Source organism: Channa argus, chromosome 2 (genome assembly GCF_033026475.1).
Source record: "Channa argus isolate prfri chromosome 2, Channa argus male v1.0, whole genome shotgun sequence".
Classification (NCBI taxonomy): domain Eukaryota; kingdom Metazoa; phylum Chordata; class Actinopteri; order Anabantiformes; family Channidae; genus Channa; species Channa argus.
Window position 1 is genome coordinate 27,034,783 of NC_090198.1, and position 59,259 is coordinate 27,094,041.

General features: G+C 41.0%; 6 protein-coding genes across 11 annotated transcripts; 2 read left to right on the plus strand and 4 right to left on the minus strand.

The window, feature by feature from the left end:
- Positions 1–7,637: 7,637 nt before the first annotated feature.
- On the plus strand, positions 7,638–13,307 carry cgref1 (cell growth regulator with EF-hand domain 1). Of its 3 annotated transcripts, none has more exons than XM_067488489.1 (7): positions 7,638–8,009; positions 9,341–9,446; positions 9,629–9,703; positions 10,722–10,795; positions 10,997–11,121; positions 11,266–11,367; positions 11,849–13,307. In XM_067488489.1, the coding sequence occupies exons 1-7, from the start codon at positions 7,955–7,957 to the stop codon at positions 12,149–12,151; spliced, it is 840 nt and encodes a 279-aa protein (XP_067344590.1). In that variant the 5' UTR covers positions 7,638–7,954; the 3' UTR covers positions 12,152–13,307. The 3 variants fall into 3 exon arrangements, with proteins under 3 accessions (XP_067344590.1, XP_067344600.1, XP_067344610.1); XM_067488499.1 differs by having other exon boundaries at positions 7,674–8,009; positions 11,879–13,307; XM_067488509.1 differs by lacking the exon at positions 7,638–8,009 and adding an exon at positions 8,067–8,664.
- Positions 13,308–13,670: 363 nt separating this feature from the next.
- Positions 13,671–17,091, plus strand: efcab2 (EF-hand calcium binding domain 2). 2 transcript variants are annotated; one of them, XM_067488556.1, is made up of 7 exons: positions 13,671–13,714; positions 14,107–14,191; positions 14,633–14,705; positions 15,008–15,084; positions 15,974–16,016; positions 16,133–16,199; positions 16,333–17,091. In XM_067488556.1, the coding sequence occupies exons 1-7, from the start codon at positions 13,690–13,692 to the stop codon at positions 16,449–16,451; spliced, it is 489 nt and encodes a 162-aa protein (XP_067344657.1). In that variant the 5' UTR covers positions 13,671–13,689; the 3' UTR covers positions 16,452–17,091. The 2 variants fall into 2 exon arrangements, with proteins under 2 accessions (XP_067344657.1, XP_067344666.1); XM_067488565.1 differs by having other exon boundaries at positions 14,110–14,191.
- A 2,085-nt stretch (positions 17,092–19,176) lies between these two features.
- adpgk2 (ADP-dependent glucokinase 2) lies at positions 19,177–25,442 on the minus strand. The gene is made up of 7 exons (XM_067488525.1): positions 24,989–25,442; positions 22,763–22,922; positions 21,400–21,590; positions 21,129–21,225; positions 20,837–20,973; positions 20,215–20,351; positions 19,177–19,893 (listed from the first exon to the last, which is right to left on the minus strand). Exons 1-7 carry the CDS (start codon positions 25,182–25,184, stop codon positions 19,330–19,332), a joined length of 1,482 nt encoding a protein of 493 aa, XP_067344626.1. The 5' UTR covers positions 25,185–25,442; the 3' UTR covers positions 19,177–19,329.
- A 701-nt stretch (positions 25,443–26,143) lies between these two features.
- On the minus strand, positions 26,144–32,611 carry ctsba (cathepsin Ba). Of its 2 annotated transcripts, none has more exons than XM_067488535.1 (11): positions 32,454–32,611; positions 29,600–29,727; positions 29,427–29,512; positions 29,149–29,263; positions 28,850–28,965; positions 28,586–28,671; positions 28,365–28,511; positions 27,772–27,888; positions 27,514–27,642; positions 27,191–27,272; positions 26,144–27,008 (listed from the first exon to the last, which is right to left on the minus strand). In XM_067488535.1, the coding sequence occupies exons 2-10, from the start codon at positions 29,720–29,722 to the stop codon at positions 27,199–27,201; spliced, it is 993 nt and encodes a 330-aa protein (XP_067344636.1). In that variant the 5' UTR covers positions 29,723–29,727; positions 32,454–32,611; the 3' UTR covers positions 26,144–27,008; positions 27,191–27,198. The 2 variants fall into 2 exon arrangements, with proteins under 2 accessions (XP_067344636.1, XP_067344645.1); XM_067488544.1 differs by having other exon boundaries at positions 32,468–32,594.
- Positions 32,612–35,217: 2,606 nt separating this feature from the next.
- Positions 35,218–44,529, minus strand: xkr5b (XK related 5b). Its single transcript, XM_067488577.1, has 13 exons — positions 44,133–44,529; positions 42,602–42,691; positions 42,407–42,512; positions 41,762–41,928; positions 41,390–41,523; positions 40,424–40,502; positions 40,168–40,337; positions 39,947–40,058; positions 39,578–39,745; positions 39,297–39,487; positions 39,144–39,209; positions 38,701–38,884; positions 35,218–38,414 (listed from the first exon to the last, which is right to left on the minus strand). Exons 1-13 carry the CDS (start codon positions 44,239–44,241, stop codon positions 37,789–37,791), a joined length of 2,202 nt encoding a protein of 733 aa, XP_067344678.1. The 5' UTR covers positions 44,242–44,529; the 3' UTR covers positions 35,218–37,788.
- Positions 44,530–46,465: 1,936 nt separating this feature from the next.
- Positions 46,466–54,658, minus strand: eva1a (eva-1 homolog A (C. elegans)). Of its 2 annotated transcripts, XM_067488601.1 has the most exons (4): positions 54,014–54,641; positions 49,437–49,651; positions 48,122–48,478; positions 46,466–47,130 (listed from the first exon to the last, which is right to left on the minus strand). In XM_067488601.1, the coding sequence occupies exons 2-4, from the start codon at positions 49,537–49,539 to the stop codon at positions 47,018–47,020; spliced, it is 573 nt and encodes a 190-aa protein (XP_067344702.1). In that variant the 5' UTR covers positions 49,540–49,651; positions 54,014–54,641; the 3' UTR covers positions 46,466–47,017. The 2 variants fall into 2 exon arrangements, with proteins under 2 accessions (XP_067344702.1, XP_067344693.1); XM_067488592.1 differs by having other exon boundaries at positions 46,466–48,478; positions 54,014–54,658.
- Between the last annotated feature and the right edge of the window lie 4,601 nt (positions 54,659–59,259).

Consider the following 59,259-nt stretch of genomic DNA (forward strand, 5'->3'; position numbering starts at 1 on the left):
TGAGGTCTGTTTTGGAAAGCTTTAGGCCATTGTCCATCACTTATATCAATCTGTGGTTGTCATGGATCTCTGTATGGTCATATGAACAGAGACTTCGAACGTTTTGGCCCATGGCCCCCGTGACCTCTCGGGTCCCTGGGCGTACATTATATTTTATTTTTCTATCCTTTTTCTTTTCTCTCCACTTTTGGTCATCGTGTCCAACACACAAAATGCTAAATAATTTTCCTGACAAGTAAATCAAACTTAGCACGAAGCAAGAGCAAATGAGATGAGTAAAGAGGAGTTAGGAGTTAGAGTACAAAGAAAGAGCAGGAAGTGGAGATGTGAGCAGGAAAGAGAGGAGAGCGAGGGCATATGAGGGCAGTAGAGGAGAAAAGACAGAGAAAACGCAGTGTCGCCATGTGTGCTAACAGGGACAATGATCAAAGTGGATCCCACAGGAGAGAAAAATGAAAGCCTGTTAAAAATAGAGCCACGTGGCTAAAAAAAGCCACAGTGTTCACCTTCCTCTGATTCGGACAGCAGAAGAGGTCAGACACGACAAAACATTTGTTTGGAGGACAGACTGAACAGACAACATACGATGCAACATACTAATAACTGACAAACTTGAGATGCACTCAGGTGTCTGACTGCGAGTCCTGTTAGAGAGGGACAGCTGCAATATTTATTCTTGTTCGTCATACACAGATTTAATCAGATCATCGTCAGGAAAAGCACAGGTGTAACTAATAACATTAATGATGCTTCCATTTGTTTTTCAAGTGTACCGATAAGAATAAGTGCTGTAGATTGCTGGTACTTGTACTTTAATGAAGTGTTTCCAATTTGACGACTTCTACGTTTACTCAGCTACGATTCAGAGAACCGTTTAACAGATCAACATACTTAATACAAAATCCTGTTAACTAATAAATTATGATATATTATTATAGCTTAATAATTCTCAGCACATGAAGTGATTGAAATCGGCTGTAACAGTTCCAGCTGTGCGCTTTTTGTTTTTAGGTACCTTTAGCCCTAGTTTTTCAGTAAGGATTGTACATTCTTTGCCGTCCTTTTCACCTTTTTGAGTTTGTCCGTGAAATCTGTTCAAAACATTCACATTCATGATATCATCATCGTATTTTATCATTTTTATAATAATAACGAGTCTTTTTAGGCAAATACTTGCACTTTTACTTGATTATTGAGTTTGCGTACTTCTACCACCTATGAATAGGTCAGATGGTGTGGCAATGAGCGAGACGCGGGGTTCACCGTGGACAGGTCTCCTATCTCAGGGCCATCACAGGTGATTTAGAGTCACCATTTAACCTGGCAGGAAACCGAAGCGCCCAGGTAAAACCCATCCAGACACAGGAAGAGCATGCAAACTGCACACAGAAAGGCAGCAGCTGGCTGGGATTCTAACCTACAGACCTTCTAGCCGTGAGGCGGCAGGGCTAACGACCCCACCACCGTGCTTGCCCACGGGCTAAGATCTTGCTGCTGTGGCAGCCTAAAATGGTTTCCGTCAAAATAAGCATAATCATAGTATAGCTCTACATAGTTTTATATGAGCAAAGGTCTATCAGTTGTGATCATGGGCTTTATGACATGAGTTTGGTTAGATGGATCCATACAGGGGTGACGTTTTGTGACCTGCAAAAAAAAGTGGTGACACACTCAGTGCTCCCCGTGGAGTAAAAGTGAGTCCCTGTCCCCCTCACAGATTGTCCATCCCACGTTTTTATTAACTGTCAGAGAGTGCAAGGTGAAAACTTCCAATGCATCAGGTGTTGACTTGGACACGGCCAAGTAAAATGAAAGAACGGCGTCTTTGCTTCCAAAGGCAAACCAGGCTCTGGGACTGGAAGCCACGTCATCCCACAGCACCGGCAGCCTGATTACCCCAATCACTCTGGTGTCGGGCCAAAGAACACACACGCTGTCGGGGCAGCAGGAGACTTGTACTAACAGCAAAAGCACATTCTGTGTGGACAACATCGCTGCCGGACGGTCCAATTTTCTGGATCATGCTTCCACGTTTCTACCTTCTTGCCTGCTGTGCGTGAGAATGGAAAGTGTTCTCTAAATGACACACACACACACACACACACACACACACACGCACATACACGAGTCAGCCACTCCTGTTAACAATTACAGAGTAATCTCCGAGTAATCTCCCTTCCTGTAAGTGAGTGTCAGTAGGATGTTTGTGCACCAACCAGCTGTGAAATAATGAGGAACTACAGTGCTGAGCCACTCACGGAGTCACGCATGGAGATGTTTGAGTGCTTAAATGTGACTAGATTTGTGTGGTTTTAAAGGTGGGACTGGTCTTTCCCACTCAGCGGTCCAAGTTTCAGAGTTTCCAATAGAAGACCAAACGTGTCCATCCTTGGTGTTTAACAAAGTGTGTGCAGCCGCATGCAGTTGGGTGTTTTTGTTTGCTTAAAACATTTTGTGTGTCTACAAACCTCAAACCCTTTTTAGAGGTGTAATTGCTTGGATTTTCCATCTGTCTGCACATATTCTGGTAAATATGATATGGCAGGAAGGTCCTTTGGCTCATTCATTCACTTGGACTCATGGATGAAGTATAGGCTTTCAGTCTGCACACATGCGCACGTACACTGCAACTGCAGAGGTTTGCTGAGGCTCACAAGGTGATGATGATGGTTGTGGGTCGTCTTCCACTCTTCTTTCTTTCAGAAAGCAACATACGGTGTGACTGGACACTGTTGCACCTTCGTCAGCTTGTATTTATCCATTTTCCCTTGAAACCTTTTCCACCAATAAAACTTTCCTTCTGTTCAATCTAGGTTCAATTTTCCTCTTGCAGCCATTTCCAGGGAGACTGGATTCAGACTTATGGACTTTAAAGGATACTGGTACTGAACATGCTTCTTTTGGTTCCAGCTTGACTAGCACTCGTAACTGAATGCCGTAACACTTCCCTTTGTCTTGCTGAAAAACGCCTCCAGATGACATCATTTGGAGGAACTTTCAGTTCAGATGATGTCATCTAGTTGCTCACACTATGAAGATTGGAATCACGGTAAACCTGCTTTTCGAAACCTCTCCTTCGAAATCTTCGAAAGACACCATCTAAACTCCTAATGATGAAAAACTCCTCCGGTTGATGTCATCTGGAGGATTCTTTCAGCTGGATGCAGAGAAATATTTGAATACTGTCACGATCCTGTTCCCTGTGTTTAGTTTGTCACTTCCTGTCTCCAGCTTTTATTTTGTAGACCCTCAGCCTGCTTCCTGTCTTTACTGTTATCAGCCCCTGCTTATTTTCACCTGCTCCCCTGTCCCTTTAAACCCAGCTTTCCCCTTCGTTCCCTGTCAGTTTGTCTGTTGTTATGTTGCGTGCTCCTGCACAGCCAGCCTCTGGATCTTTTCCCTGCTTGGACTCCTGTTTCTTTGTTCTGCCTGTTCCCCATATTTGGACTGTGTTTCTGCCATTTTGGTCTGAGGTTTGGTTACGTATTTATCCCCATCTGTCAGTCTGTGTTTTATGCTTGCCCTTTAAACTTTTTACTATTAGCAGCAATTAAACTCCTCGGAGATGATCTTGTAGCTTTCACTTTAATTTTTACAAGCAAAAATCCAAGTCAACGGGAAAACGTTGAAGCAAAGTGCTATCAGAAGAAGTTTTTCCGTTTCATGAGATGCAACTGGAGGAGAGTAGAAAGTATTTTGATTGCATGGGATGTCATGTTGTTTTCTCCCTAGTTTCTCACGTCCACTGTGAACAAACTATAATGCCAAACAGTGCAATGAAGACTTTTATCCTAATAAATAGAATGAATAATATTTATTGATGGCATGTGATACTAATTGAAGACCGAAGTTTGCTTGAAATATCATCCCTATCTAATCCAATGTAGCAACGTTTCCAAAAGTCAAAAGTATGTTCAGCTCCTTTAGAGAATGTTTGCAGAAAAAGACAGAACTCTGCTTTTTTTTCACAGCCTCTTTGTTTTATCTCATTGCAAACCAAAGATAAATTAGGTGTGACAAATGAGTTTTTAATCTCAGCACTTTAAAGCTACACTGTAACTTCGTGTCTGCTCTTCCCAGCTGTCCCTGCTGCTCTCATAAAGCTTTGCTTTGTTCTTTAGACTTTCCACACTCTGATCAGCCCTTCCTGCAGTTGTCCTTATGAAATGATAGTGACTAAATATGCAAAATAAAAAACAAAACAAATAATTCCTCTGACTGGTAAGAAGGGTTACCCTCACTCAAAAACATTTAGAATCTATTATATTGCACTGTTGCCAGTGTTATTTAAAGAGTGTGAGTGATGTGAAATTTTGACAGCGAGGTAACTTGTGAGGTAAAATGCCTTTATTTCAACGGAACACAGTTTTATACATGTAACATCTGGAGGGAACATGGACTTTGGTTGATACTGTCCTTCCACCACATGGTTTGAGTCCTAAAAAGATGGATTTCTCCTGTGGGATCAATGACTTTGCCCGAAATGAGGAGATGAGGAAAGGACTCAATGGTGCTGCTGTTTGAACTGACCTCCTACTGCACTCAAGTGTTTGTGGCAGTGAGTGAGCGTGCAGCCCCACGGGTTGTAATGTAATCATCTGCTGCAGACCCATCACTACAAACACACATGCTGCACTGTGCTATACACAAATCCATTCTCCAAGCATTTTACCCCCCATCCCACCCATCTGCTTCACCTTTTATCTTTTCCTCCATGCATCTCCATCGTTTCCATCTCTCTGACCTATTTTTCATGCCGCTTCGCTCCCCGCTCTCTCACTATATGCTTTTCACCCATGCCCTCCGGTGTGGCTGACGCTTTCATCACGTGTGCGTCTTCACCGAGCTGCTGTGTTGGCATCTCAACAGTTTCTCTCTTTTTTTGGAAATCCGAGATTAAAGCCTTTTGGCTTTATACGTCAGAGGGTGACGTGAAGGAAGAAGGCTGATCGGAAATGAATCAAAAAGAAAAAAAAAAAATCACATCTGAAGACATTGAGTTGACGAGTGAACAACGAAGGAGTAAACAGGGGCCTTGTCTTCTATCCCAGGATGTCTTCAGGATTCGCATATTAAAAACTGAGTCTGTAGCTCATAAGCGCCTAAATGAGTTTTCTGTTTCACTTTAAGTCTTTTGACCTATTTTAGCTGACGAACAAATAAACTCCAAAATCAGTAATCAAAGCTATGATTTATCTAGAAGACACCGTCTCTACTTTGGCTTCACTAATGAACAAATGTTGTGAATATATGACGGTTTATTGGAGGTTTTGTGACCACAAGGACCTTCAATCATTCATCCAGCCAATAATTCATTTAAGATTCATAGTGAATGTGACATGTTGGAAAATACATTATTTGACATAAATGAACTAAACATTACAAATGGTTTGTTGGTCTGTCTCCCTGTTCTGATTTGGCATTTGAGAATCCAGACTCAAAACATAACTGATTGCATTCCGCAGAATAAACTTCATGATAATATTTAAACTACATGCACAAATCTGCGTATTTACTGTCAGATGCGTATTAATTTGAAGATATCATTCAGATAAAATGAACAAAACTGTGATGTTCAATAAAAATCCAGATTGTGTCCTTGTCCAAGACACATTTTTCCTTTGGGAAATGTTCCTAAATGTGTCAAATGAACATTTGTTAGTGCTCCGTGATTCACCGAAAACAACATACACATCGTAAGGAGGCAGGAGAAACACCTATGTCTTGATATTATCTTACCTTGTGCGTGTGTGTCTGTCTCTGTACGAGTTTTGTGGGCAGAAATTAGTTGGACACCATCTTTGGAAAGACATTTGGACAGTCCTCACAACTTGTGAAACATTTAGAAACTTCTTTTCCTATTGACAGCTTTGATTTTTTTTTGTTTTTACTTTATTTTTTTGGGCCAGTGTCACGTCTCCTTTATAGGACTACTGATCCCATTTAGACACTTCACAGTCACACCTGGAAGCTGCCAGTACGACCATAGTGTGACCTCCTGACTTCTAAACAGGTGATGATTAGACGTGGGAAATCGCTGCCGGTTCACTTGTCCAGCCAAGCTCCTACGCTGCTGGTCTGTGGATCAAACCTGGGACCCTCAGTCAGAAGCTCATGAACTGGTTAATCCCTTAAAACACAACAAAATCTGACACAAATCTGTCACAGGGCAACTATTTACTGAAAGTTAGAATGTAGGTCAGTGTGCAGCAATGCTGCCGTGGTCCAGCTCCTGTACAAAGCAGTTTACAAAGGTGTAAACTTTGTAAAAATCTCAACTCTCATTTCACTTTCCATAACAGTGTATCTGCTGTGTACTGTAAGCAAAATAAACCCTCTCAACTAAGATTGGAGTTTTATATACATTATATTATTAATGACTTTTTTTGCAGCTAAGATGTAATTCTAACTTTATTAGCTCGCCTTTCTTTTCCATAAAGTTATGCAGTTATGCATATATTATCATGCCCATAGCATGATAATATATGTGACACGTTGCTAAAGAAGCTATTTAAATAAAGACAAATGAGGACATCTTGTGGTTGAAGTCCAGAAGTGCAGTGCACTCATTGGGTTTTAAACTAAAGATTTTTGGATATAATAAAATGTATAATGATAAAATGTTTCTTCATCGTATGAAATAAAATGCATACAGCACCGTATGCACATTATGACATCTTCTGTTTATAACTTCAAATAGTCATAAACAATTAATAATAATCATTTAGGGGGATTTGGTCAGATCTTGTGCTGAACGTTGCACAGCAGGTACCTACTACCCTGACACTGGGGGGACACCTAAGGTGGCCAATCTGCTTTTGGGGGCCTCCCCTGGCCCCACCTATGTGCATCGCTCTCTTTAACTTTAACTTGCGTTAAAATAGTTACATAAATAAAAATGTCAACATGTCAAAAGTAATACAAGTGAATTAAATGCAACTAAACAGAAAGAATGAACCCTGTGAGTTTTCTATATATCATAATTGTCACTACTCATACAAATGTATGCAGGCTGCATTATAAAGCAATAGTTTTCTTTTATTAATTCTACAGAGGACTGTATAGTTTTACTATTTCTTGTTTAAAATAGTTTGATTTGTAAAGAAATTGAGAATATAGTGACAAATGCCCATCACATTACTCAGAGTGGCACTTTCACAATAGTAATATTTGTGACCAACATGTCTGAGGTATTTCAACAAATGGTACAATACCTCAGCTGTTCAGTCAAGTAATGCACACAGTTCTTTATTCTCAACTGTAAGTGTTAAGTAATACACGTTAAGCAGAACTTCCACAGATACCGGGGAGGTTTCTGTGCTACAGCTGAAAGTTCACTCAAAGCTCGAAGGTAGTTAAGTACATTTATTCAAGAATGGCCCGAGTACAATTTCAGTTTGTGTACTACCACCGATTATGATAAATAGTCGCTTAACCGTGACGATTATAGCAGTTTCCTATTAAAACCATCTCCACCTTTATCACGAACACACTAACGCGTCATCAAATATAATATAATATCATTATTCTGAAGGAAAATTACTTTTCCATTAGTACTTTGACTTTTGATACTTTTGAATGCAGGACTTTTACTTGTGACTGAGCGTTTCTACGGTGACACCTCTACTTGACTAAAAGCTCGGGTTACTCCACAGCTCTGTGAATATGAAACACCTCGTACGCGGACTACGCCGCCCCTGCGGCGGCTGCTCCGTGAATCTGCCTGTCAGTGAGGACGTGGCGTGGCGGAAAACCCGGAGAGAGGAGCACAGGGGAGAAGCTGCATGCGCAGGCTCGCTGCGCCACGACTGCTGCCCCGATCTTCCACGTGGACCCTGTCATTGACCAAAACACGCTCCGGTCTCCGTGGCAGCCGGAGGGTGGAGGTGGGCGCGCCCGGGGTCGCCGTTGCGCAGTGCAGACCGGGAGGCGCGAGCGGAGGTGTTCCCCAGATATGAACCTGTCCGAACAAAAGCTGCTTCCTCGTCTCACATCGGGCATGCGGACAGGTAGGCTCACCGCGGCTCACACTTGAATCTTTATTCTCCTCCGTCAGGCGCCGTCAGTGCTCATGATGTGGTCAGGGGAGTGTGGCTGCAGCGACTTGGAGTCGGCCGTGGGTCCTGTGGGACTGCGTGACCACAGGAGGAAGCTGCAGTGGTAATAAAGTGCTAATAAAGTGGTAATAAACCTGTGCGCGTCTCAACCGAGCGATCCAATGCAGTAACACGGAAAGACCTGCGCGTCTTGCGGGGACATCATGAGCGGACACTGAGGCAGAGAGGACGGATCCAAACCTTTACTTTCCTGTAGCAGACATAAGTTTGTTGTCTGTTTCATGGATTTACATGGTCGTTATTGTATTTTTAAAGGTGGAAAAGTGATACAAATGAGGCCGAGACTGTGCATCTAAGTGCCGGTTCTCTGACCTTTTACATTTTAAATGATTTAAATTAGTGTGTAGACTGCAGTGTCATTTCATTCAGTAAGTTTCCACGTGGACTGTCAGCAGGATAATCGCATTTCGGCCTGTGATATTTGACTCCACTGTGCTGCAGTCTGAGTGGCCTAAACTACTGCAGCGTGGAACGAAGACCCCCAAATCTGCTGCACAGACAGGATGAGACAGAGGAGCAGAACGTGACGGCAGTATCACCACTTACTGTACGATTATTAGTCTTCATACTAGAATGTGGGGTTTAAAGCAGTTCACTAGTTCGTGCTCATTGTTACTTAGTCCAGACAGATCCGTAAGGAATAGTATAGCTATATTTCAAAATATGAATAACCTGATGTCAGCGTCTCAGTGGGCGTACAGTACTTTCAGTGGTTTTCGGTGGGTAACTGATTTCATTACCCACTGAGTGGGGACCTGGAGGCCTGGCTGCCTCTGGCTGAGCTATAATTAGATATGAAGATTTTCATTGATTTGCCTATAATAGACCATGAGGTCCACCATCAGTGTAGCTTGTAGGGGCTGCAGGATGTGTTTCTACACTGCATGGGTCGTGTTTTATTCATAAGCTGGATGCATAAGCTGTAGATTGCTGCTAATAACCATGACAAGTGGCTAATGCAGTACTGGCAAACAGTATCATGCAGTGATCACCTATCAACCAATGCTGCTGTAATATTGTAATATTTCTGTGCTTTTATTGTTTCACAACTATCAAAAGCTTTAGATATGGATAAAGGGTGCAACAGAGAGGATGCACCTATTGAGCTGTATATTTTGAAACTATGTGTAGTTGATGTAGTAGAGGTGATGACTTGTGAACAAATGCATGATGGTCTTGTATCAGTGAATTCCAAAGGCCATAAAATGATTATGTGCTTATAGGTGTATTTATGGAGTCTCGCCTGGGCAAATTAGCTCCATGTGTCACGTCCCTGTTCCTGCTCATACACCTGTGCGTGGCAGCACCAGGTTTACCTGGGACACAAAGGTACCTGCACCTCCAGACCCACACACCCTCACTCTCTTGGTCTTTCTGTATAAACAGTCTTTCTGAAATGGTTTAACAGAACAATGTAAAAATCTTAAAATTATGTTAAATTAAAGTGCAAGTAAAGAGGTTTTTAAAATATATATTTTAAAAACTTCAGCTTCTATTTGCTTATTTCACAGAGAAGAATCAGCAGACGCCCAGCCTCCTTCAGTAGCGTTGTCCAATCCTTTTGGCAATGGGGAGGACGACCGCAGGTGAGTGACACCTGGACAATGTGCGGCTGGTTTAAGTCTTTTTAAATCATAAGTAGAAAACGTTGGCAATATCCCAAAGTGTAGCTAACACTGAAAGCAGACACACAACATGCAAAGCACTTGTACATGTCATCAAGCTGGTATCTGTTTTAGTGGCCTGTACTTTGGCTGCTGTGATGTGCTAATGACGTGGCCTGATAAGATTACAAGTTCAGCAACGCTTCTTCCCTTTGAAACGGTGAAATCATTTCCCTTTAAACCTCTGTCGCTCTAGAAGACAGTGAATCCTTCTTGCTGCTTGTCTTTGAGTGGTGATGCTCTACAATTAAACCTGCCTTGCCCGGACTTTGAAAGCTGCTTCTTTAAATCTTTGGTGGTACGTGGGAAACCAGCGTAACCAGCACTGCTACCACACACCATAAACGCACAAACACGCAGAGCAGCTAAAGTTTATGCTGCTTTATGTAGGACACAATCACTTCCAAATGAATGAAAAACCTGCCTGACACGGCTGTTCATGATGAGGTGGCTCCTCTTCCTGGTATGTGGAGTCAATATTTTAAGTAGGCCAACAATCTGCCCCCTAGTGGCAGAATGTCATATAGGATCTCTAGTGCACCTTCAGTACAGTAAAGCATCTTTCCTGTAAGTAAAAGCAGCAGTACCACAGGGTAGAAATACACATGTGTGCATTTATCTGTACACTAACATTGCAGCTGGTAAAAGTGATTTTAAAAAAAGTCTTCTCTTAATTGTTTTCAGATTTATATCAGAGTTTAACAAGACACAAATTTTACTCATTATGACTCCATATAAAGCCCCATCATGTCCCTCAACAGAGTGACCGAGTAAAGTAAAACAAAATGTCACCTTACTACGTTTCTAAAAGTAAATGCCCCTGGTTTTGTTCCACCACTGCTTTGATGCTATTCAGTATTTGACCTCACAAAGTTAACTCTTGACTCTTCGTTTTCTTACGATTAGATTGAATTGCAATTGTGTGCTGTGTTTTTCCCAGGTTGCTGCAGAGTTACATTCAATCCAGTCTAAAGGACGGCCAAGGAGGACCAGAGATCGCCACCTGGGAGCAAGGTAGAGATACTTGCATGACCCAGGACATTCCCTTTGAGCATCAATAATAAATATCTAAACTGTAATTAGACACTCGGCTGTTTACTGACATAAACCTAGTGAGGAGCATTTCCCCCCTGTACATCCTTTACAGTTAGACGACAGCATTATATCACATGTGTTTTGTGATAAACGAGTCGTTCTTCTCCTGTTGTCCCTCAGAGGTTTTCTTCCTCTTTGGCCTCTATGACTATGACCGCAGTGGGCTCTTGGACGGCTTGGAGATGATGAAGCTGCTTTCAGACTATAACTCCCACCATACACCTGGATCACAGGCCAGTGAGCGGGTGAGGAAGAGTGGCTGAGTGTGTGTGTGTGTGTGTGTGTGTGTGTGTGTGTGTGTTTTAGAGTTACTGTACCATGCTAGCTGGGTGGTTGTACATACATGTATGGCCTGTTTATGTGAGTATCTGTGTATTTTTTGAGTTCAGGTGGTGTCGATGGTCGATTTTTTACTCCAGTCTCAGGATATAAACCAGGACGGACTATTGGCCCCATCAGAGCTGCTGTCCCCTCCATTACCTCACCCACAGGTGCTGCACATGTCCACGTACACTCAACTATTGAATTTAACCAGGAGTAAAAATAACTTTTCTCAGGGACGTTTGTTTGTATGATTGTTCCAAGTCGATTTCGAGACAGTTCTCTGCACAGCTGCACAAACCGATCGTAAATCTCTCACTTCAGACTGATGAAAGCCACCTATTCATGAGGTGATGCACGTTTGTGTTCCTAAACCTGTCATATGCTGTAGAGCTGCCTCCTCCGCTTTGTTTGTGGGAAGGTGTCATGCATTAAATTCCATACACGAGTAAAATTTATTTAAAAGAGAAAAATTTAAACACAGACGAAAGACCGGATTAAGTAATACAAATGAAACACAAATAGATGGAGTTAAAACAAAAACTGCAGTGCGGTTTTGTTGTTTCTGTGCTTGTGAAAATCTGTTAAAATCCAGACAGATCGAGTTTTAGTTTTACATTTTGATCAACTGTTTCACCGTTTCGTTCATAGTTGACAACAGTGTCACGCTTTGCACCACAGGACTCCAGTGACAATATGGCACCTCACCAGGAGCAGAAGGTGGCAGTGGAGGAGCAGCTGTCAAACCCCAGTGCTAATGAGCCAGAGAAAGCAGGAGACGCGGAGCAGAGAGAGGAGATCCAAGAAAACGAGCAACCTCAACATGAAGCAAAGATAGTAGAAGAGGAAGCAATAAAGCAAGCAGATGAACTGAATGAAGTCCGAGAAGACCCCAAAGCAGAACAGGTGCAGGACCAGCGAGTGCCAGTGCATCGGGGGCAACCGGAGATATGAACACACACATACATGCTGGCTCTGTCCACGCTGTCATCCTGGCCTCTTGGGTGCAGCCTGTAGAAACCTGTGGAAGACTGACGATAAAAAGATGTACTTATCACCTCATTAAAATACTCTGAAATGGTAAAATGTGTTAAAACAAAGACTTTTTTCATTAACATAATATCTCATGCCTAGCTAGTATGAATGCTCCTATTTAGAAATGTATTTATTTTTTAACTAATTTATCAAATGGGGATGCAAACCTTTGCACTAATTTAAGTTTCATTACTTTGCTAATGTTACTTCTTATCATGACAGAACATTTCTACCATGTGGATTAGTTATATTATGTTAGTTTTAGGGTTTCGTTTGCATCTTCTTACACCAGAACTGCATGTAGGGGGATGCAAGCTTAACCCTAAACCCACTACCAAAACAGTGTAAATGTTCTGTCATCATCAAGTACCCAAAATGGTCAAGGATAAAAGTCAAATGAAATAAATAAATATTATGTTGATGAAAAAAAGTATTGTGTTACTATTTTGACCGTCCAAAATAAGGGGATGCAAACTTTTGCACCCACCTGTAGAAGCTGAATTCAGAAAGCAATATTATTCATATTAGTAAAACAAAGGCCATCATAGTACTCTTGATTACGTTTTCTTCTCTAGGCAAGTGAAATGGCTAATAATCTTATTTTAAATAGTATGACAGTTGTGAGCTGCCTCTTGTTTTAGTTTAATTGTATTTATTTAGCCTTTGGTCAGACCTGAACACTTTTGCATATGTGAAATTGTCTCATTTACATGCAGCTCAGTTTGGGCATGAAACTTAAAATTATCCTCATCCAACACAATGACTTAGTTAATTTTCCACAGATTAATTTTCCGGAGTTAAATGCACGTGTAGCAAACATTATGCGGTGATGGTAATTTTATTGTGCCTGAATGAATTGATGAGTATTTGCAGTAATGACTAAAGCCTCCAGGGAGGCTCAGTTCAGCTCAATACAGCTACTGTACATGTCATCTCACAGTCAGTCTTTATCTGCAATTTGAAATTGTTTACAGTATTTAACTGTTTACTACTTTATTTTTACTTTTTAAAAACATGTATGCATTTATACAGCTGGAGACAATAAAGCAAACATTGTTTGTCCTTCTATCCTTCATTCTGTTGCCCTACATGTATTTGTCCCACCATGCAGCTTATAATATTATTATACAGAGCAAAAACTACAAACGACTTTTGTTCATAAATCCTTTATTGCAGCAGGCTTTAATAAAGGGAGCAAACATGCTCACGTGTGTGGAGAATTCAGCTTGTCAATATAATTTGTTGAAATCAGAATATAAAAAACATCTCGTCCAAAACAGCTTGTTACTGTACAGTAACAATCACTGAGCTAAAGCTCAATCTTTACATTAAAACGCGGGAGTAAAAGATTATAACAGATTGGCAATAATATATAACGTTTTCACGTTCATCAACGTCGTAACGTGAGCGCTTGAGGCCAGTCCGTTGCTAGGTAACGGAAAAAACAACAAGAAGACATGGCGGAGGATGAGCAGAGTTCAGGTTCGTAGGAGTTACCGTCGGTTGATTAGTGCTGGTAACTTAGTTAACTTGGTTAGTTAGTCACCCAGTGTTTATTAGGGTCACACTCTGCGAGCCACATTTCGCCTCCAGGATTCGGTTTGGCTCGTAGTCCCTGTTTGAACCAGCAAACATCCGTTTAAGTCAATGAATCTCGCTTGGAAAAAGACTTGGATGTACAGTACACTGATTGACAAATAACATAAAACAAACCCATTTTCCCACGTTGCTACTCGGTTTCCTGATAAAAACAAACATGGGTCGTGTAGCAACCTTGGGAGCCATTCGGTTTTTCCTCACCAAATACACAATGAACTATTTTTCTGTCAGACTAACTCCTGAGTCTGTGTGTTTTTATCCTCTCTGTCTGCCAGAAGGCGTCGTGCCAGACGTTCACAAGAAGATTAAAGCAGCATTTGAGGCGTTTGACTATGAGTTTAACAACACGGTGGATGTCCGGTGAGTTGTTACAGTACTGAGGTGAAAAGGTGATTGTTTTACATCCCAATTTATCACTGGTGGAAGAATAAAACATGTTTTATGAAGGGAACGAGATCACGTCAAATACAAGCGCAGTTGTGCAGTGTGATATACTCTGCAGTAAATTTCCCATGTGGGATTTTTTTGACCCACAGAATCTCACACCACCACATGCTCTGTGTTTTAAATAGAAAGTCAAATTACACAGGGGAAATATATCTGAGGCAAGCCGCGCTCATCAAATCGCTGCTTCTCAAAGATGTTTTTCGAGTCTGTGGCTGAAAGCAAACTGAAACTCCTCTGGTTTGCCTCTTGCAGTTGTTAAAAAAGAAGTGAGAAAGGAACTCACGTTGGCAGTGGCTGTGAGATGTGATGGTTTGACAGTAATAACTTTGACTCAAGCCTTTTGTTTGTTTTTAGGGAGATTAGCACCATCATATATTCTCTTGGTTGCTTCCCAACTCAAAATGACCTTCATGACTTTTTAGCTGAGGTGAGAACAGTATCTACTAAGATCTTTTTGTCATATTAGAAACAATAAAATAAACATTCTTCAGGTGGGCAATTATTGGAAAATTATTTTACCATTTCATATTTTACTCATGTTACACTAAGACTAAGAGCTCCCTGATAAAATGTTACCATCCAATTAAAAAGCTATGAAAATATTGCATTTATGGTTTATATATGTGAAGAGAACAGTGTTCTTCGCTTTCAAGGTGACATTCGATCTGGTTAGAACATTTCGAGCTTATCAAGGGACCAAAATCTTGCAGCTTTTTTCTGATCAACCAGGTGGAGGAGGACCACACAAGATATATCCATTTGAACAGGTTCCTCCCTGCCATGACCAAAGTGCTGTTGGAGAACAGGTAAGACAGTTCTATTGTGTCCAGTCCATACTTTTTACTGGTTCTTGTTGTTTTGAATATGTCACAATGCAAATTACATACAGTGTGTTTTTCCATTCGATGTCATAGATGGAGAAAATTTATGACCTGTCACTTGTATGAGTTTTTAGTTTGCTTTTATATTTGGACGTTATACAGTAAGGATCTAGCCCCTGTAACGCTCCAAATAATAGTTGTGTGGAATAAATATCCACAGAGGATGCACCGTGCAATTTTTTGTTAATTAACTTTTCAGATGATGTTTTTCAAGATCCCATGTCAGAGCTTCTTGAAAAAATGAAAGCACTGTATTTTAAAGTTGTCTAGAAGGTTGTGGGATTGTATCTCTGACTGACCGTGGCCTTTCTGTGTGCGTGCTGCGTTTGTATGTGTTGCCACTGCTTCCTCCCACAGTCTGAAGACATGCATGTTAGGATAATTTGGGACTAAATTGCCTGTAGGGGTGAATGTGAACGTGATGGGTTGACTGTAATTCTATGTCACTCTGCGTTAGCGCTGAGATGGACTGGAAAACTGTCCAGGGTGTACTCTCACCCAGTGACAGCGGGAATAGGCTCCAGCCCACTGCGTGACCCTATACAGCATAAGCTGTTACAGATAATGGATGGATTTTAGAGCTTTTATACATAGGTGGTGCAGTGGTGTAGACAGAGGCAGTGACAGATGCTGTAACTTTTATTTGTACACATCCAGTGCTATTGGATGGTAGTGTAGACTTATAAATTACTATCTAGCAAAGAATATGGAAATTCCACCGTGCAAACGCTGTAAAAGTATTAGAGCTTCATGACAAAGTTCAGTGCACTATCAGGGGTGGCTACCTGACCTTTCCACATTTTGTGTGTGTTAGGTTTCCTCCCATTCCTGAGGATCATCTGCTTCAGGCCTTCGAGGTGAGTCCAGCTCTGGTTTTTTGTGCATTTTACATTGTTGTACTGTTGTAGGAGTTATCCGAGCCAACATCTGCACTTTCAGCAGAGCAGATAAAGCATTTACACTGTGTTTCAAGGTTCTGGACAAAGACAAGAAAGGATACCTGGAGCCTGAGGAGCTGACAAAATACATGACTAAGGAAGGTAAATCAGAAGTTTAATATTTTGACTAAGGGGTAAAAAATAAAATGTCATGCTTGTATGTGTAAAATTCCTATTAGGCTCCCTAAACACCCTACAAGTAGTGTGGTTTCATGGTTGTGTATTTTTAAACCAGGTGAACCCTTCACTCAGGAAGAGATGGATGAGATGCTGACAGCACTTGTTGACCACGAAAAGAATCGTGTCTATTACAAAGACTTAATCAACCAGCTGACAGTGGACCCCGACATGTAAATGGTCTTTTTTTGTACATATCTCCGAGCTAATTAGTAGTGGTGATACAACCTAAGTAATACATGTAAATAGCTCTGCCAGCATGTTTTGCTTGCAGAAATGGCTTTGAGTCCAGATCAAATACTTTATGACTGAATTGACACACTAAATGACATTACAATGCTGCAAAACACACACAACACGCAGCAGTAATTACATAAGGTCTGTATGTAATTTCTAACCCTCCACAAGCTGCAGGGTAAATGTAATCTGACAGACACTATTTGAATTTACTGTACCACCTTTATGGAGAACATCTGTTGTGCGCTGATATCAGGGCCTAATGGCAGTATCAGAAACAGGAGGTAATCTGGTCATTTCCAGTATTCAACAGGGTTCATACAATACGTGCAGCTTCGGATGAAGTAAAGTTGATGGAAACTAAACTTTGAAAATGTTGGAAGGATGAAGAAAGGAAGGGACCTTGATCATGCTGAAAAGCCATGTGAATGGTACTCACAAGTGTGTACACAGTGTAGTACACTGCAGTTCTAACAATCAAGTCCTTTTTTTGACCAGTGTATTGAATGTTTAGTTCGTGACGTGATTGATAAGAAATGAGCCCAAGTATAAACAAACAATAAAAAAAACAATGACTGCATTATCAGCACAGCAATTTATCTGAAGTGATTCTGCACTGAATAGTTAACATGCATGGAACATTTAAACACAGCTTTAGAACAAGGACGACAAAACATATCTAGAGCATAGATATGTAGATGATATGGTGGCAAACACATGCATCTCTCTACATGAGCATCATGAGTGCATGCAACAAGTTCATTTCACAGTAAAAACATGACCCATTATGCTCGACTTCCAATCAATGTGGGACGAAGACATTAGAAAAATTAACCCTACAGTAATAGCAAATGCATGTTTAAACATTCCCTTTTCACTAAATGAACTTAGAGTCAAAACAGAATAAAGCTTCAACATAATCAAACAACAGAGAGACAGCACCTAAAGGGTTTCCATATCGTTCACACAAGAAAAATACTGAACTTCTAAATTTCTGAATGGAGAGAATAACAAGCTATGTCTGTGGTGGAATGTTTCATTTGTAAATAGTGGGAAATAACAGAGATGGTGTGATTCACATTTAAGCCCCAAAATTTTTGTAAATACAGCTTTAAACAACAGGAATTTAAAACATAAAGAGTGAAATCAAACTGATGCTGGCAGACCTCAGGAATAATTACACAGCTTATTCATTCAGATGGACACTGAGGGCAGATATGTGGCGCTAATCTTTGTAGGAGTAAGATGAAGACTAAATATAGAAAAGAACCAGGGGTTGCAGTAAATATAAGAATGTCATGTTGCAACTTCCCCTCAAAAAAAAAAAAAATAAATAAAATAAAAAGGTTAGAAGTGGCTGCTTCTAACTTCTCCTTCAGAGCAATGCTGCCTGGGACTGTGCGGACTGGTTATTTGGTCCTTTAAGAGCCACAAATAAACAATAATGAGAGGAAACCAGGAAAATCTGCTAGATGATAGAAACAAAGCCAGTGGAAGAGACAAGGCAATTAGAAGTGCATAAAAAGGAAGGACGAAACAAACAGCATGAAGATAGAGGAATTTTAGGACATCATATCAAAGCTATCAACATTGGTCTTTTAATATTGTTTCTGCATATTGCACTGCGATGGGTAAACAGGGATGACAATCTGAAAACCAATCAAAAACACCCAAACCTGTATGCAGAATGTTCACATCTATAGGGAAGAACAGGAGGGGAAGGTGATTGCGTTGTTAGGTTTCTATTTTTTATATTTCTTGGCTTGTGAGGATGAGACAGGAGAGGGGAGAGGCAGGACAAAGCCGGCTGCAGATGTGACTTTTTAAAACTGGCAGGCTGTGTAAGGGAGCAGAGGTAAAAGGTTGTTTGCTGGTTGGGCTATAGATTTTATTTGCTCAATAACACCTAACAAACATGCTGCCAATAAACCAGGAATTCAGATGTAGTAATTTTAACTCTACAACTTGCTTTGAGTCATTAGCCTAATTAAAAAAAAAATTATTTAAGCTCTGTGTTCAAAGCGTTTAAAACATAATTTAGAAAAACTGTACCACAGGCCACAGTGTGGATCTATAAAACAACCTGGTGTATGACTCTGCACAAACCTCAGCCCTCTTTATTTCACCCTGGCTGAAGGACAAGTCTTATAAGGCCTTGGAGAAGTAGAGGACAATAGGTCATTAAAATCACTGAAGTCAGATGATGGGCTACAAGAAAAACCCCAAACAGGGCAGGGTCTGTTCAAAGAGTTTGTCCCCCAAAATAAAGAGGATTTTTCACCCAGGTAGAGACATTGGATATGTAAAAAAGTGTACGCAATTTTGTCACTCAATCAAATATAAACACATACACAGGTTCCTATTTCTATTCTTGCTAGGTCTTTTATTTTTTATTTACTTCATGCATTCCCTAGACCCCTACCCCAACCACCACAAGTAAATGTCTAACCCTTTCCCTAGAAACTAATCTTACCCCTCAAATATGTTAGAACTTTGCCAAAAGGTCCTAGCTAAGTTAGCACACACATATGCTCACACCTGACAGAGAGACAGAAAAAAAAAAAAAACACCTCAATCAAAACTGAACCCAAGTATTTGAAATTAAGGAACCTGATTCATAACCACTGTAACCCATCATCTGAGATATAACACACAGTTCTCCTGATGGTCCACGAGCTGCAAACTTTATTACCTGATATTATAATCATAAACTGTTTTTGCCAAATGGCCATTTTGCATTTCACCTAGATCAAGTTTACACAGTCATGTTGTTTGCTAAAGTCAAGATTGTCTTACACTGACCATTTTGTGTCAGTGTCTAAATCTGCAGCACCAGGCCAGCAGCTGAAATATTGTCCCCTCCACCTGCAGTCTGATAAACCTCAGTACACACTAGTACCGGTGCGACGCAGATCTCATAGTCCTCCTCCTCCCAGCAGCTGACGGGCCTGGTCTCCTGCAGAGGAATACGCTGGCTGCCTTCCCTCCTACTAACAGAGAAGGAGTCATCCATAATGAGTCTGGCCTTGCTAGGGTCAATGTCATTAGAGCCACAGACATGGCGGTTAGCTGTGAGAGAGGCCTTGGCTGTGGCTGACATGGTGTTCTTCCACTGAGAGCCACGCGTCACAATCATTGCCTGAAAGGCCAGCGTGTGAACATGGAGCCGGGTCAGTGGTTTCCGCTCCGCTTTAGAACTGACTGAGTCACTTTCTGCACTGGCATCCTTGTAGCGCTGGTTCATAATGCGATAGACCTCCCTCATCTGGTCGAGCACAGTAGCTACACGTGGGTTGGGGTCAGACAACACTTTGATGTTGGAGCCTTTCAGCAGACTGAGCAGGTTGGGAAGCTCCTGTTCATTCATTCCCAAAGAGTCCGCCTGGGAAAGCACAGGCAGGATGAGCAATTCAAACATGGCTGTATTGTTTATTAATAACAAAATGGCGAGTTCTGAGTATCATGACATTTCTTACTGTAGAGGCGACATTTCTTTATGGCTTCTCTTTAGTCACAGCTGCTGTTTACAAATGCAGTTAATAATTTTAACAAAGCAAATCTATTTTCAAACCTTCTAGTATTACATACAGTTTCACTTGATTGCCACGTCTATACAAACCTGCATTTGTATTTGCACTCTTGTCTACCTCTGTTCTAAGAAACACATGCAAATGAATGTAGTAGTACACCCAGTAGTACATACATGGGGTATGACATAGTGAAGCAAGTCTTCCATTATGCTCTCCTCTACAAAACTGGCCATCTCAAAATGGACACCGATTTGAGGAGATGAGGACAACAGCAGGTCGGCCAGGCGGGAAAGAAGGGCCTCCCGTTCACCTAAAAAGATGGAGGATTAGATGGATTAGGGAGGGGGAGAAAGGCGAAGTTACCCATTATTCTATTTATTTTTTATTCATGGTCTGGACATATATATAGTGCTTTACTAGCTTATTAATACTGAGAGCACTTTACAGTTGCTTCTTATTCGCTCATTCACACACACGCACACACACTTTGGGGTTTAGTGTCTTGCCTAAGGAAACTTTAACATATGCACAGGTGGAGGTGGGGATTGAACCGTCAGCAGTGGTGTGTAACCCCTCTACCTCCTGAGCCACAGCCTCCCATATTTGGGCAGATCGCATTTAGATCTGATTTTCTTTCTGTCCATGGGTATATGGCTTTAAGAGAATGTGACTGGGCATTTCCAAAAAGAGATGAGACCTCTCACCCAATCTACGCTGAATAAATAAAAAATTAATAAAAATGCATGACCCACACAGGAGCAACAAATAAAATAGTTGTCAGCATTTTCCTGTTACCTGTCTGAAAGGGGAAATTATCCATCATCTGCAGCCCACCCACCACCAGCAGGTCTGGCTTGAACTCCTTGAGTTTCTTAGCAAACTCCTCCATGGAGGCCAGGTAGGGGTTATGTTCATCGCTGTGGATTATATATCTACAGAGCACAAACACAATGAGCTTTACGTACCTGAGAACCTTAAATATATATGTATGCACAACTTAACTCTCATAAGACTCAAATTAAACCGTTTACTTTACATGATTCCCCGAGATATTCCAATAACCACTAGACGTTAAGCTGTCTCCTACCTGTTTGCTCTACGTGAAGTATAGCTTCCCCAGTCTGCTCCAGATGGATACTCGAGGACCAGATGAATGTCGGGTTCTTCCACTGTGTTTCCAGCCACTGGAAAGAGAGAAGTGTGAAAGGGGTGGTTAATGAATAAAGAGAAAAACAAAGCAGAGGAAAGGGAAAAAATAAAAAGTACAGGTTGTCGTGAAGTGTCGAAGGGAATTGAGGAAATGATTGTGTGAAGTAAATATGAAAGGGCTAAGAAGCTCATAATGTGTTTTTGTGTACCTGTGATGTGCTGGGACAGAACTTCAGTAAAGTCGGTGCTGAAACTTCCTCCAAGCAACACATCACACCCCTCAGTTGCCATGCGACCAGCCATTACCGGAGCATTGCCACCAATTGACCATCTGTTCCCAGGTAGGTCACGGGACGACTCAACCAGCTCACCAAAGAGGGTGTTATTTAGCATAAAGCGCCTGCAAAAAAGGTATCACATGACTGATGTTAGGTGATACCTTCATGAAGGTTCAGAAGCTTGTTTTATGAAAAGAAGCCTTGTGGAAAACTGAAGACCAAGCCACACGAGGTTATTTGCAGAGAGGCGAGAAATAAAAAAGCCAGTGTTGTGTGCACGACATCCAAAATTGACTATGTACCACAATGTCCTGGTATGGAATGTGACCCTGTAACTTTATGAGATAAGTGCGGTTTGCTAAACAAAAGTATCTTCTAAAAGTTTATCATCGACTATTTAAAATCCCAAACCGCACACACACACACACACGAGAGCTCATTCCAATTTCTGGTTTCTCTGGCTAACAGAAGTTTCTAAACAAAACTCACTCACACACATTCCCTTGTATCTTCTCTCACTGATGAATTTTGTAATCCTGTTGCCTTTAGGTGTTAGTTCCAGACAACGAACAAAGCCAAAACCGGAGCCTTCACCAGCGACGGAAAAGAGTGGTATGGCGAGTTTAAACGCACTAATGCGTAACACTTACAGCCAACTAATAAACATCCGTCAAGCAACAAAAAAGCAAAACACTGACAAAAGACTGAGCTTTACAAGTTGGAGCTTTTACTTGCTAGCGGTGTATTGCGTTATACATAAATAGTGTAAGGAGTGACAGTTAGGTTAGTGTGATAGATTGTTCATTTGGTGGAATGTGACTTTTTTGAATGGACGTGTGACAGAGGGGTGAGAGGAGAAGTCAGAAGGCCACAGCACTTAAAGTGTTAAATGTGATGAACGGGCCTCAAGCCTCACAAATGATGTAACTGCTAAAATTTGCACTCTCTTATCACACGCGCACACACACACACTTAGAAACTTTTGTTGGTTGCTAAAGATAATAATCCTGTGCAAAGCTATTTATTAAACCCTTGTGTGTTACATTTGACTACTTCGTATTCTTCTGTTTTTGTTAGGAAACTTGTTTCGTCTCTTTTTGATTCAGATAACAAAGCTTTCTCAAATTTGGCTCCAACTTTTCACTTTCTAACTTTGACTTCTAACTTTTACATTAGCCAAAGAGCTGTGAAGATGGTTCAAAATGCTGCGGCCCATCTTCCAAAAAGTTCAGTACATGTAGCTCATTACTCCCAAATTATTCATTGGCCAGCTGTTATTCAGACAAACCCTTACTCTGCAGCAGCTCCTGGTGCAAAGAAGTAGGCAAAGCTCTGAGCCAGCTGTTCTGCATTTTCTAAGTAGTCGTGATGAAGGGGCTGGTCCGTGGGAGGGAGGCCAATCTTTTTCAGCAACGATACACCGTCCACTATCAGGTCAACACAGCCTCCAAACCCTGAGAGAGAAAAAAAGAAATTAAGAAATATCCAGTACAAACATGCAAGTAAACCACAAAACATTTTGGGCCAAGGGGAAGTCGAACATAAAAGTGAAAGCCTAAAGAGAGGGCGGTGGGGGCGTTTGAGATTCGGACACGCATTTTCGAAAAGTAGTTAGACTGAACATTAACAGCAAGTACGGTACTGTGGCATTTGTCTGCTACTGTGGTTGGTCACATTCTGACATGTCAGTAGAGTTTCAGCTGATTGTTCAAACATCTGTCTTGTTGATACTTTGCTTTCAGCTATAAAACTTTTTCTATCAAGTCTGAACATGGAGGCAAACGTCGTGATGTAGGCAGCCTGTAAGGAGAAGGCAAAAGCAAAAGGGTTGAAGTCTCGCATTTGAGTAAGTTTTGAATGTCTGACCGAAGCTGCCATAAGTTCAGCTTTAAGACGTTTTGCCTCTAAGTGCTTGTTTGCTTTTACCTACCCATTGATGATATTATCAATGTTATTTTTGAAAGAACTTCTTGTAAATAAAATAATTCTGTTAAATGTTACCAGTTCTGGCATTGTTTATATACTAATATATTTAAAAAAAAACCCACAATGTACCAGATCTGACTGTGTGGCTAAGCCTGTTGTTTAACTGGGTAAAGGTTGGGCAGATATGGTGAACACTTTTCTTACATGTTTGCATCATGGTTCAAAGGACCTGATTTTAGGATTAGAGTATGAGAGACAAACATGTGGATGGCAATAATAATTAATGTTTGCTGATCTGTCTAAAGGGGTTTGTGGTCTTTACTAGGAAACAATCAAAAAAGAAAGGACCCACTAACTGCCAGTCATACTCACATACAGGTACATGGTATCACCAGGTGTGTGCTTAAAAGTTGGGGGATGTTATTAGGTCATAGAGGAAAACTGACTGTCAACATGTGAAAGCCATAAAACAGGACTGAAACCAAAGTGTTCATTGTTGAAACTACAGCAATAGTAATCAGTGCCCCCCTAAAGTCATTATCTGATTTCGCTATTTAACCGCAGTACTAGTAACACAACACAGACATTAGTTATTTCCACACACTTTTTCTAACCACTCAATAATTAAAAGAGTCACGATGAGTCCATCTGGTTTGAGTGTCCCTGCTCAAAACAAAATGTTCCAGCTGGTCTGACAAAACTGCTGAGGTGTTCTGACTGTGCAGATTATTCCTTCCTCGTTCACTTTCTCCTATTCCTCTTCATCAAACTCCACTCATTGTATCCAACCATTATCATTTATTTACCTTGTAGTAAACAACAGTAGGGCTGAAATGATAAAGTATATAACCTTAAAATAAATGTAATTGGTGCCACATACATCACTGTTACAGTTTGTCAAATGCAAGAATTTGCTTTTTTGTCATTTAAGGTTCTTTTTTGTGCGATAGTGTTGAGGTTTGGACTCCACCCAAAAGTAAAATACTGTTTAAAGCCAATAAAATGAAAGTAAAATGAAAAACCAATCATTTCACATAAAATGATAGAAAAGTAACGAGGCTCATGTCTCTGCATTGACAAAAGCCCCCTTGCGTCAGATTTTAATAACAGAAGCACATTTTCTAAACCAAACTATTATCACTACCATTACTTAGGTAACATTGTCAATACATGACTTCTACTTGTAGTGGGCGTATGCAAAATGTGGTATTAGTACTTTTACTTAAGTAAAAGGATCTTAACACTTCTTCCACCTTCGCTTCCGCCAGTGTGAAATCTGGAGTGGAATCCAGAGAACTCAGCATCAAATGCGGGTTAAACTGTAACGTTAGTGGGTGTTAATATGTTCACGGTTGCCTTCAAGCTGGTCTGTGTTACGGTCTGTTACAGCATCAACGCGAGCTCCTTTCAATCTAACGCAAGCCAATTTAGCGTCATTTCCTGTTTGTGTAATGACTTAAGTTAATCTTAACGCTACTTCATTTAAAATACCTTGTTAACTTGACAATTAGCCGTTTTCTCCTAGGACTTTACCAGCTATTTCCAGATCTGCATGGCGTTAACTGGCTAACGTTAGCTAGCTCACGCCACTTACCAATGGCCACTTTCGGTCTAGCGACGCTGTTCATCCCGGCTCTCTGTTCAGCCCGGAGCAGAGAGGACAGGACCGTATCCAACCGGTCGTCCAGTACTTCATTCTGGGGTGTCCGGAGCCAAAGGGCCAAAAGAACTACAACGAGGGACAAAAAGGGTCCGTATTTCACCCACGACACTGTGCCTCCCGTCTCCATCGTTCGCTTACTAACAGCGACGGCGCCTCCACAGCCGCCGTTCTGAACAACCGCTCCGCCAATTAGAGCACAGCAGTCGTTTGTTTGGCTAAGAAGCCGACACCGGAGTGTACCGGATGTGGCGAAGCGAACGGGCACTGGGTTGACACCTGGATTTAAGCAGTTCACTCAAAAAACTACCACTTCAGTTTAGTTTAAGCGCCTCTAAACAACTACTTCCAATTAAGTGTTGTAAAAACAGTCTTATTTCACGAGTCTTTTTTTTTTAAACCGAAGAACATTGCCAAGGTTGGAAAAGAGGCAGACGCTGGTGTTTAAAACGAGCAGAAACTATTTCACTATGAAAGGGGAGTGTTTATATTGTGTTTTGCTGACAAGGCGGAAGCGTGGAGCACTTTGACCAACTGCTCTCCACACGTTCGGACTTTAGGGTTTTGCGATGCCACGCATCTTAAATTTGCATTCTCTCCTTATCATAAAGCCAAAATAATGATTCTGGTTCGCTCACACAGCGATTGTTGAAACATTTCAAAATGCGTATTCGGAATACTTTGATAATTATGTATTATACTAAAATTAATCTGTAACTAAAGTGTTAAATTTATACACTATTATAGGCAAGACTTTGAACCACGCTGTTGAAATTATCAGGATAAACTACGTTACTAAGCAGTTGCTAAATTAATTAAGAATTTCGCCAATAGTGAAGATTAATCCGAAATTAAACATTATTTGTTTTCGCCTGCACGTTGTACTGTTTTGCGGTTTGTTTGTTTTTTAAAAAGTGAAAATTCTCAGGGTTTCTTCTACCATGTTTGCATATAGCAATTTGTTAACCTCTGCTTTAGAATGAATGTTGATCACAATTACTATAGATCACACATTATCCATCAGGGATCCAAGGCCTCAAGTCAGATGTGGTAGACATGTATGCATGTTCAAGAGTAATCACATCATACTGGGATTTTAATATTGTTTTATTCAATTCAAAACATAAGTCATGTGCAAATATTTGATTAAAACAGGCAGACAGTAAAAAAAACCTCATTTTGAACCTTAAAAAAAAAAAAAAAAAAAAAAAAAAAAAAAACCTTGATATTAAAGTTTAAAAAGAATAACAGGCACCAGTTGCAAAGAATACATCCAGACATTATGGAGTGACTTTCCAGACATTATGGAGTGACTTGGTGGCACACATAAAAATTGCAGTTGAAATGAAAGTTGCAATTATTAAAAACAAAAACACAAAACAAAAAAACACCTTGATATCAAAGTTTAAAAAGAATAACAGGCACCAGTTGCAAAGAATACATCCAGACATTATGGAGTGACTTTCCAGACATTATGGAGTGACTTTCCAGACATTATGGAGTGACTTTCCAGACATTATGGAGTGACTTTGTGGCACACATAAAAATGGCAGTTGAAATGAAAGTTGCAATTATTAAAAAAAAAAAAAAAAACTGACCTATTTTCTACATTATGCAGTCTTGTGATTTTGTTTCAGCTTTGGACTGCTCTAAAGTAAAGTTCATTTTCTCACAGTGCAGAACAACTGCAACAAAAGGGACAAATTTAATTTGACAACAATGACAGCTTGCTTCATATTGCCCGAGATAAAAATTAAAACCACCATTGTCCTGTAAAATCATACAATTAATTCCTGCTAGGTGAAGGAGCATGACTCTGCAATGGCTCATTCACAAAGAAACACCTTCAGTTGAATTGTACCCCTTTTGTTAAGCCATGGGCAAGATAAAAATGACTAAAAGCAGGATTGTGTTGCCCTCTAGTGATTACATAACAGGCACTGCAGCTCACAACCTGTAAGAAAAACAGTTAGGCCACATCAATGTTAAACTTCTGAGAATTTCAAAGACTATAGCATCTTGTGCAGAAATACAAATCCATGCATTCCAGTTTGGTTTATGAGATTAAGTTACAAGTACACAGTAAACACATGTTTAAGGCTAATACTTGAAATTGGTATGTTTTTGTAGTCTTACCTTAGGTTTTATTTGGGAATTCCAGCCACAATCTCAGACTCAATACCACAATGATCTGATCCACGTAGGAATTTAAAGAATCCTGAAGATCAGAGGACAGTTTATATTTAAATTAGTGCAGTTTAAAAAAAAAAAAGTTAAAGTTATTATTATGTACACGTTCTTCATGGGTTAAGCTTTGTGACATTTTAAGAATGTTAATTCAACACTTAAGGTTTGTATACATTTGATTGTATTCCATGCACATGCATGCACATGAATAGGAGTGCTGTTTCTTAAAAACACAGAACGCTGCACGAGTAGTAACTCTAGGCTTCGCTCACCATTATCACCCCAGTCAGTGTTCCAGGAGTTTGCACAAAGCCAGTAGGGAACACCATTCTCCTCCCCCCATCCCAGGATCTTGATGGCATGACCACCCACAGCAGACCCAGACACATGTTGGTACACACCTGGAAAAAGGGTAAAGAAAACAATACAAGAGATATCCAGAGCAAATCCACAGTGTTTACCCTGCACACATGCAACCAGTATCATGCTTTTATGCTGCAGTTGTCTGTCAACAGTGTATGTGTACTCACCAGTCTTGTACAACACAAAGTCTTCATAGACTGTAAAGGCACCTTCTACTGGACCATTCTTGTAAATCTCAGACTGAATCTGCACCATATTTGCCAGCACAGTGTAAGCGGTTTTACCTGCAACACATGTTGAGTAAGGAGCCTACACTTTGCAGACAGAAGAGTGACTGAGGCAATGGAGTGACTGGATACATGGATCTAACAAATACTGTGCATGTAGAAGTCTATAGAAATGTGCCTGTTAGTGAACAATTAATATGAAGGCTTTATCCAAGTGGACAATACCGATATCCTGATTTACTAAAAGCTTTTAATACACTAGCAAAGTAACTGGAAAGTCTAAAATGAACCTATTCAAAATATACATGCATTAACTCATTTTCTGAAATAAAGATAAATTGTGCTTCATTTCAGTTTAACATTTAAACTGTTGTATTTACTGGCATAACCAACATATTGTGAGTATTACGGGAACAAAATCTACCTAGATTTGTTCTTGGACACTGGTGAATATGTAGGCACACAGAGTTAATGTTGGAATGCTTACTCCTAACCCTCCCAAATAGTTGTTAATTTTTAATCAAACGTCTCACCAAAACGCTTGTCTTTTTTGTAGTTGGGTGTGTATCCAGTTTCACACTGACGGACACACTTTGGTGTGTCTCCACCCTCTCCAGTGCAGGGGGGTCTGCTACCATTCACATGGTGCTCACATGGAGCGATGGTGTAGGGCCTGCAACCTACAGACACAGTCAGAATTGTAGTTGTAGCCACAGAAGAAGTCTTGCAGACAAACACATATTACAGCACTCACCAATGTGAGAGTCATAGAGCCCTCCGCTGACCAGTCCCTCTTGGGTCCAGAAGTCCCAGGCAGCTGAAGGATAGCCACCATTACATCTTAGAGGCAAGGAAAAACAAAGATGCTTGAATACCAAATCTATACCCCAACTCAAATCCCTCATTTCAGAGAATTATTTCCTCACAACACCCAAACATTGCAAATATCCTACAGTATGCTTTACCACAGACAGTTAAGGCAACCATCTGCTGAAGCCATCTGAACAAATGCTCTTACCCAAAGCCACAGCTGTCACAGCAGGTCAGCAGATCCTCAGCTGAAATCTCCACATTGACCTTGCCTTTGCTTTGGATACACACACGGTCTGAGATGGCCTCTGCAGCACCAAATGCCTGTGGGCAGAAGAACCAGGCGACAGGTCCACACATAACTATCACATAGTGTGGTTATTGTTTTAAGCCTTTGCCACCTCAAAGTTTTCTCTGGCTAAATAAGGTTGTTCTGTGGCGTTCAAATTGCAAAACCCCTTCAAGCCAGCTACACACAGTCATATCTTTTCAGAGTTTATGTCTCACCCAGCAGGATCCACAGGAGCCCTGGTCTCTGATTTCCTTCAGCGTGGGACAGTTGGGCCACTGCTTTCTAGAGTCAAATTCTTTGGGAAGTGTCACATCTCCAGTATACTGAACCCTGCAGAGTAAAAATAACTCCAGTATTACCGTTTGCTACTCCTCTACAACCTACTGCTCTAAGGAGAGCAGAGTTCACTTAGTTGAGAGCACATTGCATGCATGACTTTACTAACAAGAGTATAAATCATTCAACTGGCCACCAAAAACTATGAGAAACTCACAAGACTGGCAGTTTAGGACCATTCAGCTTTGTACCGCACAGTTTCTGTATGTAGCTGCTGTCGACATTGTGGAAGTTGTGACCAGCCTGCATTGGAGACAGAGGGAGATTTAGGCAAACAGAATTGCTTATACCCACTAACATTTCCTGAGTTAACAAAAGAAAATCCATCACCTTCCAGGTAGTGTTGATCTTATTGATGTAGTTGATCATATCACTGGACAGTGCATGGAAGTTGGGTCTGGCCAGGCTCACCGACAAGCTGGCAGCCAGTAGCAGGAAGGCTGCAGACCACATTTTTTCTGAAACATTAAAAACATAAATACAAATGACCACCTGAGCCATGAGGAATAGTTTATTCGCAGCAAAATAGGGAGGTAATACAATGTCACCCCCCCCAAATTAAGCATTTTATGAAAGACTTAACTCACTAACTGAAGAAAAAATTTCCATGTTTTCACTTGCAATCAGCCTGAGACAAGGCAAAACTATGCACACAGCATCCAAATTACAAAACACACAAAGTAACATACAAGTAAATACACTGGGCTTCGGTTCCTATTTAAAGCACAAAGAAAAATAAATTCTTTGTACTGCAGAAAAATGCCACCAACACCACAATAGACCGCGTTTACTACATCAGGTGAAATTCAAAGAGTAGAGATCACCTCCATCAAACATTGTACTGCAGGCTATTAAACTGTAGAGAGAATGAGCGGGTTGCTCTATCCAACAAAAATCAATATCAATGCAGAAACCGTGCCCTTCAAAAAATAAATAAAAAATGCAGATGTTGGTCAATCTGATCAGCAGGACTTAAAATCCTTGTTTTAGAAAAGGAATCATTTTTCTGTAACCACACTTTGTTTCAAAATTAGCAAAAATAGGGAACATTAATTTGAATAATTCTGTTGCCAAACAATTTCACATGGACTTAACAGGCTTATATACACCCTTAATATAACTTTGGCACATTGTCAAACAGATTTTCCATACAAACACACGTTTCTCTTTTTAGGTACCTGTAACCTACAGTCAGCACACCTGCAAGGGAAACTCTTGTTTCTATTATGAAGAAGCAGAAGGGAATCTGAGACAAAGAAATCAATTCTAATGGCGACATCACATGACAAAAGCCAGTGAACCATCAGCTAGAAAGTACACACATAGGGAAGCAAGAACAGAAAATTCCTCTGCTCTCACATTTAAGTGTCATTGTGAAATCACCCACCATCCTTTCTGAAAACACTAAGAGTTCAATCTTGTTTAATGCCACAAAAAAATTAAATAAAAATTAAAACCCACATTTACTCCACATTACCTGAGAGGACAAAAAGAGCTTTTAGTGCCCATTTTAAGTGTATTTATAGTTTATGGTTACAGGTGAGTTGTAGAGAAACTGAAGTCTACCAGCTGTTGGGGGTGCTGTAAATAGAGGCTTTCAATTTAGATCAGATGATGCAGAAAAATATTACCTTCAAAAGGCAAAACAGTATGTTATCTGGGGGAAGTGAAACAGTCTGCTGACTAATTTCTATAGTTATAGCCAGTTCATAAGGAGATTAAAATGCTATACAAACAAGATGACTCATAGTACTACTCTTACTTGGCACCACACATTTTTCCAGTGTAGTTTTCTGAAACAAACAACCAGCTCATAACATGAGAAACAATAACTAAAATTTAAAAATAAATAAATAATGTGTGTGTGTGTGTGTTGGGGTGGGGAGGATTGTGAGTGTTGGGGTGTGTGAGGATTCAGATCAAGACAACCAGCTGAGTCATGGCAAACGTGTTTGTTCAAGTTCAACTGCTTTGCAAGTGGAACCAATGATCACATGTTACATGTGCTTTTAACTGGAGCTTCCTCAAAATCAAGTTCAACTACTTGATCTGTTTAAACTTGCTCACTTTGCTTCTTTACATCTACACTCGACAACAATGAGCAGTTCTTCTCTCCTCCGAAGTAAAATACCGCATTTCTGATGTGAAAAACTAACCTAATGTGCTGTGGTCGACACTAAAGCAACGGCTCGGTACATTTCCTGAACAGGAGACATAAAAAAAAGGAGCGTTCAGATGCTGTTAACCCCTCTGCTAGAGTAAGACGCATTTTACGGTTCTCAGCACATTTATCAAGAAGTAAATTGAAACTCTGATAAATCAGTTATACTGCCTGGTTGGTTCCTCGTTTGAATACTGACAGATAAAGCTAATTTCCTCATTCCTCATGATAATGCTGAAAGCCTCTTCAGAGGAAGTCAGATTCACTCAAGCAGGTGATCCAGGTCAGTTTCCACGTGTATTTAAACATGAAAATGTCCTTTTAGAATAAAATCATTTTGCACTTGTGGGAGCAGCCCTGCAAAACTGTATTGTAGGAAACTATATAGCCATATATAGTATAAAATACCATCTTCAGGTGATTCACGTTATATCAAGTTTGCTATAATCACAGATATGGCTGTAATTCAATAAAACAACTCTCAGCCAAATGTTTGTCTGAAAAAAAAATGTGCACTTTCACTTTCCATATCTTTGTTTCAATGTGCTTGAATTTTCAGTGTTAGGTTTCACATAAACATCTAAGTTTTGGATTTTAGCCTTTTTGTCAAGTTATTTTCCCCCCTTTAAATTCAGATTTTTGGCGATCATGTTTGATATGTCCCGATCATTAACGAACGGAAAACGTTCGTACATTCTAACGCTAGCTCCGCTTATCACCTTTGACCATGAAGGTGAGGTGGGCCAAGTTGTTAAACAATTGAATTATGAACACAAGTTACATGCTGAAGAGATAATCTGATCTCCGTATCAAAACAGCCGATTTCACTTGAGAACATTGATGAAACTCAGTTTAACCAGCTAAGCGCGTTGTTGTTGTTGCTCCTGCTGATGCTGCTTTAGCGCTAAGCACCTTAATGCTAAATGCTAACCGCTAACTCACCGTGTAAACAAACTCTAAATAAAAGGCAAAACAAAAGACGAGACGAAGAAGAAGCAGCGCTCAACTAAAAAACCCCGTTACCTGTTCTTGTTTACCAGGTGTCGTGTGTATTCAGCTCCAGGTCCCCGTCCTCCTTGTCCGTCAGTCACTGAGCAATTACGGGAGAAACCGTCCTACTTTAACATTTGCCCCCGAAACCACGTGACCCCACGAAGCGGTCACATGAATGCGGCTCATGTGATTGATAATGACATCAAACCGTCAGCAGCGCTCTTCCTTTTCTTTAACTCCTGTCTTTTTTCTCAGAAAAAAAACCACTCATCGGAATCTGGATCAGACCAGCATAAAATACACACAAACCCCCTAATATCCAAGGGATTCTGATGAAGTGTTAGTGGAGCCCAGCGGAGCCGCACTACTTCTACCCGAGGATAGAGGGCGCTACACACAGATCGCTGACACCCAGGATACTCAACTGGAATTAGACTTTAAAATACTTTTATTGAAGTAAAAGTACTGATATCACACAGTAAAAACATGTCACTATAAGTAAAGTACATCCTGCTGGAAACTATACGAAAAAGATTCATTTGTTTCATTAGCCTCTACCATGAATGCGACAACTCTTCCTGCAGTCTTCACAGATAAACATGAAAAACAAGAACTCATACAAAACAATTTTACATAACTGTATTACAAATGCAAAAATGAGCAGTGAACTTTGTACTGGGCACTGGATATTTCTTTGAGCTCTTTAACAAAAGAAACTTGTTAAGCAACTAAAACGTTCATGTTTGCCTTTCTCTCGGCATATGGGTTCAGTGCCCTGCATTTGTTTTGGAAACAAAATTTTAAAATGCCGTGTTAGCCTAGTATTAAAAGTATTCAATATATTTACATAAGTGAAAGTATTCTTACCACAATGTGGGCAGAGTCTAATGCAAGTAAAAGACATAGACTTGTTCATTCATGTTATCAACATCAGCAAGTTCAACGGGGTTTAAAGAATGTTAGTACTTGAGTAAAGAATTTGAAGTGGTGATTGTACTTGTAGTGAAGTATTTTTTCAGACAAGTGCTTAAACCTTCACTTGAAAGTGTTCACTTTAAATGCAAATAGTAAACCTTAGATTTATATGAATATAAGAGTTTTTACACAAATGTTGGGTTTACTGTCTGTGGTACAGTATTTGGTAAACGCACATCAAACTGGTTTAAACCACTCAAACATTTTGAGTAATTATTAATCACACGAGTCACTCACACATTATCACGCACACAAAGGGCTCATTGGCTTTACTAATATATTAGACTTTGACTAACTTAAATACATTGAGTTTTTAAATTGTCAGCTGATTGGCTGATTCACTTAACTCGGCACACTGTAAACCATCATACGGGATTTTTTCAACTAATATTTTTTAGACAATTTAGGTTTTCAAGCTTATTGAATTTATAAGTAGGATTTTTGAGTTTTTTATTGCCAGACGTTATAAACATTTGTTTTTCTGATTTGCTCTCGTAACTTGAAAAGATTAGTTAAACAATTGAACTGCTTTCGGTGATTACATTAAGTTTTAAAGAAACAAAACCAGCAGACTTCCCAGCATGCATTGTCTAACATGTAAATCACTGTTTCAGAGACTCTTTTTATACTTTGAAGACGACATTCATGAAGGAAACTTCCCATGTTTTTTTTAGAGCATATCACATGTAAATAGTTAACTTTCTCAATATTAATAAAAAAACATAGACATTTACGAGTAACATTAGGAGTACTCTCAATCTGTAGAACCAGAGAGATCTAACTCCTCAAAGTGAGAAAAGTACAGAGGGAAAACTACAAATATTGAGTGGGTAGTGTTAATAGCAAGTTAATAGGTAATACTTTACTCTAAAGCAGTATGTTATCTTAACTTTTAGTGAATTAGCAACTTCACCTAGATCAATGTAGGTTTTCAATTTTGCTTAGGAAAAGTGCGACAATTGGTTTTCTGACTTTTCTCAAGTGAAGTCAACATGTTCAGATTTACAGAGTCCTGCCAAAATGTAGCATAAAGCTGACTTTACAAAAATGCATTGACAGCAATGTATTATTATGCTAATATTTGACTAGTGGTACTTTAGGTTTAACATTAATTTCAAATTTTCTCATTTGAAGATGCATCTTGTGATTCGTGACTAAGCTTTTTTGGCTGCCCTCCTGCTGTGTATGGCTGTGCATCACTGACCACAGAGAACATACTGACGGGCTGACAACTTTCTCTTCCTTGTTTGAGTCTGTCACATGACTTCTGATTCGAATCCTGATGAGATAGGCAAAATTCAGTGAGCACAGCATTGCCAACTGTAATCACTATTTTAGCAGGCAAATTGTATGGGAGTAGATCTTCTTTTGACGGCCAAGTGAACAAAATCACTTAACTAATGACCAAAATCACACTTTCATTTTAGCACAGTTCATCTTGTATTAACAGCAGACGCAATAGTTTGTGGTTGACTTACAGAGAATTTGTTACAGAATCATTTACCCTGTGATTATCATATCTATTTACAATCATTAATGATTTTTCATTAAGACTTGCAGCGCTGCATTTCCATCTATCTGTGTCTAATCATGTGTGATCAATAAAACACAACAAGGCATTTTGGGTCTTCGATCAACACTGATGACTTTTATTTTGTCACATCAAAAGCACAGTCAACGACTCACTAACCACCAATCACAGTTGAAACCCTTGTAGAGATGAGGTGTCGATTAATGGAGGTCGAACAGTGACAACACGATGCTTCACTCAGTCAGAAAAACTAACACCAGCCCATCAAGGAGAACAAAGAATGTGAAACTCCTGCACAAAATCAGCTTAAAACACTCCACCGTGGCCGTGCACAGATTTAATAACAGTAAATGTGACTGAATATAAAAGAAGAACATAAAAAAATACAAAGTGAGTCAAAACAAGCAAAACGTATAATACACTCCAGGTAGAAAACTTGTTACATACACTATTATAAAGCAGACGGCTGTATTTCTATAAGGTAAAGCGCTGTATCCTGATGATCAAGCCAAGGCATCGTTGCAGGCTAAAGCATGTGCAGATACTTTTTAATCTGTGCATTAACATACATTTAACTCACTGGCTTATTGCTGTAGCTTACACTTGTTAGCGTGTGCGTTAACTTGTGTAATGTGTGCAAGTCAGTTACACTAAGTGCTTCCTTTCTCTATGGTAACAGATACACTATGTCTCTGGCATCTTGTAACATGCAGTGACTCATTTATCTCTCAGCAGGCTGCAGCAAGTGGTTCGATGAAGCAGTTCTGATTTTCTATCTACTTTGTTTCGTTAACGGCAAATTACAGCATATTATCAAATGGCGGCGCATGTTTTAACACCTCCAAATATGAGCAGATCACTTACTTAACAGTTCCATCGATCATAGACTTTACAGTTACTATTATGTTTGGAAACAAACAAATAAAGTAAAATAAAACAGCACCATAAATGAAAAACACAAAAATGTAGGGAAGACAGATATTGTTGAATATACACTGTACCACGTGTCGTGGATAAAATGACAAGTCACATATTAAAAAGTAATTGCTTTGATTCATAACACTGGCATTAACAAAACATGAAACCCACAGCAGCACGTTGTTTATAAAATAAAACCTCTAGTTTACCTTTGTTCCGTAGCTACATTATTAAGAATTCTTATCATTCAGCTTCTCACTGTAACAAAATGTTTATCACATGGAATTTCAGTTCAACTGAGGTAGGAGGTTCAACTAACAGAACGGCTGAACACATAACTGTGACTTGACAGAAGAAAACCAAAGTCATTTAGAGTTCTCAAAGGAGTCTTAGTTATTTTGTACTGTATGTCATTTTATAAATAATGTCTAATGGAGACTGAGATTTAAAGTACAATGTTATATTATATATTCAGGGTCCACAGACAATTGTTGCTACCCCCCAAGTTTCTAAATAGGTTTCTGGATGTCGGAAGACTTGTGAAAAACTGCGTGGAGAGGACTGTTTTATATTAAGCAGGTCATCTCTGAGACATGTAATTGGATTTGAGTAGCAAAACACACACAAAACATACACATTAACAGAACAAACATAAACTTTAAGTATTAATATATCTTATTTAGAATTTATTCGTAGAAGGTTTTCCCTCTAAACGTTGCTCTCCATTTGTCTCATAGGACAGACATGTGGATCAACGTGTTTTAGAATTTCACAAACTGTAAATCCTGTCTTGTGTGTGAACTAACCATCTACTGTACAAACAGTGTGTAACTGGGTGACGGGATGAATGAGTGGCTGCCTGAACAGGGTGCACGATGCTTCGTTGTAAAAAAGGAAATTGCACGCATAATAACATCAGTGAATTAGACACTGTGTAATGCTCGGTTTGCATTAGATTTACTCATACATAGGTTACATTTCATAGGTCATGTGTTTGATTGTGTCAGATTAATTGGTCCTATGTAAATAAAAAAAAACACTGGTGAGTGGTGTTACAAAGACTGTGCTCAGCAGCTGTGCTGATAAGTTACTGTAAACTAGTTCAATTTCCTGATTCTTTTAGAAAACTCTTAGACAGTAAGATCCAACTAACACTTCAGGAACTTTGGCTTAATTTTGTACGACTGTTCGTCCTTTGTGATTACATTACACAATCCAGTGTCATCGTAATAATCCCCTTTAATAAATTCTTTGTAAAGCTCGACCGAATGAGCCGCAGACTTTGCTGCGCTATATTTTCCGTGATTACTGATTGAAGAATTGTGATTCACTATTTTATTAGCACCTGTGAAAGTTTTCTTTTGATGCCTAACTCAGATTTATAATGTAACTACTATTCAGACGCTTAGAGTCAAAAAATTTCCAGCAACTGGTTGAACTGAACTGGAAAAATAAATTTGCCCACATTTTTTCCCAGTTTGGACAACTGCGGTCACTGGTCAGATGGCTTGCATAGGAAGCAGATCGATACACATGAATTTGCAGAATGCTTCTTTTTTCACATGCCTGCAAAGAGCATCACATGGGAAGAGGTTCATACTATTCAGCTCTCCTCCATGCAACTGTTCCAAACAAGCGAGGTGTTGCAGCAACATGATCCCTCACCAGCTGACCACGTACAAACATTGCTAGTGTTATCTGGAAGAATGATCAAAGTCACGGAGGTACCAATGTTAAGATGTGAAATAATAATATCCCTACACAGGTCAGCAAAGGTTTTGCTACTGTGCCTCTGTATCTGCACATCCGGAGAGAAACATAAATGATTTCTACTGAAAAGGACCCTATAGTTCCTGACCACTAAGTATATCTTAAACTGCTAAAATGAAAAAGACATCATTCCCCACATAGAATTTGACTTCCCCTTCCCCCCTGTCCTCCTTACACTGCCCTCTCTCTGCTGTCCACAAACTGGACCATCTGTTTGCGAGCGTGAGAAATGACTGGAGTGAGTGGAATGATTGGATCACCAGGTGTAGCAGCACCAGGAGTGGATGCACCAGGAGTGGATGCACCAGGAGTTGAAGCTGCAGGTGTAGACGTACCAGGGGTCCCACCTGGAGTGGTGCCTGGCGTAGTACCTGGAGTGGCAGGAATCACAACGACAGGGGACAGGCCTGGACTTTCGGCACCAGCTCGGGCCTCCAGTCGCGGGGTGGATGTGATAAAACGCGCCTCCCGGATCCGGTAGGGACTTCGGTAGGTGGAGATGGGTGACAGCTCGGAGCCCCAGCCGAGATAGCTTCCGCTGGAGGGGGACTGTGGATCTGCGCTGAAGTACAGTGTAGGACTGGACTCTCCAAGGAGCCCTCCTTTTTTTTCTGGGGAACTAATCAGGAGAGGGGAACGTCGCTCAGGTGACCAGGCGGGAGTCTTGATGTCCAGAGAACATGCAGAGGACGAGGCCTCGGTCAGAGTCGCGGCTTGGCTGTCGATGTGTTGCAGGCTGTGCCGCGGTGATGAAGGCGTGGGTGAGCCGTAGGCAGCGCTCTGAAACTCCTCGTCACCTATCAAAACAAAACCCCACCCAAATAAAAGTCAAACTGAAAGCACCCTGTAGCAAAGTAAACATCTAAACAAGTCAAGACTCAGTCAAAATAACTCCAACGTTCTTTTGTTTTTATAGCACTCACCTATCAATCATCTGCATGAATAACATCTTAAACGTTCGGTTGCTACAGTTACAGTTTTTGGGATTAAAGGTGATCGTGTGCAATAATTTACATCATTTCATATTTCGGTGTGTGTTTCTTGACTGTGTGCACAGGTAGAAGTGTTCCGAGCTTATCCGACCTTTTCCCTCTGATGCTGGACCGCTGTACTCTTCGTCTGCGCTCTCTTCAGGAATGACCTCCTGGACAGGAATGACCTCTGGAAACCTTCTCATATCCTGTATTGTTGTGGGAGGAGCCCTCCTCACAGGTCTGGCCACTGCACAGGTGGGAGTTGGCTTTGGTGGCTGGACCACCTCTCTCACCTGGAGACAAGCACAAGCAGCCACATCACAGACTGCAGATGGAAAGAACTGAAAGTGAACTGCACAGATACGTCATTATTAGAGGGACCAAAACTGCTCTCATTCCTCTCACAACCACATAGGTTAAACACATTCTCATGTGTTTATATTGACTCTTCATGTTTGAATGTTTGTGACCTATGTGTTGTTTTCACACCAAATTAATTTTAAAATCTACATATAGCACTTTACAGTGTGAGTTTGTTATATCCTGTGTCACCTGTTGTGGAGCGGGTTGAGGAGCGGGTTGTGAGATTCGAGGGACTTGGGGTTGAACAAGTGGAGGCTGAAAAAACACATCATAAAGAAGAATAAGAAAACTTTTCAAAAAGTCTCATGTCGGAAACCAATCAACCTGAGCAATGCAACAAACCCGTGGGACATAAGGTTCATCAGGGGAGTGAACTTCTTCTGATAGACCCATCAGTCCGGCCAGTCCTCCTTCGCCATATGCCGACCAGATCTTCGTTACGTCGCCAGTCTTCAGGGCTAATCGGATCAGCAACCAGTGGTGATGTTTCCAGCCCTCCCACTGGACGGGAAGATCCATGAGGGTCCCGCCTCCTAATTACATTAAATCCCACATACATTATGATAGCAGATACACTGAAATGGTACGTATGCTACACAGAGAACTTTACACAATGGACATACCAGACAGTGTTGCATGGTGATGGAAAGTGGGGCTGACTTTCTCCTCCAATGACAGTGTGGATCCACGCTCTGTGCAGGGTCCACCTATTCCCCGGTGGCGAATACTCTGGAAGATCTCAAAGGATTTAGGGTGAAGGAAACGATAGTACAGCACCAAGGATATCACTCCTGGACAGAGACAGAGAGAGAGAGATAGAGAGAGAGAGAGTAAGAAGTAAACAGAGGTAAGAAATGAGGAGGAGTTTTAAATGAAAGTGCAAGTGTTGCAGCTACGTGAACATACAGATGTGGAAGATGAGCAAAGAGCAAATGTGTTTTATAGTTGTGCATGGATATACAGCTTTTATACACTATGGCTGTGCGACTAACCAATGAGGAAGCTGCAGAACACTGCAGCCGGGATGCCCACAGTATCCCAGGACACCATGGTAAACAACCAGGAGGAGGCCAGAAGAAGAAACGCATTCTCTACGAACATGACCTGAGGAAGGAACAGACGCAGACTGATTAAACTCTCGTGCCCTACAGAATCCCTGCATGTGTTCAGACAAACTGTGGAGAGCACGGCATGGTCGCAAACACATACATACCAAGTAGAACCCGGCCATGCGGTATCTCGACTGACCGTACTTTACGTTGAGGAAGAGAAAGATATGAATGGCGCCCAGAACGAGGTTAAAGAGTCTCCATCGATTTGTTGATCGTATGATGTCCGTCTGCTGAGACACCATCCAGAAAGTCGCACCAAGCCAGTGCACACCTGCCACAAGCACCCAGGTAAGCATTAGGCTCGGATATATCCATCCATCCGTTATCTTAACCACTAGTTTAAGATTCATGACTTACCAATGACTCCCAGGATCCACTGTTTGAAGATACGAGTGAAGAGCATGAGAACAGCGAATCGGGATCCCAACATACTCACCTGCAGACAGAGAAAATATCAGGTTACGCAAATAAAGCCAAAAAACACACAGTCAAAATTTAGTGCGACCTCCCTTTGCATTTTGCACATCTTGAACTATCTTTTGTAAAGTATTTTTAAGTAACCTCTTGGTATAATATACCCAGCTCCCTTCACTGTCTTCTTATGTCTTTCTCTGTCCAGGTGACATTCCGTGATATTCCAGTCTAGACTCCCCAGAGTCCAGACTATCATGACTGTCGCTGTTTTCTTTTCCAATCAATTTGGACAATTTCACCAACACCACTGGCAGAAACGCAGCCCCAAACCCTGACAGACCCTCCACCATGTTTCGTCTTACATAATCAAGCTCCTTCAGACTGTGAAAGAACTCGGCATCAAGAAAAAAAAACATCTCATATTTTTGACCCGTGAGAGTTTAAGACATTCTAAGTGTAATGGAAGGTCTCTAAATGATTGTGATTTTAGCCTGTTTTGTTCTGTGTATTTTATTACTTTTTACATACACTGTATATGTTTAGTTGTATATTAATAAGGAGATTGAAGTAAACATTTATAGTCATCACAACACTGCTGAAACAACAACCTCAAGACTTTTGCATACAGTAGTACTGTATTAAACTGCCGTACAGCAGCAGACTCAATGGACACGATTTATCATAATCAGAGGTTTGTTGATTGTTCACACATTCCCAGTGGTATTTTCCAGCAGGGCATGTGGTGCTGGCTCTCTTCATTAAATGGCTGACACATTGGTGTGGTCAAAGGGAAGATGTTTGCCTCCCTTTCCTGCCATTTCTCAAATATAAACAAAATACTTGGACACTGCTGCACTGAAGGTACAAATTGTCATGCTGATTTGTTTCAGGTTATTTCAATATGCCCACCCTCCACAGCAGTCGGCAGAGAATGGCAGCCGGGGTCATCTGTAGGTGTCCCGGTCTGATGAGTGAACAGGCCCTGGCATAGAGGACCAAGGCCCAGGCGAGAGATAACAAACACACCACAAAACACACTGAGGCTGGAGGGGAAGCGGAAAAGAAACACGGTTGTTTATATGTTTGATCGTGCTTAGTATGAAATGTTACTGACTATCCACAACATGCAACACCTTCTTTTTAAAGCTTTTAGTTTGTGGAGAACTGGTTATAGTCAAACAGGAAGTATGGTACATACAAAATGGTCCCTGCTATCTGTAGCCTCGTCATCCTCGCATGTTTGAATATGGACGTACATTTGATTTGAGTCCTTTCCTTTACCTGGAGATTTGATTCCTATATCAGTACAGATGAGCACATAGGTCTGCAGCAGAGTCTCAGGGAGGGTGACCACCAACGCCTCAAACAGTCGTAAGGCAGAAACATCAGCCTGCTGCATGATCTCACAGTAGACTTCCTCATCTGGCAGACGCATACACTCCCACAGCCTTTGAAAGCCGGAGATGCAGATAAACAAACAGAGAGAGATGCATAATAGCATCCTCATAATCATCTTACAGTAACAGCATCAAACATTTAACAGGGCTGCAGTTGCTCTGACTTTTTTATACATTTATCAAGGGGGATGTAAACTTCTCTCTTCCTTGATTTTCTGTTTTTTACTTAAACTTTTTAATACACACCTTGACATTTTGTTTTTACTTCATCGGATAAAAGAACATTTGTTTAGACCAGTTTTAGGGTTAAGTTTGCATCCCCTCATACACCAATCAGAAATAACATTATCACCACCTGTGCAATTTAATGCAATCCAATACAGCAACTCTGCCATGAAGTCTACTTTTAGAAGGTTATAAATTCTCAGTTTTTAAGTTGAAACTGTCAGAGAGGTGATAATTCTGCTAAGTACTTATTCTTGAGATCAAAGTGGGTAGTGGAGTCATACTGTGTGCACACGCAGTCTACCTTTTAAAGATCCCCAGGTGCAGTATGTGTGTCCAGGTGAGAGACTTCCTGCGGATGCGTCCATCTGAGAGGTACCACAGGTAACTGAGCCATTGGGGGCCCCAACCTGGGAAACACGGAAAGAGGAAAAGCCAAATCAGTCCACCATATCTACCCGTCTACCTGTCTGCATGACTGTTATTGATATCGTCTCACCTGGCAGCAGGAACAGGGCAGTGAAGCCTGCCAGGTGGGCATAGCAATAGTTGTGACCCACCCACAGGTAGTACACGAAGCAGTAGATCACTGGGGAAAGACCGAAGACACACACACATGTGTGACACTGTCATAAAGTCTGAGGTGTCACAAAAGAGGTGGTGATATGTAACCGTGTACTCAAGTATTGAATGTATATGTAGGATGTTGAAGTAAATGTTTCCCTGTAATGTTCCAAGGAATCTACTGCAATTTTTACTACTCTACATTCGTTAAACAGTCAGGGTATAATTGTTGGTTACTGTTCAGGTTTTGCGCACAAATTTGCCTATTTTTCAATTAAACTGTCTAAAAACAAACTGTGGGGAAAAAAAAGCTCAGTCGTGATATTAAAATGCTGTGTATTTACACATAACCTATAATGAAGTAATCACAACAATTGTACAGTAATACTATATTACTGACAGGGGACATCTGTAAAACATTCAACATGTAACTGATGAAACTTGATCTGTAGCGAAATAGTTCCAATTTCTGGCATCCCTCCGAATATAGGACATGAATACTTCGTCCATGATTGATTAACAAAAAGTTTAAAACTGTAGTTTGATTTCTTCCTCTCTCTCTCTCCATGTTCATGCATAACAGTAAATAAACTGTAACATTATGCTCTCGTGATCTGCTTGTCCAGGGACAACAGATGGACAAATTAACAAATGGACTAAACAAACGTCACGTGCGCTCACCAAGCAGAAAAATGTGACAGTAAAACTATGTTATGCTGATGCCCTTCATCATTTCTAGGAGGAGTTGCCTCTTGACTATTGACTTGACTATTTCGGCAGTGAGATGTGTTTGAAGTAGAAGCTTTTTATCAGAGGATGACTCCAAGATCAATTCACTGTTTTTGCTCATGTCCTCTGTCCTGCACTTCATCCCATCTAAGGATTGTGGACATCAAGGCAGCTGATGCCTCCTCTCCTCACACAGACTCTCTGCAGCTCTCCCTCCTTCCCTCCCTGCTTCCATACATGTAATCTGAACCGTTTTAGCTGCTACAGTACATAGAGGGGCTGTCCGGCCAGACTAGGCCCCATCCTGGGGGTACGCCCATCCCCTGGTCCATTCATGCACCTCCAAAGGGAAAAAAAAGGGGGGGGCGCAGAATATGACAACATGGCTCCGCTTTATTTTTTCTTTAGGATCCGAAATCGTGCAGCTGTTAGATGGAAACTCTGGCATGAGTCTGCAGTTTTGCAGCATTGAGCCTTTCGTAACACGCAGGGGATAAAAATAGGAAAGAGGCGCTGACTGGTGCTCACTGCAGGATCTGATCGGACTCTGTTCTTCACGCAAACACAGCAAGATGTGCAGATGTGCGCACACAAAGTCTGATAACACAGGAGTCACATGTGACCCAACAAGCCCAAAGTGACACAGCAGTCTGCTTTAATGTGTCTGCAGTGTGTGTGTGTGTTTGTGTGTGTGGGTGTGTGTGTGTGTGTGTGTGTGTGTCCCAGGTAGGACTCACGCGCCGTCCTCTCTGCAACGATGAGGAATGCGGTAAAGAAGAAAACGCAAACTTGGCAGCAGGGCGTGCAGGAGCCCTCGTGGCTCGGAGTCGCCGTGTAGTCCCTCATGGCGGGCTGGAAATCGGGTTTACAGAGACGGACTGTATGAGTCTGTTATCCGCTGTCGTTCTGGTCCCGGGCGGGAGTCGGTCCAGCTGCAGCAGCCCGCTCTCTCCGCACCGTGCGTCCGTCCAGGCGTCACCGCCCGTCCCGTTAAAGCGGCAGGGCTGCGGATGCAGGAGCGTGACGGTGGCGCTAACGTGTTAGAAATAACCCTGAAACTATTACGATCAGCTTTTAATGATCAGGTTTTACACGTTTATTGGAGCAGTTTCTCCTTTTCTTCTACAGCATTTACTGTGGATATTCAGGGCTACTAAACGTTGGGTGTTTATAAAAACTGAAGTTATTAGGAAAATCATTTTAATCTAACTTTGCCATTCAAGCATAAAAGCTGCTGACAAGAATGAACTGAACTGATGACTGCAGCGACCAAACTCATCATTGAGGGACACATGACTTTATAGACCAACAGTAATTCAACAGATATGATATTTTGCTGTTCCTGTGGAAACGCAGTGTTATTAATAGAGCAAATGATGAATGTGGGGAAAATGACAACAACCTGTTTTGTCAGTGCCTGTTTGCAGAAAATGAAAACTTTTAAATTCAATATTAATTGTATTAAAGGACACCATCCCTGACTTTGAACTTGCATCTTTTGGTTCTAGTTGACCGTTAAATCTCCCTTTGGCTTCACTATTTAAAAAAAATCTCTCTACTTCGAGCTTTAAAAACGCCTCCAGATGACATCACTTGAAAGGAACCCTCAATCTATATTCGCTCATATTATGTAGCTTGTAATAATGGTCAGCCTCCTTTTCCAGAGCTCCCCCGGATGACATCATCTGAACTCCCAAAGATGAGAAACTCTTCCGGGTGATGTCATCTGGAGGAGTTTTTCAGCTAGATGCATATGAATATTTTAATACGGGGACGTCAAGTAGAAGTTTAAAAACATTAATGTCGATTTACACCCTAAACTACAGCCATAGAAAACAAGTTGAAAATCGGTGAAGTCGCCCTTTAACTTTGTCACATGCTTTTCTTTTCTTTTTACCTCCTGCCATTTTTCCTTTGTGCTTTCGCATTGGGCATAAAGCATTTAGAAGATGAGGTTTGGTTACAGTTACAATTAGTCGTTTAGCAGACTTTCAATTAAGCATCAAAGAGGGACAACTTGGGGGTTCAGTGTCCTGCCCAGGGAAAGTGTTCACTAAATAAAAAAACATAATTAAATATAAAATTAACTCCGGCATCCAACCATGAGTTGTGTTCACGTCAGTGCTTTGTATTAAGTGTCACTGAGGGTCAGTGGGTCTGCTGCTGTCTTTGTTTAAATTATAAGGTTAAATAAGGTTAAATTATTACAGTATACAGACAGTAAACTGTAAATAGGAGCCTGTGATATTAGTACAGCAGGGTCTCAGGTGCTGTGTTACATATTTGGGTTATCTCTTCCTTCAAGCCTCCTTTACGCAAGAAAAAGTCATTTCCTGTTAGTAAGTTTGTCATAAAATGTGATCTAATGGTCACTGGTCACGTGTGAACTGCTCTTTTGACGTCAGCACCCTTACATTACCCTGGAAACCATGATAAACCTGGGAATTGATTTTCCCTTCCACTGTGGCAGGTGGTCGAGGTCCAGAAGCAGCAAAGCAGCCCCCTCCTCTTTACTTCACTGTCGATGATGTTACTACGAGGTTCTCTTTTTACACTGTGCGTGGTGCCGTGTTCTTCCCTAACAGTTGAGTGAGACGAGTGTTGTGGAGTATCAAGCTGGTCTTTGGCAAACTTCAGGTGTGCTGCAAATCATTTTTCGTTTTTCTTTTTTGTGTTTGTTTTTTGAGAGCAATAGCTTTCTCTGAGGTGTCCTGTAATGTACTATGGCTGTTCAGCATTTTGATGTGGGCGACTCATGAACACAGATTTTAACCAACTCTATTGAATCCTTTTAGTCTTTACCTGTTACTATAAGGTTCTGTTTTAAGCCATTGAATATTCTTTGTTGTGCCTTTGGCTCTGATGTTTAGTAACATCAGAAAACTGGTTTTGCTCTTATGTCGTTGTCAATAACGACATGAAAGATCCAGAGTGTTGGTATTTTATCAGCTCAGAAATATCGTGTTTGTTGATGTTTGTAATTTTGCTTAGGATCAGATAAAACCAGGAAATTGCAAACAGCGCCGTTCACTTTGCGTATAAAGAAAACAATGTTCTTAAAATCCTGAAATAAAAGTTTATTTTTATCTTTTGCTCAGATAATGAAAAGGAAACACAATTCTCTCAAACATGATACGGTTCTAATATGCAACAAGCCTAGAGAGGCAACCAACAAACCGGGCATGTAAATCTTTGATTTTACACCTTCATTTTCTAAGCCCACACTACACAATCACTTTGCGTCCTTTCTGTTTTTGAGCATTCAGTTTATTTAGGGATGAAAAATCCAGCAGCAAGCACAGTTTCATTCTTCATGGGGTTTATTTGCACTATGTTTGCTTTCCCCCCCTCTACTACCTTCAGTTTCACAGCATCACCCACATTTGAAACATCGTTAGCTGCACAGCTGCAGCTGTTAGAAAATCCCATGTTCAGTTCACTAACTCCATGGCAGCAGTTACAGTTTTTATAAGTTTCAGCTTCAGCTCAGCCTGCGTTGGAGGACTGAGTCACCACGGCTCATATGTTGGCCTTGTTGTTGGCACAGTTGTTGTTGGACTGCTTCGGGCGCTGCTGAGCTGATGATGTGTGATCATTGTTCAGTCCTCTGTGTGTTTTTGTGTCAGTAATATCTGTTGAGGCTTTGAGTAACAGTACTGATGTCCGGCTGTCCGTTCATCCAGATCTCTCGGAGAACCCTCTCCCGCTCTTCTAGCCTCTGGGCCCGGTCCAGCTCTGATGATAGACGGACACACACACACACACACGGAAACAGTGTCACTGCCGAGTAGACGTTCACCTTTCCCCATGTGTTTGACAGAAGTGAACAGAGATCATCTTCGTAAGAAGTTACTGACATTAAATTCAAAGAGACTGAAATAAAGTGACACAGGTTTAACAGTTTGTTCAGTTGTAGGTTCTCTGTCTGTTTCAGTTTTTAGAATTAAGGCGATTTTTTTTATTTTATGTAATATATTCTGTAGTAATCAGGTCTCTTTGTCTACTTTGTTGAATTAAATCTTCAATAAAATATAACTGTAATACCATAAAATGTATTCAATAGCTATAAAACATAAACTCTGTAACATATATCGAGAATGGGCAGAAATGTGGAGCTGATTCTATGACTTACTAAAGTAATATTAAATAAATAACACATTTTAATTTGTTTAGACACCCTGTACTTTAAAATACCCAAATAAAATATTGAGGTACTTGTACTTTGCTGAAATATTTCTCTTGGTGCTTTCTGTTTATTTACTTTTACTCATTCAGAGTGAAGTACTGCATTTTTTGGAAAGTGTTGGTTGCTGGTGACATTGCAGATGACAAATATAATCAATTAATAAATTGTGATGTATAATTGCATCTTGCAGTACCTTTCAAACATGTTTTTAATTAATAAATTAATCTTTATTTCCATTACCATATTTTTCGTCTTTGATAGTCTTAGGACTGTGCAAAGTTTAAATATACTGTGATTGGACTTGTGCCTGTGCAACGTAAGTTTCACAGCATGTATTCAGCACAACCTGAGTAAAGAATGTGATGTGGTACTTCTGATTTTTGCGCAGTACTTGTAGGCCATCCTGTGTTTTAAATTACATTTTCATCGTCCTTCTGTGCGATAAAGCAGATCCACTGCTGACGTCTGATTTCTGTCTGAATTTGATCTTGTACGTTTCACAGTGCTGATGTGTGCCCCGTGTGTGTTGGTGTGAGGTACCCTCAGCTGATGTGAACATGGTGGCGTGCAGCAGAGCCCTCTCGAAGCGCCTGCGCCGTCGAGCTGTGAGGTCAGATGTTTCCTCCCAGTCCTCTGACTCGCTGTCCCCAGCAGGCCTGGTCCCTGGAGAAGCAACCACAGCAGTGTTGTCTGGATTACTGTCACTGAGCTGATGGTGGGGACAGGTGTGACGGCGACGGTGATGCTGCTTGTTCCTGTGGCGATGGTTAGGGTTGTTAGAGTTGCCATAGTGACAGTCTGCTCGACAGTGTATCTGGAAGACGATGGCGACTAGTGTGACAAGAAGGCCAACACACACACCCCCAAGGAACACTAACGCTGTCCTCTCGGGTTGGTCTGTGAGAAATAAAAGAGAAATAAAAGCATTCAAGTTTACCCCTTAACCTGCACCTGTTATCACTCTCTGACCTGTACAGCTGCTCTCTGGCGGATCTTAACTTCTGCTTTCAAAGCAATTAATGGGTGAAATGTACTTGTAGGTACCTGTATAGTGAGGTATTCTCAGCTATTACAGTTGAGAGAAAACTACAGTACTTTTCACTCCACTTCAGTCATATGAAAACGTATTTACTTCTTCTTCTTTTCCTTTCGACTGTTCCCTTTCAGGAGTCGCCACAGCGAATCATGTGCCTCCACGTAACTCTGTCCTCTGAATCCTCTTCTCTCACACCAACTAACTTCATGTCATCTCTCACTACATCCATAAATCTCCTCTTTTCTCTTCCTCTAGACCTCCTGCCTGGCAGCTCCAACCTCAGCATCCTTCTACCGATATATTCACAAACTTATTCACTTCCTACTTTAAAATAGTTTCTGAATAAGTCACATATAAGGCTTAATAACATGTAATGCCTAATTAAAAATATTATTACCCCAACACTAAATTGCACAAATTATTAAAAGATCCATTGATTAAGACAATTGATTGGAATCTTGTAATTGTTCACGAAATATTTCACTCTGGACTCGCAGTGTCTTAAAAAAAAACTAGTACTTGTACTCTTACTGTAAGGTGTTACCAACTATTCCTTAATTAAAAGAATCTATTCCTTGCAGTACTGCTCAAACCAACAAATGCTGTTTTATTGTGACCATTCGGAGATAAAAATGGTCAATGAAGTTTACTGAACAAACGCAATGAACAAACGCATTATGGAAACAAACAACAATGTACATTTCAAATCTGAATATGTTTCTAAGTTTGAGTGCACTAGTTCTCTGGCTGCACCACTAACTGACAATTTCGGTCTTTTTATCTGTGGCAATTTGAACAGGTTTTTCTGACTGGACCAACCTGCAATGAAGGTGTAAGCGGCCAGTATGTTGCTAAGCACCGCCATCTCCTGGGACACCACTTTCACCTCCACATTCGGACTCGCTGTTGTTGGAGCGCTCATGATTTTCACGGTGAATTGAGCTTATGGTTTTCAGCACAGGTCAGGGCGTAAGGTCATGTCAGTCCTTGTTTGGGACCCCAGCCTGGTCAAGAACATGGTTCATTTCTAGAATCTGAGACACAAATGAAGCACATGCATAAATAAGAATTAAAATGCAACCAAGGATGGAAAGTTTGCTGTAAAAAACGCACACAAATAAATGAACTGAAGTACTTGTAGGAAGACATGACGCCTTAATTAATTAGTACTTCAACACTTTGGAGAGTTTGTCACTTCACTTCAAATTCAAAGATTCAAAATGAAGCCAGCAAAAGGTCAAATTAGAAAAACAATCAAGCTGGAGACTCATGCAGACTTTACACCCACTGTTTTGACTTCCCTGTTGCATTTAGACGGAGTCATTTATTTGCAGGTATCAGGTAAAGGTGAAAGTGTTGGTCACAGATCTTCCAAAGTTTTTACTTTAACGCTTTAACCACTAGATGGCAGCAAAACGCCACCAACTTGTTAACCACCTTGTAAACGCGGTCCAACCGTTCAGGTCCCGATGCGGCCAGACAACACACACAGACGTTACACTGAAGAGTTTTGTGCTGTTGCGTTGATTCTTACTGACTCACTATAAAAAGTCAGACCTTTAATTTGTAATCTGACTGCTGCACACGTTCACATCCATTCTGGATATCTTATTTACCTTTTGGGGGTGTTAAGTCTTACTTTTATTTAAAAAAAAAATAGTATAGTGAAGTATTCAAAAAGTTGACTACGTGTATTTAGTTACTTCCCACCACAGAGAGATAAACAGCATCGATTCTATATCCTATGTCTAGACATGTATATCCACACCCAGACTGTAGCTTCTCCTCACACACGAGTGCTGTGTATCCTCACTGTGTCCTGTAAAAATGCACAGGACCTTAGAGAAGGGAAGAGGCTGAACTCACTGTTTCACGCTGCCTTGCTGACTAATCCTAACAGAGCTCCTGGAGGAGATCTAGGAAGTGTGAGTGGAGAAAAAGACACTGTGTTCTCTTTTAACTTCTTTAGAACCTGATCTGCTGCTGAGCCTAGAGACTCCACAGCCTAATGAGGGTCTCTCCTGGAGAAGGTCTGATTAGGTTGGAATGTTTCTTTATGATTCACGATCAAATACGAGTGCCCACAAAAAGTATTTAACCCGACTTTGGAGATTTTTACCTTTTTATTTTTAACAACATTTGACAAAGAAATGACCAGAAATAGACTCGTGTGAAATTTAAAAAAAGATCTCATTACAGTCATTTGAATAAATATAAAAATGTAAAACAGAAAATGATTAATTGCACAAGTATTTACCCCCTTTAAAGCAACTCACCCAAATCTTCACTGGTGTCACACAGCTCATAAAATGGAGAAAAAATACACCACATGTATATTTATACTACAAGGACAAAACTTACACCATGAAGACAAAAAACACTCCAATCAACTCTGTAAAAGAAGCAGATGTGAGGTGATGGACACAAAAACATGTCCTAGTTTTTAGATTTACCAGTGGAAGTTTCAGATACACGTGTGTCCTAAACACCACACTTCTTGAAACAATTGGACACTAAGTCGACCCAAGTGTATTTATATAGCAGGTCTCACATCAGCATCAAGTCAAATGAACCTCACATGATGCCGAAGGCGGACATGCCCTGGCCTTAGAAACATACAAAACACAGAGAACGTGTCACCTGGGGGTCAAAGGTCGAAAGCTACGAATGTTGGGAAGTGCTGCCGTTAATCATCAGATGTTCTCTGCTGTCACTCAGCACACTGGTGACAGTGTGCAGACTTAAAGTGCAGAGGTGTGAAAGCAAGCAAGCAAACAAACGACAGGAAATGCGTGAAAACAGTCAAAGTACTGTACTACTTTGAACCACTGGGACTTTGCGTGTTTATTATGGGGACTCTGTCAGGCTCGGTGCATAATGTGGTTTGACAGGCCGCTCCAGAAATAAACCCGTCTGCATCAGCTCCAGCAGCAACTAGAAGCTCCCTCCTCTCAGAAGATAAAAAGCAGCTATCACTCATTGTAGTGTTGTGTATTAGTGTAAGATAAGAGCATCTGTTATTATCACCGCCCACACTCAAATTCTGCCCCCCCCCTTTTTTTTTTAATAAACGCAAATCTGTGTTCTAAGTTGCTTTCTTCCCTTTATCGGCTAAATTGAAACACTTGGCTTTAAGCAATATCTGCAAACACAGAGCGACTTTTTAAATGTGAATTGCATCACTGCCATTCTTCACTAACATTTCATAACGTTCTCATTCAAGACTGTGGCCTCTCTTCTTCTATTAGTCAGAATTACGATCCGTGGATTTGAGTGAGACCCGATAGTGGTTATGAAAGTGCAAACACAGGGTGGAACCAATTTATCGATTTTATCTTTTTGTAGAACTTATTAAAATCTTGTGAATGTGTTATGTTATTTCCCCAGCTGACGACATTAAGCACATCTCATTACATGGGGAAGTGTTCTCACTGGCTGTGTATGAGCTTTTTTCCCATTAAACCCTTTATTAACGAACGCACACCGGACTAATTACTTCAGGACACAACAGACACAACAAATACCGGTAAATGTAATAAGCACAAGACAGGAGTTTAAACTTATAACAAATAAAAAATGCATGACGCTCTCGGAGAAGATCACACCGGCCTATTTCTTTTTTCCTTCTGTAAAACTCAGATCCCACTGAAGAAACAACTCGGCATTTTATTCGTCACATTTTTAGAAAACCTGCGCCAGATAAGACTCCCGTTTGTCTTCCCCACACATGTTCATCAGCATAAAAACACACCTCGGGGCCAAAAAGCAGCGCATCAACAAAGCGAGTGCAAGAGGAAACAACACAACGACGGCTGGCATGACCTCCCAGCAATTCCAAATTCACTGTCAGGGTCGTTTTGTGATGTTGTGGGTAAATGCTGCAGGACAGTGAGTGCTGTTCTCTCCCTTGCTCTGCCACAGCCTCCCTCTTTCTGTCTTCTGTGTTTGACTGTTACAGCAAAAAGCAGGGCTTCACCGACAGAACGCCTTTATTTTTGCTATTTAAGACTTTGTATCAAACTTAGACCCTTTGGCCGCACAATGTAAATGCGTCTATACAACATGTAGAAACACAGAAGCGAATAAAACGATAAAACAAAACCCATGTTTATCAGTGTCACAGCAGGTAAGAGCCATGCAATCACATCAGGCAGCTGAACATCCCCGTTATGTAATGACATCGGGATGAAATACTAGGCCTGCAGCCAGTTTATTACAGTCAGACACACTATTAACAGGAGCTGTTCACACTGATGACATGTCTGTCTGGCTAAGTTGTTGCCATTTAGCTCGTCTGTTTGGGAAGATATGAGTCAAGATGAGGAGACTGAGAGAAAGAGACACCACCATAAGACACGATTGAGCATTTCGATAATCTAAAGTTGAAAAGATGCTAAATCAATCAAAAAGATGAAGTAAATACATATGATGTTACAACAGGGAGAGACAGGTAGTGAACACAGACGGGGAGAGAAATAGACAGAAAGAGTTGAGAGCTGGGACACATTCGCACTTTACCCTGATTGTAAATAATTACTGCTTGACAGATAATTTATGTCACCGCCCACTGACATGGTGATTAGGCCATTGCACCCAATGTTTTCCCATCAAACATCGACTGTAAAAAGTACATGCTGCATGTAGATCAGGCAAATCCTTTTTTCTTCTGCACAAGCTCAGTTTTTGAATCTTGGCGTTTCTAAAATCGTGTGCGAAGCCACGGCGGTGAACCTGGTTTTACTGCTTTGAGGGAAACTTGGACAGGATGTTGGCATCAATCTGTGTAGCACATTTCAAACTGTCCTTGTGTTTCTGCAACATGCCAAATATCAGAGGAAGAAACTTTGTCCTTCCTTTTCTGTAGACATGGATGGTCCTCTTAGTCCTTAGCCTGTGATTCTTATGTGACACAATAGCTTTTTGTTTTTCTCCATGTGGTTAAGAAGACTATAGGGTTTCTTTGCCTGTTTCAGCTTAGCCTCCAGACACACACACACACACACACACACACACACATTTTCACTGACATGCACAAGAGATACACAGGCATCCATCCTCCACATGGACTCATCACACTTGATGTGTATTTTCTCCCCCTGAGTGCCTTTAAAATGCTAACACAATGTGACACTGGCCTTTCTTCCCCCTGCTGTGCTGTCAACGAGACCTGCAGACAGAGGGGAGTGAGAAAAAGAGAGACGGGGAGGAAAAATGAATGAACAGAATTAGGAAAACAGAGAGGAGAGAGAAAACAATGGTGGGGAAAATAAAGGATGAAGAGAAATGAGTGCAGAATAGGAAGCAACAGACTGTCCACAACGTACATATCCTCACTGACGACGCGAACATCAGCAGCATCATGTGCAAACCTCAACATCTGCACACACTGTACTCACTTTTCAATAGTGTAAAGATCCCAGCAGGAGTGTGTTTACTCCTCTTCCTCCTCCTCTGTGCTCTGCTCTGCACGTCTCTACTTCTCCTCTGTACGCCGCTCTGCTCCCTCCTCCCCTCTCCTCTTATCTCCTCTGTCTTCTTTGCCTTTCCCTCAAAGAAAAACTCCGACAGTATAATTCTGGGGATGAATCTCCTGTGTCGTAAACACGCCTTTGTCTCCCTCTCACTTTCTCGAGCAGATACAAATGAAAGAAACCTAGTCACACAGAAGGAGCAGCTGCAGGAAGGTTTTCCAACTGTCCATCTCAGTGTTTCCAGGTTATTTTCCAGACAAAGAGCCAGAGGTCAAGTCCTGAGGGCCGAAAAGTGACGTGAGAGACCCCGACAGGTTGACCAAAAGCCTCTGTCTCTCCCAAACGACTTGCATCTTTCTTTGTTTGTTTCTTTGTTAGAGAAGAACACACACGTGCACAAAGCTGGAGACGCAGACTCGTCTCTGCCTGTGGTTTTCTGTCATGCAGAGCATTCAGCAGAGGGAGGAGAGAGAAAGACTGGAGGAAGAAGAGGGGGGAGACAGCAGGCGTTTCAGAGAGCACACATTAAAATCGACTTTGTGTGCAATGTTGGAAAAACCACCTGTGCTCGTTTGTAAATTTACCACATGCAAAATCATTTCACATGTAATGTTGAGTTACCATTTATTACAAATCCAACGCTACAAATAATGAAAAAACACAGAGCAATAAATTAATAGGACACAACAGGATAAAATTGTCAAATTTTAAAATAAAAAAAAAAAGTAATTTAGCTGTGTTCAGGAATCACCCTCTCATTGTATGTTCACGCACGCATGCACATCAGGGACACACACACACACACACACACACAAGTGTGCTTGTGTGGGACATTTTAGTGCTAAGTCAACAATTTTCTGAAATAACTTCAAATCAGATAATGTTTATGAAAATTTTATCAGCCAACCTGCCATGTTGGCAGGTTATTTTTGTGCTCATGTTATGGAAAAGGGAAAAACCAAAACCTTTCGGTTTTTTGCCTGAGCCTGACAGAGTTATTCGGGGCTGCAGCTCTCAAAGCGTTGGAGATCCGTGTGCATGTCGGGGGCCTCTGTGAGCCTACGTGACCTAGAGTTAAGCTCAACGCTTATGCGTATCAACGGAGAAGTACAAATCAGCCCTTAGCTAAAAATGCACTTGACCTGAAACTGGGATAACAGTTCAACTTTGAGCAAAGGCAAGTCTCTGACTGCTGGACTGAAACGCCAGAGAACATCTGTGGCGAGACGTGAAGTTCACAGACACCTTCCCAGTCAGTCCGATGGGGCTTGTGTGGCTCTGTCAGAAGAGAAGGAGACAAACTGGCCAGATCCATTTGTCAGAAGATTGTGGAGGCTTATTGAATTAGACTTGAAACAGTAAGGCCTGATAAAGAAAACTAGCCTATTTAGGTAAAAAGTGAAAATAATAAAATCAACTCGTAGGGGAAAACCATCCCACCATTACCACTCCATTCTAATTCAGAGGCAGAGATCAAAAACCACACATACAGTATCTGAATCTTGTTGAACATACAGAAAACCCCACGCGTGCAGCACTTACCATTTATAATGCATCCACTTCTGCACCTCCTGCTCAGCGTGATGAAATATTAACTCTTAACGCTTTGCAGTGCTTTCTGCTGCAGAACTGCTGTCAGTCATGTCTGAAATTGTCCGGGACAGGAGTGCTGATGCTGGGCGGGAACACGGGAAATGCACGACAGTACGCTCTTCGCTGCACTGGTATTTCCCTTCATTATTCATGTGCAGGGATGAACATTCAGGTCAGTGCACATGAAGTCCTCCCTGGTCCGAACAGACACAAAATGGAGGCAAAAAACCTGACCTGAGGGGATCTGATCCAGAATGTTGCCATGCAGGGACATTTCAATGAGTACAGAGCTATTTGGGTGGAGACTTAAGGTTACGATGGAAATGTGACAAACGGCGTCGTTCAACTAACGTAAATAAATAAATTCTTCTGATGTTGGGATGATGCCATTTGGAAGTGTTTGCACATTTGAGTAATGCGAAGGATCGTGTGTAATGTGATTGCACATTGTTGCTAAAACAGTAAATGATGAATTTAGACACTTTACCTTCAATTCATGGTCTCATAACTTTTTATAGCCCATATTGTGCTTAAATGGAGCTGCAGCTTTGATCAATCTGGAAATAGGGCAGTGGCCCCCCACAGGCCCCACTCTGCAGACCTATGATACCTATATTTAAAGAAATAAACCTGATTGCTGTCCCTCATCTAAAAACAAACCTGACACTATGCAGCGTCTTCAGTCCTTCTGAAAACCAAAATAAATGTCCCAGGTTTCATGGGTTTGTTTTGGTCGACCCAGACTGAGTGGTTCCAGTTGAGGATGCACTACTTCTTCAATTAGAAATGGGTCAGGAATCTATAATTTACAAATTCTTACAAATGGCTAAAAACTGTCCAAAACAGCCGAGTGCTGTAGTTTCCTTTTTTTTTTTTCCTTTTTTTTTAGCGAATGCTACTCAAACATTCATCTTCCGCTGCAAACAGACACATTAGGTGAGCCAGAGAGGATTTCCAGCAAAAAGGGGAACATAACACCAGTTTAAAGTACTGGTGTTATGTTCTGAGGGGGTTGGACGGGAGTAAGTTGTACTTTTACTAGGTTTCACATAACAACAAGACAGATTTTCTCCATCAACTGCAACAATAAAACGCTTGCACAATAAAAATCTAATAACAAAATGTATTCACACATCGTACTGAAAATACTATCTCAGATTGTTATTGTACAATCTTCGATGTTTTCCCATGGTCCTCTCACACATACATTACGAGCTGTACTTTACTGTACGAGCAGCCAAAAACTCAAAGGCGCATGTGCACCGGATCCATGGTCCTGCAAAGTGCTTCGTGGTTCATTTACCTGTTTATTTACAAGTTTTGGTGGAAGAGGACAAAGAAGCAAAAGCTGTGAAGAAGAACCTGAACACACACCAGTTGACCCCTGGTGTGTGTTCCAAAGTAAGGAACACACACCAGGGGTCATCTTTTGGATTCAGTCTCTTGCCCAAGCGCACTTTGACATGTGACCAGGAGGAACAGGAGTGAAGCCACAGCCTTCCCCTCTCCCCCACCTGAAGCTTCTCCTAACCTGAACTAATAGGACAAAGCTGTCTGTTCTGCTTTGCTTTTATCTGTGTTTTTACCTTTTCTCTTTGTGTCTGTCACTTTTCGTGAAGGTGGGGGAATTTGTTCACGCACACACACACACACACAGCTGAGCAGATGACATCAGGTCTATATCCATGAAAGTTGTTCCTGTAAATGCAGCACTAATGGAGACGTCCTTATCATTTGACCCACAGACAATTCTTTAAGTGCATCTTAAAAAACTTTTCTTGTGCTGCTAATGCTTCAGACACTTTTATTTAACCAGAAACAAAACCAGAACCCAACAGAATATACAACCCAAGTCATTGTGAAGGCGCTGGTCACATCTCGTCTTGATTACTGCAACGCTTTGTTGATGGGGTTACCAGTATCCACAATCAAACCCTTGCAGATGATGCAAAACGCAGCAGCTCACCTCATTTTTAATCAGCCAAAAAAGACCCATGTCACACCACTCTTTAGATCTCGACACTGGCTTCCTGTAGCTGCTCGCATCAGGTTCAAAGCTCTGTCTTTTGCTCGACAGCTCCCGCTCACCTCAACTCACTCACTCAAGTCTACAATCCTTCCCGTCCGCTGGGGTCTGCCAACGAACGGCGTCTGGTGGTCCCAGCACCGCACAGAAGACACCAAGCAAAACTCTTCACCGCAATGATCCCACGATGGTGGAAGTAGCTACCAAACTCTGCACAGTCAGCAAACTCACTCCCAATATTCAGAAAACTACTGAAAACAGAACTCTTACGCATCTTCCTATATGCACTTAAATCTATAAAAAAAAAAAAAAATCTACTTTTCTCATAGGACTTTGGTTTGATGTTTTCTCCTTCACTTAGATTTTTGCTGCCTTGTACCTCACTTGTAAGTCGCTTTGGATAAAAGCGTCTTCTAAATGACTAAATGTAAAATGTAAAGAAAATGGGGCAAAAGTTCAGTTACAGGTTGGTACCTTGCTGCTTCGGAAATGAGTTTATAGACTGCAGACTTGAAAACATGGACGTAAATAATGCAACATTGTGTTTTTTTTACTGGCTCTGCAAATGTTTGCTGAGGACAGAAATTCTACATGAAGATCCAAACACACAACTCTCTCCTGCCCTAAGGATCTGAACCTCTTCCTCCACTATCACTGTTTTATCATAATTCTGTGGCAGTGAGAATATTTTATTTTATTGAAATTTTGCTGAAATTGTTCTGGTACATAAGAGAGGACCTGGCTGTGAGAGGCATGTGCACTCTCTCTTCATTGCCTTGTCTCTCTCTTGCTACAGGCCACCTTTGGTCAGTGTAGGTTTTTGGCTTGAACACAGACCCTTCATTATTTTCCAGTTATTTCTTTGTGTGTGTGTGTGTGTTACATAAGACAGTAGTTCATGTGGTGATAATCAAATCATTCCCATGACTGAGTCAAGTGGAACTAGGGGCCTCTCAGACTCATCCTCCATGCACATCCACACGTGTTTATTCCCTTCTGAATTTTTTTTCCCTCCATCTGTCTACAAAACTCCTCTCTTCTTCTGCTTTGTTGCACTTTTATACTTCATGTAATTAATGACTTACTTCTGCATTAATGCTGTAAAAATCCATGGAGTACATTTTTAAACAGAAACATGAAATGGAACTCAAAAGCTTTGTGGGTAAGGCGGGATACTATGTAGGGCAACATCACATTTGTCTCTGTCTTTCTGAACAAATATTGGCAAAGTGGATGGTTATCCCAGGAAGAATAACATTATAAAGGCTTTTTTAAACAGATAAAATAAAGTCACTTGGATGAAATACGTGTGTTTGTTCACTATAGAAGCAAACTTAAAAAACTAACAGTAAATACCTACTGTATACTTGTACTGTATGCCTGTATTACTACTTGTGACTCCAAATAAGGGCGAGTACTGAACTGTTGGTCCTCTGCAGGAATATGTACCACCGTTTGAGTCAGGCTGAGGGGGCTTTGAGAGGGCCTGTGCCACCCGCCAATCATCGAAACAAGAATGGAGGTGTGGTTTAGAGCGACTTTATCTTAGAAA

Excerpts from the sequence above, each read along its gene's own strand:
- cgref1 (XM_067488489.1), top strand. The coding sequence starts at position 7,955 with ATGAACCTGTCCGAACAAAAGCTGCTTCCTCGTCTCACATCGGGCATG. Across the intron at positions 8,010-9,340 it reads CACATCGGGCATGCGGACAG|GTGTATTTATGGAGTCTCGC; the intron begins GTAGGCTCACCG and ends ATGTGCTTATAG. Across the intron at positions 11,368-11,848 it reads CTCCATTACCTCACCCACAG|TTGACAACAGTGTCACGCTT; the intron begins GTGCTGCACATG and ends TTTCGTTCATAG.
- efcab2 (XM_067488556.1), top strand. The coding sequence starts at position 13,690 with ATGGCGGAGGATGAGCAGAGTTCAG. Across the intron at positions 15,085-15,973 it reads AAAGTGCTGTTGGAGAACAG|GTTTCCTCCCATTCCTGAGG; the intron begins GTAAGACAGTTC and ends TGTGTGTGTTAG. Across the intron at positions 16,200-16,332 it reads AAAATACATGACTAAGGAAG|GTGAACCCTTCACTCAGGAA; the intron begins GTAAATCAGAAG and ends TTTTTAAACCAG.
- adpgk2 (XM_067488525.1), bottom strand. The coding sequence starts at position 25,184 with ATGGAGACGGGAGGCACAGTGTCGTGGGTGAAATACGGACCCTTTTTG. Across the intron at positions 22,923-24,988 it reads TAGACCGAAAGTGGCCATTG|GGTTTGGAGGCTGTGTTGAC; the intron begins GTAAGTGGCGTG and ends TTTCTCTCTCAG. Across the intron at positions 21,226-21,399 it reads TCTGTCCCAGCACATCACAG|TGGCTGGAAACACAGTGGAA; the intron begins GTACACAAAAAC and ends CTCTCTTTCCAG.
- ctsba (XM_067488535.1), bottom strand. The coding sequence starts at position 29,722 with ATGTGGTCTGCAGCCTTCCTGCTACTGGCTGCCAGCTTGTCGGTGAGC. Across the intron at positions 27,889-28,364 it reads CAAAAAAGACAAGCGTTTTG|GTAAAACCGCTTACACTGTG; the intron begins GTGAGACGTTTG and ends CATGTGTTGCAG. Across the intron at positions 27,643-27,771 it reads CTTTGTGTTGTACAAGACTG|GTGTGTACCAACATGTGTCT; the intron begins GTGAGTACACAT and ends CCCTTTTTCCAG.
- xkr5b (XM_067488577.1), bottom strand. The coding sequence starts at position 44,241 with ATGAGGGACTACACGGCGACTCCGAGCCACGAGGGCTCCTGCACGCCC. Across the intron at positions 41,524-41,761 it reads TATAGGAATCAAATCTCCAG|CCTCAGTGTGTTTTGTGGTG; the intron begins GTAAAGGAAAGG and ends CTTCCCCTCCAG. Across the intron at positions 38,885-39,143 it reads CTCAACCCGCTCCACAACAG|GTGAGAGAGGTGGTCCAGCC; the intron begins GTGACACAGGAT and ends GCTTGTCTCCAG.
- eva1a (XM_067488592.1), bottom strand. The coding sequence starts at position 49,539 with ATGAGCGCTCCAACAACAGCGAGTCCGAATGTGGAGGTGAAAGTGGTG. Across the intron at positions 48,479-49,436 it reads CGCTTACACCTTCATTGCAG|ACCAACCCGAGAGGACAGCG; the intron begins GTTGGTCCAGTC and ends TATTTCTCACAG.